Source organism: Apium graveolens, chromosome 7, assembly GCF_009905375.1.
Source record: "Apium graveolens cultivar Ventura chromosome 7, ASM990537v1, whole genome shotgun sequence".
Classification (NCBI taxonomy): Eukaryota; Viridiplantae; Streptophyta; class Magnoliopsida; order Apiales; family Apiaceae; genus Apium; species Apium graveolens.
The window spans coordinates 80091155-80163243 of NC_133653.1; the positions used below are offsets into that span (position 1 = coordinate 80091155).

The 72089-nt window shown below is 36.8% G+C and overlaps 1 non-coding gene across 1 annotated transcript; it reads left to right on the forward strand.

Moving 5' to 3' along the window:
- The first annotated feature begins 35678 nt into the window (after nucleotides 1-35678).
- Nucleotides 35679-35785, forward strand: LOC141676197 (small nucleolar RNA R71). Its single transcript, XR_012556801.1, has one exon. It is a non-coding gene; the product is annotated as a small nucleolar RNA R71 (small nucleolar RNA).
- The last annotated feature ends 36304 nt before the right edge of the window (nucleotides 35786-72089 follow it).

Consider the following 72089-nt stretch of genomic DNA (forward strand, 5'->3'; position numbering starts at 1 on the left):
ATGCCGTACTCATTTTCAATTTAATTCCCAAATGATCATGGAATTGTTGCCAAATCCTCGAGTTAAACCTTGGGTCTCTATCGGACATGATAGACACAAGAACTCCATGACGCATCACAATCTCATCCAAATATAATTTGACCAACTTTTCCAATGAAAACCTTTCATTTATCGGCAAGAAATGTGCTGACTTTGTCAACCGATCGATTACCACCCAAATCGCATCATGATTTGACTTGGTTTTAGGTAATCCTACCACGAAATCCATCGCGATATGTTCCCATTTCCATTCGAGTATGTCCAGTGGCTGAAGCAATCCGCTCAGCCTTTGATGTTCCGCTTTGACTCTTTGGCACGTATAACATTTACTTATCCATTCCGCAATTTCCTTCTTCATATTTGGCCACCAATAACTTTCTTTTAAATCCTGGTACATTTTCGTACTTCCAGGGTGAATTGAAAATCTCGAGTTATGCGTTTCTTGCAAAATTTCATACTTTAGTTCCACGATATTAGGTATCTAAATACGTGAGTTAACACGGTATATCCCTTTTCCATCCCTTTGAGCTTTAATTTCTTTTCCCGTCAACTTATCCTTTTCGTGATTCATCACTTGCTCTTGACAACATCGAATCTTTTCCAAAATTTCAGGTTGAAATGACATTGCATATATAGCTTCACCTCCAAATTCTGGAGTCTGCACCTCTATTTCCATCTTTTCAAAATCCTTGATTAATTCTTCTGATGATGTTAACAGATTCAATCTTTCCTTTCGACTTAAAGCACCTGCTACCACATTTGCCTTTCCAGGATGATAGTTTATCGCACAATCATAATCTTTGATCAATTCCAACCACCTTCTTTGTCGCATATTCAATTCTTTCTGAGTAAAGATATACTTTAAACTCTTATGATCCGTATAAATCTTGCACTTTTCCCCGTACAAATGATGCCTCCAAATCTTAAGGGCAAACATGATTGCTGCCAATTCCAAATCATGCGTTGGATACTTTTGCTCGTGCGGCTTGAGTTGCCTTGACGCATATGCTATTACCTTCCCGTGTTGCATTAACACACATCCAAGTCCTTCATATGAAGCATCACTGAATATCACAAATTCCCCTTTTTCATCTGGTAATACCAACACTGGGGCGGTTACCAACCTCCTCTTTAACTCTTGAAAACTTTCCTCACACTTTTCTGTCCAAACAAACTTCTCGTTCTTTCTTGTCAACTTTGTTAACAGAACGACAATCTTAGAGAAATCTTGCACAAATCTCCTGTAATAACCGGTTAATCCCAGAAAACTTCTGACTTCCGTAGGAGTCTTGGGTCTTTCCCAATTCATTACAGCTTCTATCTTGACTGGGTCCACTTTGATTCCTTCTTTATTAACTACATGACCAAGAAATTGCACTTCCTTTAGCCAAAATTCGCACTTTGAAAACATAGCATACAGTTTCTCTTTTCTCAGAATTTCCAAGGAAATCCTCAAATGCTCCTTATGATCTTCTTCCGTCTTGGAGTAAATTAGTATATCGTCGATAAATACAATAACGAACTTATCCAAATATTGCTTGAACACTCGGTTCATAAGATCCATAAATGCGGCTGGCGCATTCGTCAAGCCAAACGCCATTACCAAAAACTCATAGTGTCCATATCTCGTTCGGAACGTTGTCTTGGGTATATCTTCCACTTTAGTCTTTAATTGATGATACCCAGATCTTAAATCAATCTTTGAGAAACACGAAGCTCCTTTTAACTGGTCAAACAAGTCATCGATCCGCGGTAGAGGGTACTTATTCTTAATCGTCAACTTATTCAGTTTGCGGTAATCAATACACAACCTCATACTTCCATCCTTTTTCTTTACAAACAACACCGGTGCGCCCCACGGGGATACACTTGGTCGGATCACTCCTTTGTCCAACAATTCTTGCAACTGAGCTGCCAATTCCTTCATCTCGACCGGCACCATGCGATAGGGAGCTTTTGACACTGGTTCCGTTCCAGGAGCCAAATCAATCGTAAACTCGATCTCTCTGTCTGGAGGTAGTCCAGGCAATTCATCAGGAAACACATCCAGAAAATCTCTTACTACCGGAATATCCTCGATCTTCACAGATTCTTTCTCCACATCCACGACATGAGCCAAATAAATTTCGGATCCTTGACGTAATAATCTTCTTGCCTCAATAGCCGTTAGGAATTTCTTCTCTTGCCTCTTTCCTTTGAATATCACTTCTTCACCATCCTTGGTTCTTAATTTCGCCTTCTTACTTCTACAGTCTATTTGTGCTTCATGGTTTGACAACCAATCCATTCCTAGTATGACCTCAAATTCTCCTAACTTAAAGGGAATTAAGTCAGCAGAAAAGTGCCGACCTTCTATAGTCACCTCACAATCAGGACAAATCTTGCTAGCAATAACTTTCTTTTGATTTGCTACCTCTATAATTAAATTAAGTTCTAGAAGGTACGCAACACAATTTAACTTAGCAAGAATACTTTCAGAGATAAAAGATCTAGTTGCTCCAGAATCCATCAAAACTCTTACTTCTACTGAGTTAATAACAAGCATACCTGCTATCACATCCACATCTTGCACCGCATCTTTCATTGTCATGTTAAAGGTTCTAGCTCTGGGTTGAGCTGATGGTGCTGGGAGAGACGGCGGTCCAGCAATCCTGAGAACATTAGCCTTCTGAACAGGCTCTTTACAATTCCTGGCCATATGGCCCACTTTACCACACTTGAAACAAGCCAAATCAGGCTTCCTCGCTCCACTTGGGCATTCTGAAGAGTAATGTCCCTTCTGGTTGCACTTAAAACACGTTATATCCAGCTTATTACACCTTCCCGGGTGTCTCTTTCCACAATTCCTGCACTCTTGAATCTGGGGTCTGCTGTCCTTCCCCGGTTGTCCAGTTTTCTGGAAACGGTTCTTCTAAGCTCCGTTATCGGGTTTAAACTTCTGGAACTTTTGGTTCTGACCTCCACCATTCTTTCCAAACCTTCCTCTAAACTTTGAGCTCCCTTGCTCTTGCCCAGAGCTTTCAAATTTTCTTTTTCTTCCTTCATTTTCTCTTCTTGCAGCTTCTCGCTCACCTTCCACTATCATCGCTTTTTGAACCAAAGCAGCATAATTCTTAATCTCCAACATTGCTATTTGACTCCTAATCCACGGCTTAAGTCCCTGTTGGAACCTCTTGGCCTTCTTCGCTTCCGTATTCACGTACTCAGGTACGAATCTAGACAACTCCGAGAATTTCACTTCATACTCCGCTACGGACATATCCTCCTGTCTAAGGTCCAGAAATTTCATTTCCAACTGGTCTTGTATATAGCTTGGAAAATACTTCTCCAGAAACATCTCAGTGAACTTCTCCCATGTTAAGTCTTTGCCTTCCAATAACGCCTTAGAAGACTCCCACCAGAAACTTGCTTCATCTTTCAGGTAATAACTTGCATACTGAGCTTTCTTGTCGTCCTTAACTTCTGCTAACTCAAAAGCTTTTTCCATTTCTCTCAACCAAGACTGAGCTTTAATCGGGTCTGGCAAACCTAAGAATTCTGGGGGATGAACAGATTGAAAGTGTTTGAAATTTCCAACTTTAGGGGCCACAGGTTGTTGCAAAAGCTGAGCAAGTCTGCTCATCATGGTGGTTTCTGGATTTACTTCTGGGTCTTGGGTGGGAATTTCTTCTTTTTGGTGATCTGATGAGTTGGCCATTTCTTACAAACCTGATTGAGCAATTATTTAGCAATATGATAGCATGGCATAACAATAGTTTCTATAAAATCTCTTTTGTGGGTTTTAAGTTTTACCCAATTTGCACATGCAATCCTATTACTACATAATTCTCATATCAGTGTTGTTTTATCATGGCACAGAATAGGGTTTTATGATCTTTAAACATGGTTATACGAAAATATGGTTGTATAGAAACATAATATTGAGAACGGTTTATGAGATATTTAAGGTGCACAATGGAAAGCAAGACAATGGATTTATTTAAACAAGGGTACATAATGATAGTTCTGGATATCACAGGTTCTGAAATATGGTACAATAATATAACAGGGTTAAACAGAGGAAAAACTGGAAAATATCCCCCTATCTACCCCTAACTTCTAACAATTACTACTACAACACAATTCTGCAATACAACAAGATAAATGAAAAATGGGATCCCGGCATCTGACCAAGTATCCCGAAGCCTACCGGCGCTGAAAAACAACAATCTACGGGCTCAACCAACAATCCCGTCTAATCATCTGGAATCTCTCTCAACACAACCAACATCCAACGAATGATATTATGCAGCCTCCGAGCCTCAGCATCAGCATCACTAGTGGATGGTCCCTCATCCAATCTCCTCCTGGCAACCTGCTCCACCAATCGAATCCTAGCTCTCCACTCCTCCATCACTACTGAAGTCCTCTGCCTAGAATCTCGAATCAACCTATCTACCAAAGCTCCCAACTCAGGAATACGGGAGTACACAAAGTCTCGATCCTGGGCTAACTTGCCACCAACACTGACAGGTACAGTCTTAGGCATTTCGGACTCTGGCTCAGGGGCAGGGGTCTCTGAATCTGGCCTCAAGGGTGAAATCTGCATAGGGATCTCGCTACTCTCAGAAGGGTCCTCCTCTGGGTCTGAACTAACATACACAGGCTCCTCTGGAGAGGGTGGAATGGGGTCCACTGGGGTACCAGTCAAACTAATCTCTGAGTTTGAGTCACTACCACTACTAAGATCCTGAGAGAAAACACAAAACAACAACCAAGAAACAATGTTAGGGTTAAATAAAGCTTCCAGCTAACTCACACCCTAACTCTAGTTTCCACTTCACCAATAAACACTTTCCTTAGACTATACCTAATAGTCTAACTCAACTATATATGAGTCAAACTCTCTCGCGATATAGATATATACCCAAAATACCCTTTTTAATCCTAACTTGTGTCAGGGACTAGATCCTGTAGCTCTGATACCAACTTGTGACGCCCTCAATCTCGGGGTTAGGAAATGAGGACTCACACACCTCTAATCTAAAAATTAAATATGCATAAACCCCGATTAACTACTAACAGGATCAACATGATAAAGTATGAGACAAGAATACAACTACCAATCATAAAATATAACCTACAAACCCAAAATATTATTAAATAAACAATATCGATTTCGGCTGGGAATCGACAGATAACCCATTGTATCTTTAAACATTTCCTTCTAAGCGCGTGCTCACTCAAAAATACCACTACCTGCTCTGGAAACCGGAAGCCCTCAACACGGTAGGGACCACCAGGTACGCTCTTACGAGCAGTGCGCCTAAGCCTGGCCATCTTCTTGCTTAATTGCCATGGTTAGATTAAAACAAAACATATGAGTATAAAACTCAGCAAGTAACTATAAAGCAGTTTCTACGATATCATTTCACAATATACTTTACCAAACTCTGGGCATTCTACTTTATTTGTTCTAGGTGGCAGATTTCCAGCTTTTGGGTTAAGGAAAGGTTTTGAAGGAACAATATGGAGCTTTTAAGGAACAAGGCTCAATGTAGGTCGAAAGCCGACATTCATCACAAATCATCAAAGGATCAGGATAGATTTTTCAAAAAGAGGAAAGCAACAATATTTCAATATATGGAATCAATCATATGATCAACAGATTTAAGAATCAGGGTTCTCGAGCTTTAAGCTTCATATCAACTCTTTTCAAAACAATATAAACCATTCTCATTTTCAAGAATCAATTTACTGAACAAGAAGTTTCAGTTTCCTTTTAAATAATCATTTAGAACCCTTGATTGGATCACTTTATCTTTCCATTTCATTATAATACGGGTGATCAGCCCGTACCGACCTCCATTCCTGTCTTTAAGGTACCAATCGGCATAATTTCAGCCTTCAATTTGACTAGCCCCGCTAGCCTCTTACCATGACTGGACTAGTCCCACTAGCCTCTTACGTCCCAATCCAATCCACCAGGAATTCGTTTGGAAAACCTCGAGTTGGAAAAACAAATAGGTTTTCTAAAATCCATTTTATCATTACCAAGAATATGAAATCATTCAGACTCTTTCGAGTCGAAACTCATTCTTAAGTCAGATTTTAAGAAAAACAAAGTTCAGGGAATGATTCAAGGATAAACAAGGAACAATTCTTAAGGATTCTGGATCAAGGATAACAAGGCATTTAAGTTAAAAGGATCAACATTTGTTTAGGGATCAATAGGGTGATCAGGAAATAAAGTATCATTAAACATGGTTCACAAGGATAATTAGAGGGTTCAATACAATTTATGGCTTAATAAATAACTGGAACAGAAAGGACATATTATCAAAGGGTTGAATCATTATGCTTATCAATAACAGTTTATCAAGAACAAAGGCAGGGTATCTCAAATCAATATCAGGGTTTCACAATTCAACAGTTCAATACTCTACATGGCATGAACAACATTCTCTTTATAACCATTTACACAAGTAATCAGAGTTACTTGCCTGAATTTGCTTTCCTGAAGGTTGAACTACTACCACCTAGTATATCCTTTCCTTTCCTAGTCTGAATGCCCTCACACTCCGAATCTACAATAAAACCAAAACCTTAATCAGTTTCTCAACTCTCGTTACCAGAACGATCACTCAATATGATAACTCGATTATACATTTGACTCGAACTATATGAGTATAGCTTATATACACACAACACATAGCACATTCTTTACTCATAGCCTTAAATTACTTTACATATACTCGCTAAACCTTGACTATTTTCCCCAAATCAAATATTTATAACTCGCATAAACACACAATGATATGCACGACTATTACTTATAGATTTTAACCTCTATTAACTCAATTCCCTTTTCTTGTATCCATAATTCGAACCAAAACACAATCCAACAAGCAAAATTCAAAGGTTTTCACACATAAACATTCAATCATTCTATCATTTACCAAAAATCAGATTTTTGACTTTGAATTTCTTTGGCCTATTCAGCCTTAACCACAATCACAATCAAAATCAAATCAAATCATGCATTAACAAGTCCTTTTCTAAATCAACATGCAATCTTATTACTTTCTAGTTAAACCTTAATTATACCAAAAATCAAGTCACAAAAGTCAATTCTTCTTTTTTTTTACTAACACAAGGTCGAACCAAAACCTTCACCATGCATTCCCAAATTTTGCATCCAAACAAATGTACAAGTCCAATTATCATAGAATCATACTTAAATCATAAAAGAACATAGCCCTTTTTGGTACATGCAAACATTAAGAAATTTTTATCATCCAATCTTTACTAATTTCCAAGAATGAACATTAACAAGTCATGATCATTAAAATCATTTTTGATCTTTTAAAACCAAGATTCCATTCAGGTTTTTCCAAAACAACACATGCAAATGATCTTCTTAATCCGTAAATCACACATCAACCCATAATCAAACATCAAATCAACAACTCATTCATTTTAACAAAATCAACATGATTTTCTAAAAAAAAAAGCAAGGGCTATTCGGCCTTTCCTCAAGAAAACACACATGCAACTCAACTTTTAAGCTTTTACATCTTTAATCCTACTAATCTCTTAACATCAAACTAAATTAACATTACAACCAACAAGAATCAATCTATCAACTTGCAATCTACAAAACCATTCGGCCTTTATATCAAAATATCACATGCAAACACAAATATTTGATTTAAAGATTCTAGAGCTCAGTTTTTAACATCATTGCTCACCACCGGTTCACCGGAGTTCATCACCGGTGGCGGTGGTTTCTCGGTGGTGCCCCATTTCGGGGTTTCCAACCTTGAAACCTTCGATTTATGTACACACAAGGCACATGCAAGACTCACTTGGCTTTGAAAATCATTTTTCAATCATAAAATCACCTCCTTAAGCACATATTAGACCATATACACACACGTACATACGCATCAAGCATGAACACACACACACACACATCGAGCTTGCATGCACCAAGATATTCACACATGCACACTCCAATAACCATTTATGTATGTTTAACAAGAGATTTTGAGAAGGATTGGTGAGAGTTATCAAAGAAACAAGTGGTTTACCAAGAGAAAAGAATAAAAACCGAGAGAGAGAGAGAGAGTAGCCGAGAGAGAGAGAGAGTGTGAGAAAGAAAGAGAGAAGAGAGATTGATGTGCTCGGGAAAAAGAAAGAAAAGGGGGGAGAGAATGAGTTTTATACTCAATCAAAATCAAGGGCATTTTAGTACATTACTAATTCCCCTTTTTATTCTTATTTGCTCCTTCCTTTTTACTCAAATGTAACAAGAATTAAATATAAAATATATCTCTCTCGGGAAGTCAAGAATTATTGAAAATGACAATTTTAATACATAGGCCTCGAAATTAGCTTTCTAACCATTACTCATAATAAGATTTCGAGCGTACGGTTGATTTTATATGAATTTCACAATCTCGCCTTAATAATAATATTTTTCCACATAAAATCAATTTAAAAATGCAAAGACCACCAAATAAATCCACTCATCATTTTTAAAAAGTCTCTAGGACCACTATGAAGATAACAAAACAAATCCCATATTTTTATCTTACTCGGATGATTTTATAAAAATGCGCGAAGGTTATTTAAATCTTTATTTAAATCACTTAATCCCTTAAAAATTCATAAAAATGTCACAGAACACATAGTCATGTACACAAACAACAATCTCACATATATAATCACATAACGACTCAGGTCTGATCATAGAATTTATCCTTCTTTAATCTTTATCCTTTTCTACGCGTACCGGTTCACGTTCAGCCTGACGGCCCGACGCTCAGCGTTTCGATTACGCTTCTCATTATCTTTACCAATTAACACGTCACTTAGGACGAAATACTTTAATTAAACATTCATTTCATTCAATCACACATAATTCACATTTTATATTCTTCAATTCCTTATTAGGAAGGGTTCCGTTCTACCTGACGGCCCGACGACACAACTTAACTCCTAAGCTGACTCTTTAAATTGGAACGTTTTTATTTACGCTCCTATATTCTATTATACAGAAAAGACAATTAATCAGTGTTTAGTCACATAATTATAATCACATCAAATAAAGTATACTTTATTGACTTAATTATGTCACAAAATTCTCAGTCGTCACATTGGGTGCAAGCAATGCAGGAAGAGTTAAATGAATTTGAAAGAAATGAAGTCTGAACCCTAGTGCCAAGACCAAAGAACAGGTCTGTTGTTGGTACAAAGTGGGTGTTCAGAAATAAAACTGATAGTGATGGCATAATTACAAGGAATAAAGCAAGGCTGGTTGCAAAAGGATATTCTCAACAGGAGGGAATCGATTATGATGAAACATTTGCTCCAGTTGCTAGATTGGAAGCCATAAGGATATTTTTGGCTTATGCTGCTCACAAGAAGTTTAAAGCCTTTCAAATGGATGTGAAAAGTGCTTTTCTTAATGGAAAATTGGAAGAGGAAGTATATGTTGAACAACCTCTAGGCTTTGTAGATCCTAAATCTCCCAATCATGTCTACAGGCTTGATAAAGCACTTTCTGGCCTTAAGCAAGCTCCAAGAGCATGGTATGAGACATTAGCTCAGTTTCTTCTGGAAAGTGGATTTAACAGAGGGACTATTGACAAAACACTGTTCTACCTCAACCATGGAAAAGACTTACTTTTGGTGCAAATATATGTTGATGATATCATTTTTGGTTCTACAAATGACAGACTTTGTAAGAAGTTTACCAAGCTGATGCAGTCAAGATATCTAATGAGTATGATGGGAGAACTTAACTATTTTCTGGGCCTTCAAGTCAAGCAGAATGAAGAAGGAACTTTTATTTATCAATCTAAGTACACCAGAAATTTGTTGAAAAAGTTTGGAATGCAAGATTGTTCAAGTGCATCCACTCCTATGGCCACTGCAATAAAGTTGGATAAGGATACTGGTAAATCAGTAGATATTACTGATTACAGAGGTATGATTGGCTCTCTACTCTATCTAACTGCAAGTAGACCTGATATCATGTATGCTACCTGTCTCTGTGCAAGATTTCAAGCAGACCCAAAAGAACCTCACTTGACAGCTGTGAAAAGAATTTTCAAGTACCTTAATGGTACAGCTGATCTGGGATTGTGGTATCCTAGAGAATCAGACTTTAAGCTAATAGGTTACTCAGATGCAGATTTTGCAGGATTCAAAATTGACAGGAAAAGCACAAGTGGAAGCTGCCAATTTCTTGGAGGCAGATTGGTTTCTTGGTTTAGCAAGAAACAGAAGTCAATTTCCACATCAACTGCAGAAGCAGAATACATTGCTGCAGAATATTGGTTAATGTGAGATAAAACAGTCATAATCATTATGGGTTAGTGGTTAACATGTATGTCTTGAAAACCTGCATGCGCACAGTAATTGTTATTATTTCCCGTGTCCATTAACTATGGCTTTAGATCTTTTACTGACTATTATTATTACACATCAGTCTAGGGAGTCGAGGGGTCCTTATTTTTACTTGTAATTTTTAACCAGTCCTCGCGTCCCTTGGTATTCAATTGACTATTTAAACCGACTATTCATTCCATCCAAAACATCTTTCATTTTCTCACAAACTCACTCTCTTTTTATTCACATCAACAAAAATGGTCTGTTTCAACTTGTTCCTGAACTATGAAACCTTTAACATCGAGTTGAGTTGTGATGAATGGCAACAAGAGTGGCATGTCACCGCCATTACTGAAGAGCTTTGGAACTCAGTTCCACAAGAGGTTCACACATAACTCTTGTTCTTATCAATGGAGTATCACCTCCATCTTGATAGGTTGAAAGAGGAAAGGAGAGAAGCTCTCCGTCAGCAAGAATGAATCATTCGTCTTGCAGTGCTCTTCGTTAGTAGCAGAAGAAGTAGTCGTTAGGTCTTCTTAGACAAGGACTATCTTGTCATTTTTGCATGTAATTGATAAATTTCATGAAATGTACTCATCTGATATATCAATGAAATTTTCTTTAATTGCAAGATTTGTTCTTTGTTTCTCAAATTATGTGACTGTGCATGTTTAATTGCAATTTATTAATCTTTACTTCATCGATTTTTTATTTTATTTTGTGATGAATGTTTTGATTTAATTTTGATGTTTTGAGAAAACAACTGAGGAACAGGTTCCAATATCAGAACCTGTTGTTGTAGAAGCTGAGAAGGTCTCTTCTCAGAAAGATACCGTAATTGGGAGTTCTAGGCCCCTCAAAAGGCTTAGAAAGTTAAATTCTGATGATAAAGCTCCTACAGTGTCTCCACCTTTGAAGAAATTAAAGAAACAGAGAGCTCACAGGGACATAGTTGAGTCAGATTCAGGGGATGTAGTGGAAGCAGCTAAGGAAGAGGATCAGAAATCTCTGATCTCAACAGAACCAATTGTTATTGAATCACTTCCTTCTGCACAACCAGAAACTACTCAAGATAGAATACCTACACCTCCTATGTCACCTATAGTTGATCCAGTACATACTAAAGAACCAGGTACAAGTGCTGAAATTGATATTCATAACTTGATTGTGCCTGAGGTTTTGTACTTGGAAGCTCCACCAATTCAACTCACTCCACCAACAATACCAATTTTGGATGTTGATCAGAACCTGACTGTAGATCAGAATTTAGAGGATGATGTTGAAGCCTCTATAGCCTTACATACTGCTATTTTATCAGAGGATGCTGATCCTGCAGGATCTACAAGTTCTGATGCTGCCAATGAAGATATTACTGGTGAAGCTGCTGCTAATTTAGATGCTGATACAGCTGGTCCATCAGGACATGCACCTCAACAAACAGTTAATAAAACTGATCTAATCAAGAAGTTTGTTAAGGAATCACCAGTACTTGTAGTGAAACTCCTAGAGGAAAGGAGTGGACTAAGGAATGGAACACAGTTAGTTTTGTTCCTTCTGAAAAGATTCTTGCTGAGCATCTGGCAAAAGCTGATGAAATGCTGTTAAATGATGATTTCAAGGCACAACTGAGAGTTACTGCATTGAGTACTAGGCACCTTCAAGGTCAACACTCAACAACTCATGCCAAGGTGAATAAAATTCAAGAAACCTTGATCCAGCAATATATGAATACCAAACTTGAAAAGAATAGATTTTTCAAGCCTGCCTTTGACATAATTGCCAACATTGAGAAAACTCAGGAGAAGCAACAAGCTCAGATTTCTAAAATTCTAAAGAATCAAGCCTCAGCAAACTTAACTCAATGAGATCCAATCCTCAGTGGAATTGCTTGTCTCTCTTCTTTTACCTGCTGATGCCTAAAAGGGGGAGAAAGTGATTAAGTCCAAATGCAAATCTATTCAGACACTGAAGGGAAAGGATGATGGAAATAATGACCAGGGAAAATCTAATAAGGGTAGAGGTCAAGGTCAAGGCAAAGGATTTTCATCAAGTAAAGCTAGAATTACAAGTCAAGGAACAAGTTCTGATACTGGGAGAAGAATAAGTTCTGATACTGGTAAAAGGATAAGTTCTGGTGAACATCTGGAACTTGATGAAAAAATTTCAAAGGAGTTATTTCTTAAAGAAAATACAGGAATGTAATTTGAGAGTCTAAAGGAAGAAGAAGCTAGAATTAAAGCAGAAGGTGTTAAGACAAAATCTAAAGCTTCTGTTGTTTAAAAGAAATTTCCAAAGCCTAAGGGTATTGTGATAAAGGAAAGAACAAATTATGAGGCAGCCAAAGCCAAATCACAAGTGGAAATTGATCCAAGGTCCAAGGGCAAAGAAAAAGTTGATGAACCTGTAAAGGTTTATATGCCAGTCATGGATGAAGAAATAACTGATGATGAAGAAGATGCTAGTCTTACTCTGATTTCAAAGAAGATTTTTCAAACAACCTCTGACATGGCTCATGTTGTTCAGAGTCAAGATGTAGTAAGTTCTGATATGACAGTGAAGCAAGCAACCTATGACATAGCTCAAGTTGGCTTGATATCAGAAGATAAGGAAAAGGAAACCTCTGACATTGCTCATGTTAAACCTTCAAAGATACTCCTACCAGGATTCACCAAAGCTAAACAGACTCAATCTTTGAAGACTGTAACAAGTGGTTTTGAAGAAAGAGTTGTTACAGGAAAGGAAGCAACAGATAAATCTGGATTGGGCAGTTCTGATGAAAGAAGAGTACATAACACTACCAATGATCCAACTTTCTTAAGTGAACCAGGTGTTGGAGCAACTCCTGAATGATTAAATCGACTTGAATCCGTACAAATGGTTTACCATACCTTTCTGAAAGAACATATCTTGTTATATTTTATGACAGATGGAAGGGTATATCATATCAGGCAGAATGCTATACCACTGAAGTATTTTGAGGAACTGGAACATGTTCTATTCCTACTTCAAGTGAAAGACAGATTAACAGATAGTGCTGCAGGTTATTTAAAGTCACAAATTCAAAGATAGAAGAAGCTTTATTCTGTAAAGTCTGACATCACATACTGTCCAAAGTACAGAGATCACAAAGGTGATATTGTCGAAATGAAGCCTAACTCTGCTAAGATCATAACTACTTTTCTGGGTTATAAGGCTGTGGAATTTAATCTAGAGTCTGACAAGGCATATTTGATCAGACTAGATCAGGGGATAAGAAAAGCTAAGATAAATGATCTCAGAGCAGTTATTTTTCAAACTGGTGAAGATACAGCTGAATTGAAAGATGCAAAAAGGAGAATGGTTAATGAACTTGAATATGCTGAGAGAAGTCTTTTAAGGAATTATCTCAGAACAACTCCTGATATCAAAGAGATTAGAAATTGAAGCCAAGTTAAGGTTCTACAACTGCTTAAATTCTGAAGAATATACAGACTGAAGCTGAAATCAGACTTTAAGGATGGTAAAGCTAAAAGGACTGTAAGTTGTAGTTATCTAGTCAAATTCTCATGCATTTGTACTTAATATTTTAGACATCATCAAATATCTGTTGAACTTATATATTATGCTAATTTACAAGTTGGGGGAGATTGTTAGATATATTTGTGATGTCATGACTAATATGATTTGTGTTTAGTTTTCAGATCTTACTTAACATGACAAATCAGTTTTTAACTGGAAATCAACACTTATACTGAAGACAGAACTTAAGATATCAGAACTTAAGTTATCAGAAAATATTTATCAGGAGATAATATCAGGACTTAAAGTGACTTTCAGATAAGGCAGGCGGCTGATTGAAAGGAAAGAAGATCGAGACTAAGACAGTAAGAAATATGCATGGAGAAGAATTTTATGAAGAATAGAATACTTGGAAGAGAAGATATCTGATTGATATATTTTAGGAAGCAGAATTATATTCAATATCAATTAGAACTTATCTTGTAACTGTGTAGTATATAAACACAGACATAGGGTTTACACTATATGTGTTATCTTAATCGAATTTATTATTCTTTGTAACCCTAGCAGCTCTCGTGATAATTTGTTCATCACTGAGAGAGAACAATTCCATATTGTAATAGAGTTTATTGTGTTGAATAAAATCTGTGTTCTGCTACTTGTTTTCTTTAATTCGATTTGATTGTAGTAAACACTGTATTCAACTCCCTTTTACAGGGTGTGTGACCTAACATGGCAAGTTCTAAATCCTTAAATTCACTTTTGCTTCATTAAGAATTAACACACTATCTTATAAGTTCGCGACACTCATAAGATGAATACGCACAACCAATACTAGGATATCATACAATCACCACATACTAAGGCATCAAACAATTCAACTAAAGAAATCCATAAATAAATCCGCTAGAACCCCACGATAACGATTAACCCATAATCAGACTCATCATCAACGTGGGTTCCGATGAAAGCATGGTATATAAAACGTAGTCTTTATAACAAATAAATAAAACCAAGTACAAAACAAGATTAAGGTTCTCAAATAAGAAAACTAGCATCCAAATACAACTTAGAACAAAGGTTCACAAGTAAAAATAAGATCTTCTTCGTCTTCGTTGAATCGTGCTAAATCGGTCTTCTTACACTCTTCTTGATATGTCTTTGGCTTGATTACTTATTAAAAATGACCTAGAGTTGTTTATATAGAAGCCCCATGCAGCATAATAGTCTCCCAATTCGAATTAGAATAAAATCAGAATTCTGCATCCCGACACGACGCGGGCGCGCGCTTGATCAGCGCGGGCGCGCTGGAATTCTGAACTTCGGCGCGGTCGCGCACTTGATCAGCGCGGGCGTGCTGGGCTTCTGCCAAGACTAACTTCTTTATTTTTCTTGCAGCTTCGAGCCGGATTTCAACGAGCTTTTATTACAACACCACCTTGACACCAAATTAGCACCAAAATAATGCTAATGCACCTGATTACCGAGATAATTCCTAAAATGCAAAAACACTCGAAAACACGTTAAAACACTTAACAACTTGAGTACAAAGGCATCAATTCAAAGCTTATTAGAGCATTATAAAGTGTCATAAATGCCACTCAACATACCCCCAAACTTGAATCGATGCTTGTCCTCAAGTATAAACAGACTCAAAGAACAAGAAATAAAAATGCATGAATGCAACGATCCCCATAGAGTAACTAAACCAATCAACGAGCAACATCTCAGCAAATGCAATTATTCGCATAAAGATAAACCAAATCGCACAAATCAACCTACAAACTAGAGACGTGCGTGTGTGCAAATGCTTACAGATATACTATCGCAACTAGATCGACAATCATGATTCACTACTTATCAAGATAATCACAAGTTTATAAATAAAATAAAAGCTAAACTCAAAATAACTTATAACACTTCAATTCTTATATTAGATTTTTGTATGGATTTATGCTTTTATTCACAATAAAACAACACAAGTATGCTAATTCGATCGTGCAATAAGTGGGGTCCACAAAAGACTTATACAATAGTACCCATGTAGCGAGCGTTAGGTTAGCGGATCCCAGACTATAAAAGCCTTAGGTCACTGGGCACAAAGTCCCCTAAGAACTTAATAACTCGAGTACTAAAGAGCCCACTCGTGATCAATTATTCATACACTTATTCTTTTGTTTTTTTTGTTTTTTTTGTTTTTTTCCTTTTTTCAACCATTTCTGAATGAGTGTGTTTCACTCCATCTCATTCGATCCTAGACTACTCATAAAAATATGAGCCGCTACTAGCCATTTGACACCTAGCCACACAACTAGCGATGAAATCCAATTTTCTGCAGTTTTTAAATATCTATGTCGTTTATTACTAAGGGAATATCCTAAATTCCAAATATAAACAAGTGATTAAACCTTGACAAACAAACAAACCATGACTATGATCTGGCACTCTAGCAACCTATTAGACTTAGTGAAATATAAGTGTCTCTAGCATGCAAATCAATCCAATAAGACTCAACATTACTAAATACGACATCACTACACTAGCATCAATATCACAAATCAATCGGAAAATTATCTAAGGGATCATGTTATAATGTAAATGCATGAAACTATAAAAAAAACTATATGGAAAAATATGCAACTATATGAGACAAAACTATCATGAATATGCAAACTATATGAGACTCACACAAACTATATTCCTTCAACTACTACCCCCAAACTTAAAATATTCACTGTCCTCAGTGAAGGTAATAGTAAGGAATCAGGCATACCTACTGTGAATCAGAATCCTCACCCTCAACGGGTGGAATGTCAGGCATGTCCGGAGGCGGATACACGGAATCCTCACCAAATACTGGCCACTGGATGCCAACACTAGTGGCTCTGAAAGGTGTCCCAATGAGATCGTGTGTAAACAGACTATGGATGTCGTGCATCGCATCCATCCTTCTCGCGAGACACCTATTCTGTGTCGAACTCAAACCAGCTCCCATCTCTGCTCTTGCTGCTCATGTGCTGGCCAATGAACACCAACTGCCATGCACAACTTCGTCACAATGGACGTATACGGAATATCACATGTAGTACCTCCCCTCAAGAATCCCAGAATCCCATGATATATCACCATCCCCAAGTCAATGTAATCACCCTGCAGAATACCCCACAGCAGACGAGTACGCTCCACAGTAATCTCATGCACATACGAAGATGGTATGATGTTATCACAAATAAACGAGTTCCAAGCCCGTGCAAACCTGTTCATGCATGACGCAGGGAATGTGGAGTAATCAGTAGTGCCCTCTTGAACTTCCAATGAGTCTCAGGCATACAGAGAGTAGCCACGATAAGATCCAAATCAAAGTCTTCTGGAGTCTTATCGTTCTAAGTGTCCTGACCTACCTTCCTCGCGGGCTGCTCAATCACCGCCCTGATAGCATCAACACTGTACTCTACAGTCCACCCCCTCACCACCGTGAAACCATTCTTCTCCGCCTTGACGTTTTCATAGAACTCCCGCACAACACTCATAGGCACAACATCGGGTGCCTCACAAATAGAAACCCATCCCATCTCGAGAATCATTTCTAACAGTTTACCATCCTTCCCTGATGGCAGAAAACCTCGCTCCTTAGCAATAGGCTTCGAGAGAAGCCTCGTGTACTCCTCCTCAGCCTCAGGAGTAGAAAACCTGGGCCTCACACCACCTCCAGATGAAGAATCGGTGGTGCTGCTTCCAACTTGTGTTCTTTGTCTCTTGGGTGCCATCGGGATTGAAGAAGAGAGAATAAAAGTTTAAGTGCTTAGAGAGAATTTGTGTTTGAGAGTTTGTGAATTGGTGGAGAAGTTGTGTATAAGTGTATGTATTTATAGGTGGAGAGGTGTGATTTCTATAAGGAATAGAAGTAGGAATAGATTATTGGAATCATGGAAATAATGGAATTGATTAGGAGAGGGAATTATGGGATGTGGAAGAGTAAAAATTGGGTTGGAATTGATTTTTGGTTAAAAATCCCGATTTTTTCTTAAAACTGCCGTTTTTATATTTTTTTATCAGGGACCTGGCACAGCCGCGCGCTAGGACAGTGCCGGCACGCTCACTCTCTGGAAAATCGGCGCGGGCGCGCGCTAGGACAGCACGGGCGCGCTTGGTTACTGGAAAAATGGCACGGCCGTGCGCGTGGTTAGCGCGGGGGCGCGCCCAGCTTCTGTAGTTGTCCCTGAATTTTTTTTCCTGATTTTTTTGGTTTTTTCTCCTTTCTTCTTGCTTCTTTTACCTACTAATATACAACATACTTGGGTTGCCTCCCAAGAAGCATTTCTTTTACGTTTCTAGCTTGACGTAGAATCTCGAGATCAAATGGACAATAAAACGGCACTAACCACCTCGCGGTTTGCCGTGTCACCATAGTAATGCTTCAACCTCTGACCACTTGAATGCTTGGCCCGGAACATTCTCAAAAATTTCCACTGCTCCATGTGGAAACATAGTTTTAACAATAAACGACCCTGACCATCTTCACTTCAACTTTCCAGGAAAAAGACGGAGTCGAGAGTTGAACAAAAGAACTTGTGGCCCCGACAAAAATGACTTGAGCACTAAACCCCGATCGTGCCACCTCTTGACTTTCTCCTTATATATTTTATTATTCTCATAAGCTTGAAGTCGAAACTCGTCGAGTTCATTTAATTGAAGCATCCTCTTCTTTCCATCCGCCTCCAAGTCCAGATTCAACTACTTTAAAGCCCAATATGCCTTATGCTCGAGCTCCACAGGCAAATGACACCCCTTAACATAGACCAACTGATACGATGACATTCCCAATGGAGTCTTATATGCTGTTCTATATGCCCAAACAGCTTCATCAAGCTTCAAAGACCAATCTTTCCTTGATGGACACACCACTTTCTCCAAAATGCGTTTGACCTCTCTGTTAGATACCTCAGCTTGACCATTTGTCTGAGGATGATAAGCCGTGTCAATGCGATGATTCATATTATACCTTTTCATCATAGCAGTGAACTTGCGATTGCAAAAATGCGACCCCTCATCACTGATTATGACTCTTGGAGTTACAAACCTTGTGAATATCTGTTTGTGAAGAAAATTAAGCATCACTTTCGCATCGTTTGTTGGCAACGCCTTAACTTCAACCTATTTTAACACGTAATCAATCGCCAACAAGATATACTGATTGTTACAAGATAAGACAAATGGCCCCATGAAGTTAATTCCCCAAATATCGAAGACCTCAACCTCGAGAAGCACATTAAGAGGCATCTCATCCCTCTTAGACATATTACCCACATGTTGACATCGATCACATTTCAAAACGAACTGATAAGCATCTTTAAACATGGTTGGCCAAAAGAAACCTGCTTGAAGAACACTAGCTGTTGTCTTTTCTCCACCATAATGTCCTCCATAAGATGTCAAGTGACAATCTCGCAAGATCTCCCCCGTTACACTGTAAGGAATACATCTCCTGATAATTTGGTCAGCTCCTTGGTGAAAAAGAAATGGCTCATCCCACATATACCACTTCACGTCATGTAGAAACTTCTTCCTTTGAGCATAGGATAAGTCAGGAGGCATGCTATTACTCAAAAGGTAGTTCACAATGTCTACAAACCACGATTCTTCTTCTTGCACTCCAAATAGCTGCTCGTCGGGAAAAGACTCGTTTATCAATATCTTATCCAATAAAGTAGCATAAGGATTTTCTAAACGCGAGAGATGATCAGCGACTTGATTCTCAGTTTCTTTTCTGTCCTTGATCTCTAGTTCAAATTCTTGGAGTAAAAGAACCAATCTAATTAATCTAGGCTTCGAGTCCTTCTTTGAGACGAGATATCGAATTGCAGCGTGATCAGTGAAAACTGTCACCTTAGTCCCAAGTAAATAAGATCGAAATTTCTCAAAACCATAGACAATAGCTAAAAGCTCTTTCTCCGTAGTAGTATAATTCAGTTGAGCACCATTTATTGTCTTAATAGCATAGTAGACTACATAAAATATGTTGTTCTTCCTCTGCCCAAGAACTGCTCCAACTGCATAGTCACTTGCATCGCACATCATCTCAAAAGGCTTATTCCAATCAGGTACATTTATGACCGGTGCCATGATTAAACTCTTCTTCAATGTCTCAAAAGCTGCAAGACACTCGTCATCAAACTTGAAAGGAACATCTTTCTCTAACAGACTACACAAAGGCTTTGAATTTTCGAGAAATCTTTGATGAAACGCCTGTAGAAACCTGCATGACGAAGAAAACTGCGAATTCCCTTAACAGAAATAGGTGCTGGAAGATTCTCAATGACCCCCACCTTGGCCTTGTCCACCTCTAGACCTTTACTAGAAACCTTGTGCCCGAGAATAATGCCCTGACGCACCATAAAGTGACATTTCTCCCAATTGAGAACCAGATTGGTCTCAACGCACCTTTTGAGAACATGTCGAAGATTTTGCAAGCATTCATCAAAATAATCGCCAAAGAATGAGAAGTAGTCCATGAACACCTCCACATTTTGGCCAATCATGTCAGAAAAGATGGTCATCATACATCTCTGAAATGTAGCTAGTGCACCACACAGACCAAAAGAAACTCATCTGAAGGTGAAAGTACCAAATGGACAAGTGTAGGTCATTTTCACCTGATCTTATGGAGCGATACAAATCTGATTATAACCCGAATAGCCATCCAGAAGACAATAGTACTCATGACCAGCCAACCTGTCGAGCATTTGATCAATTAAGGGCAAAAGGAAGTAGTCCTTCCTAGTGGCTTTGTTCAGCTTCCTGTAGTCCATGCAAACTCTCCACCGCATGACTGTCCTTGTAGGAATAAGCTCATTCTTCTCATTTGCTACCATAGTAATTCCACCTTTCTTTGGCACACATTGAACCGGGCTTACCTATGAACTATCAGATATATGGTAGATGATCCCTACGTGTAATATCCAGGATATATCGTGTAATTATTTTTGATATTAAATAATTATTATGTGTGCTCAGTATCTATTCTCTGAGTTAATTGTTAAGTGTTATCTGTACTTGAATATTCAGAAATAATATTAATTGAGTATTTTAATTTTTATATGTCCAAAATAAAATATAGATAATTGTCATATCTTCCTAATTATTTTTATGTTGATTTATGGATTTATAAGAATCATATGAAATTTCTAAAATCTTTTTCCGGGTAATTAAAATCTATTTTATAAAAACGGGAACCAACCGACGTCAACCGTTGTTACGTTTTTGGAACCTGAAACTCTTCCGAGAACTCCTTCCTAACCTAATTGTAATATTCTGAGCATTTTTCATGTTTCGACTTTTTCGATCCGGCGTACGGTTTGTCCTGCGCGGGTCCCAGCGCAACATTTTCGATACAATATTCATTTCGGTAAATTAATAAAACCCGTATTTTCGATAAACGGGAGCTTTTTATTAAACTATCACAATTATCACTTCATAATACGTGTAACCAGGCGCTGAGACCAAGACCGCAGTACAAATTGTACTGATCTGGATAATTATCCCGAAAACCGATACCGTTTGGATCAGTTTTTATAAATAAACGTACCATTTTATATCCGGAATGATCCAACGGGATACTAATTTTCCGTAATTATTAATAGCCTTTTATCGTATTTTATTTCGTATCAAAATCATTTGCAGATAGTTAATTATATAATTTTCAGAGAAAAGCCCTAATTTCTTAAAACTGTTCTAAGAATCAAACAGCAAAACGAAGGCGTTACCGATCTCTGTTTTCAAAGCTTGAGTAACCAAAACGAAGGATTTGAGGTGTTCTATCAGATCCTGAGCTTTGTTTCACTGCAGAAATCAAGGTTATTTTTCTAAAAATTTATTTATTTTCGAATTTATTTTATTAAAAATATGAATTTTTGTTCGGATGATTGTTTGTATGATTTGATGATTGCATGTTGTAGAGCTTGTTTTCCTGATGATTTTCATATGTCATACGTCTGATTTGGAGTTCAATAACATGTTCAAATTTGAGTTTAATTTTCGAATTTCAAAATTAGGGTTTATAACCCGTATGAATGTTCTTAATTGAAATTTGGGGGTTTCTTATTCTGTGATAGATTGATTTTGTGTTATAGTGGGTTGTGTTCTCTGTGAAATTTGCAATCTAGTCGTATAAGTTTCATGAACCAACGAGGTCTGTAGAGAAGGGAGTTGTGTTTTGAAGTTTTCCGATGTTCGCCGGAAACTGGAAAATTTCACGGCCAAATTCCGGCCAACTCAGGGATTGTTAGGTTGTTTTGATTGCATGGTTATGTTCCTGGTAACCTGTAGATGTGATCTGGAGCTTGTGGCAAGGTGAGGAGGCCGGAATCGTGTTCTCCGGCCACCCCTGTGTTTTCCGGCGACGGGATGTAAAATTTACAGTTTGGTCCCTGGACTTTTGGGGACGATACAGTTAGGTCCCTGAAGTTTCCAGACTTTGCAAAAATTGGATTCCTGTTTTAAAAACGTTTAAAAATCATATTTCCTAATTATTTTTATTATAAAAATTCGTTTTTAATTTCTGAAAATTCTAAAAATTATTATTTTAATTCCGAAAATTATTTTTAATTCACAAATAAATCTGAATTAATTAGTTAATTAATTTTAATTAATTTTTAATTGATTAATTAGTCAATTAATTTGAAAATTAATTGATTAATTGATTTTTAATTAATTATTTAATTAGATTTAATTATTTAAAAATGATTTAAAAATTTCGAAAAATAGTCTCGAGCTTTAAAATATTATTCTAAATTATTTTCAAGGCTCGATAATTATTCTAAAATTGTTTCGGAGCCAGAATTGGCCAACCGAACCCTGTTTATTATTCTGAAATTGATCCAACGACCTGTTTTAATTCCGAAAAATGTTTTAAAAATTATTTTAAATACTCGAAAGCACATTTATGACCCGAGACTTCTTTATAAATGATATGTCATTGATTACGTGATGTATTATGTGTTATACGTGACCTGTTATTTGACTATCGGTCTATATATTCGGTGTTTACTTCGTTATTGCATAGATTTCAATCCGTTAATCGGATTTGGGTAAAACGAAGGGTAGATAGAAGTATGTGTTGAATAGAATCTTGTGAGTTGATGATTGATAGATGCTTATGATATGTGAGCAGAAGAGGCAAGACGTAGGAAAGGAAAACAGATAGTTGAAGAGTAAGACGGTTGTGATTGGAAGCGAGTGCAGAGTAGTAAGCTAATACCAGGCAAGTGTTCTGAACTTTCTCGAGATATTGTAATTCTTGATAGTCTTGTTGACATTGCAAGTGCTTTGAAGCACGGAAACCTAAATCCTGATTTCAGTTATTGTTCTTGAGCCATGAACCATATTTTTTCTAAGCCATTGATTATTGTATACCCAAACACGAACCACAAATCTACGATACTACTCCACAAATACATACAAACTAAATACCAGACACTGAACTGGATTACTATATACTCAATCCATGATATCTTATGCTTTGAAAGACCAAACCCTTGAAACCCTGAAACGTTATTTCCTTTGTTATCCAATTCTTTCATTACCCAGCATTCAAGCTTTGAAAGTACCTTGTTGATCCTTACAAGGATTGAAACCCTTTCATTGTTAAACATTTATTGTTGTTAATGATTTCAGTTATTGTTTATTATTGCATATTCTGTTATTATGTTAGAATTAGATTATTTTTATAAAATTATGGACCAGATTCGTGGTCAGACCATATAATGGTCAAGTTAGGCCAATGTGTGCCTTGGATCCAGTAGTTATAGCAATGCTGTGTGCCTTGCTCGGGTTTAGTGCGTGACTGATCAGCAGTCTAACCTTGGTTTTTAAATTAAAAGTATAATATCCAATTCTAAATCATAATCCATTGTTCACTTGATATCATAAACATATTCACCTGATGATCATTATTCTCAGTTTTTTCATTGTGACTTGCTGAGCTAGTTAGCTCATTCGTGTGATGTTGTTTATATTCTTTCCAGTTAAAAAGGAACCAGTTGGTAAAGAGGATCCCCAGTCCAGCGCGAGAGCTTGGGGTTCAGGTTGAGAAAGCTGAGCTAGTAGGCTTCTTTTGGAATAATTTAAGTTTGTAAAAGTTTGTAATAATGTTTAATACTCAGTTTGAGTTTGAAATAGTTGGGATTTGAACGGTTTGTAATATATTAGTGTGTTTGGCTTGTGTGCATACTTTAACCTGTTGCGGTCCGTGGTGGTTGGTAAGTAGGGTCACTGCATATATTTTTATTATCTTTATTATTGTTATAAGCAGGTTATAAATAAGGTGTATGTGTGGACCCCAAACTTCTGACCCGGGTTTGGAGGGCGCTACAGGTTTGGTATCAGAGCTACAGGTTATAAGTCACTGACACAAGCCTAGGTTAACGGGAATGGGTAGAGGGTTAGGATTAGAAGTAAGGCATAGGATGATAGAACGTTGAGAGGTTGAGTGTTTCAGTATATCAGATATTAATATAGTTCGTGTTATGGTACGAGATTCTTATATTGCGATATGATTTCAGATAACAGTGATGGCCGATTCTTTTATTCCCGTATCAGCTGATCACTCAGAGCCTTCAGTTGGAGTGCCGTTTTCACATCCATGTCCTGTTGTTCCACCAGCATTGGCTATTCTACCTCCACCTGTGTTGCAGCCCGTACCACTGCAGGCGATTCCACCTCCAGGCATGAGGCCACCTGTCAGAGGACCCCCACCAGCTGATTCAGATTCCACTGGGCATTCAGTAGCGAGTGCCCCATTCCAGTCTACATTGCCCCCAGTTCTTTATTACCGGTTTGAGGCTCTTCTATTGGAGCGTGATTCCTTGTTGGCTCAGATTAGAGAGTTACAGCATATCATCAGGACTACAGATGTTGATCGTGGTGTGAGGGAGCTTCGAGAGGAGATTCATGTGACACGGAGGGTTCTTGAGGCTAGGTTACATGGAGCTACACTACCTGGCAGAGGCCCTGATGCACTGCTGGGCTGGGCTACTGAGGTGATGGAGGACTTTGAGAGGCTGGCAGGACCAGAATTTCCTTAGAGCTGAGTTAGAGATTTTGAGATGAAGATGCTGAGTAGTGTTGTTATGATTATGTAGTATGGACAGTAGTGTGTAGTGTGTATCAGTAGACTCTTGAGTTATATTTATAGACTAGCGATGCTGACTAGTGAGTAGGTTATTGTACCCTTTTTGCTTTTACTTTCGAAGCGTCTTTACTCTTGTACTACCCTAAAACTTTTGATCTATATATATCAGTACCTTTTTCCTTTCCAGCACTGTCATTTATTTTATTGCACCTGTTTTACCTTACCTTATTTATTGCATCAGTTATACCCTGTGATACCATGTACCCTGTTTTCCATAACTGTTTATATTCTGTAAAGAAGCATGCAATTTACTTAGTTACAACTGTTTTCAAAAAGAGATATTCCTGTTTTACAAAACTTTTCTTTTATGCAAATATTTGATTCAAAAGCTAAATAAATTGATTGATTCTTTACAGAAAATGCCTCCCAAAAGAAATACCCGTACCAACACCCAGAATGAAGAAACCAACAACAACAACAATCAAGATGATACAAACCCGAATGTGAACCCAGGACCTATGGACCCAGCAATAGCCCAGATTCTTCAAATTTTGGCCCAACAAACAGTTCACCTGGCACAACAACAACAAAGACAGACCAATCCCCAGGTAACCTTCAAAACTTTTCAGGCAATAAACCCACCAGAATTCAAAGGTTCCTTAGAGCCAATTGAAGCAAATGTTTGGTTAAAGGAAATAGAGAAGGCATTTGCCTTAGTGAAAGTAAAGGAAGAACAGAAGGTTGAGTTTGCAAGTTACTATTTGAAGAATGAGGCCACCTATTGGTGGAAAATGGTGAAGACATTGGAAGGCACATATGTTATTAGTTGGGAAAGGTTCAAGGAATTGTTTTTAGAAAAGTATTTTCCTCAGTTTGTTCAGGATCAAATGGAGCTGAAGTTTTTAGAGTTAAAGCAAGGGAATATGTCGGTAACAGATTATGAGGGGAAGTTTGAGGAATTGTCAAGGTATGTGCCGTCGTATGTTGATACTGATAGAAAAAAAGCTAAGAGATTTCAGCAGGGTTTGAAACCATGGATCAGGGGGAAAGTAGCTATTTTTGAATTGGAGACTTATGCAGGAGTAGTACAGAAGGCTATGATCGCAGAGACGGAGAGTGAGATGTTCCAGAAGGAAAAGGAAAGCAAGAAAAGGAAAATTGAAGGAAGTGAGGGTCAGTCACAAACAAGGAAGTTTCCAAATTTTAAGAAGGGCAAGTTTCAGCCAGGGAGAAATTTTAATTTCAGGAAACAAAATGCAGGAGACGGAGGCTAGGGCAACCGTCCAGCTAATGTGAATCAGCCGAATCAGTTGAGATTAACTTTTCCAGATTGTCAAGTTTGTGGAAAGAAGCATGAAGGAGTTTGTAACAAGTTGAATGTGGTATGTTTTAAATGCAACCAGAAAGGACACTATTCAAGGGAGTGCCGAAATCAGCCAGCAAATAAGGATCAGCCTATCCGGAATCCAGCAGTGAAGGTTCCAGCCATTGGATTTACATGCTTTAAATGTGGGAAGCCAGGACATATGGCCAGAGATTGCAAGACACCAGCCCCAGTTAGTAATGCATTGAGAATTATGGGATCTACCCCAACAGTGAATGAGACTCCAAGGGCTAGAGTTTTTGACATGTCGGTGAAGGATGCGATCCAGGATACGGATGTCGTGGGAGGTACGCTTAAGGTGAATTCTTTATGTGCCAAAGTGTTAATAGACTCGGTAACAACTCGATCGTTTGTTTCATAAGATTTTGTTAGTAAATTAAACTGTCCAGTTGAGTGCTTAAATGAAATAATGACTGTGGAATTAGCAAATCAAGAACGTGTAACTGTGAACCGAGTTTGTGGAAATTGTGAGATTGAGATTTCTGGTAGTAAGTTTTGTGTAGATTTGATACCATTTAAGTTAGGAGAATTTGATGTGATATTAGGGATGGATTGGTTATCTAAGCATGATGCTCAGATAGATTGTCGAAATAAGAAAGTAATGGTGAAAATGCCAGATGAAAGAATAGTAACGTTCAAAGGTCAGAAATAAGTAAAGAAGTTCTTAACGATGATTCAAGCCAAGAAGTTACTACGATAAGGATGTGAGCATTTCGTAGCATATGTGATCGACAGAAGTCAGGAGCCAGCAAAACTTGAAGATATTCCAGTAGTGAATGAATTTCCAGACGTATTTCCCGACGAGTTACCAGGACTTCCTCCAGATAGAGAAATTGAATTTGCGATCGACTTAGCACCTGGAACAGAACCAGTGTCCAAGTCCCCGTACAGAATGACGCCTGTTGAGATGAAAGAGCTAGCAAAGCAATTGCAGGAATTGTTAGAGAAAGGAGTAATTAGACCCAGCGTATCCCCGTGGGGAGCCCCGGTATTATTTGTCAAGAAGAAAGATGGAAGCATGAGACTGTGCATCGACTATAGGGAGCTCAACAAGCTGACAATCAAGAACAAGTATCCGTTACCCAGAATCGATGATCTGTTTGACCAAATGAAGGGAGCCAAGTACTTCTCCAAAATTGATTTAAGATCGGGATATCATCAACTAAAGATCAAGCCAGAAGATATACCAAAGATAGCTTTCAGAACAAGGTATGGGCATTATGAATTTCTAGTGATGTCTTTTGGATTGACCAACGCCCCAGCAGCGTTTATGGACCTGATGAACAGAATTTTCAAAGAGTATTTGGATAAGTTTGTTATTGTGTTTATAGACGATATTTTAATCTATTCCAAGACGGAAGAGGATCATGCGAAACATGTGAGAACGACTTTGGAGATTTTAAGGAAAAAGAAGTTATATGCTAAATTCTCAAAGTGTGAGTTTTGGCTACAAGAAGTTCAGTTCTTAGGACACATAGTCAGTAATGAAGGGATCAAAGTGGACCCGAGAAAGATCGAGGTAATTACGAATTGGGAGAGACCGAGAACACCCACTGAGGTAAGAAGTTTCTTGGGATTGACAGGATATTATCGACGATTCGTTTAGAATTTCTCAAGGATTGCCACACCCTTAACAAAGCTTACACGAAAGAATGAAAAGTTTATATGGAACGACAAGTGCGAAGAAAGTTTTCAGGAGTTGAAGCGAAGATTAATTACGACACCTGTTTTGTCACTTCCAGACGATCAAGGGAATTTCGTAATTTATAGCGATGCTTCTCATAAAGGATTAGGATGTGTTCTTATGCAGCACGACAAGGTGATTGCTTATGCGTCAAGGCAATTGAAACCACACGAACAAAAGTATCCTACTCATGACTTGGAGCTAGCAGCTATAGTTTTTGCTTTGAAGATTTGGAGACATTATTTGTATGGAGAAAAGTGCGAGATTTTCACGGATCACAAAAGCTTAAAGTACATATTCACACAAAAGGAACTTAATATGAGGCAAAGGAGATGGTTAGAGTTGATCAAAGACTATGATTGCTCGATTAATTATCATCCCGGTAAGGCGAACGTTGTAGCAGACGCGTTAAGTCGGAAAGAAAAGTTAAATGAGTTATCAGTACCTGCAGATATATATAAGGAATTTCAGAAATTGGAATTGGAAATTAAAGTTTGCAAACCTGAGGAAGCGAAATTGTACAGTATTACTTTCCAGCCGGAGTTGTTGGAGAAAATAAAGAAATGTCAGGAAAATGTAATGAATCAAGATATAAATCATTTGGTAGTTGAAGAATTATGCACGCAGAAGGATGATCAAGGCATTTTGTGATTTTCATCTAGAATTTGGATTCCACCGGTGACGGAGTTAAAGAATGAAATTTTACAAGAAGCACATAGTTCAAGATATTCCATCCATCCAGGGAGTACCAAAATGTACAGAGATTTAAAGAAGAATTATTGGTGGCCAGATATGAAGAGGGAAATTGTGAAATGGGTTAGCAAATGCTATACTTGTCAGAAAGTTAAAGCAGAACATCAGAGATCAAGCGGATTGCTACAGCCATTGGAAATTCCAGAGTGGAAATGGGAACATATTACCATGGATTTCATAGTCGGATTACCAAGGACAAGGGCTAATCATGATGCCATTTGGGTTATAGTGGATAGACTTACCAAGTCAGCTCATTTTATGCCTATAAATGAAAGATTTTCGCTCAACAAGTTAGTCCATATGTACTTGAAAAAAATTGTAGTTCGTCATGGAGTTCCAGTGTCTATCGTATCTGATCGAGATCCAAGGTTTAATTCAAGATTCTGGAAGAGTTTTCAAGAATGTTTGGGAACAAGACTGAATATGGGTACAATTTATCACCCCCAAACGGATGGCCAAAGTGAAAGAACGATCCAGACAATCGAGAATATGTTACGTGTTTGTGCGATTGATTTCAAAGGAAGTTGGGACGAATATTTACCTCTGGTAGAGTTTGCTTACAACAACAATTATCATGCCAACATTGGAATGCCACCCTATGAAGCCCTTTATGGATGCAAATGTAGATCTCCAATATATTGGGACGAAGTAGGAGAACGCAAGATACTTGTACCTGAACTGGTACAGCAGACAAAGGAAGTTGTTGAACTTATCCAGAAAAGATTAACAGCCGCTCAAGATCATCAGAGGAAATATGCAGACCAGTCAAGGAAAGACATGGAATTTGAAGAAGGAAGCTTGGTATTACTGAAAGTATCACCATGGAAAGGACTAACGAGGTTTGGAAAGAAAGGGAAGCTAAGCCCAAGATATGTCGGACCTTTTGAGATCCTAAAACGCGTTGGCAAAATAGCTTACGATTGGCGTTACCTCCGCACATGGAGCACATTCACAATGTTTTTCATGTATCGATGCTCAAGAAATATAATCCAGACTCCAGGCATGTAATAGAATATGAGCCAATAGAGCTTCAGGCAGATTTATCATATGTAGAGAGTCCGAAAGAGATTCTAGAGGCAAGAGAGAAAGTATTGAGAAATAAAGTGGTAAAGTTAGTAAGAGTATTGTGGAGAAACCCAAAGGTTGAAGAGTCAACCTGGGAGTTAGAAAGTGATATGAGAGAAAAGTACCCTCATTTGTTTTCTTAGGAGATTCTGAGGACAGAATCCTTTTAAGGGGGGAAGGATGTAATATCCGGGATATATCGTGTAATTATTTTTGATATTAAATAATTATTATGTGTGCTCAGTATCTATTCTGTGAGTTAACTGTTAAGTGTTATCTGTACTTGAATATTCAGAAATAATATTAATTGAGTATTTTAATTTTTATATGTCCAAAATAAAATATAGATAATTGTCATATCTTCCTAATTATTTTTATGTTGATTTATGGATTTATAAGAATCATATGAAATTTCTAAAATCTTTTTCCGGGTAATTAAAATCTATTTTATAAAAACGGGAACCAACCGACGTCAACCGTTGTTACGTTTTTGGAACCTGAAACTCTTCCGAGAACTCCTTCCTAACCTAATTGTAATATTCCGAGCATTTTCCATGTTTCGACTTTTTCGATCCGGCGTACGGTTTATCCTGCGCGGGTCCCGGCGCAACATTTTCGATACAATATTCATTTCGGTAAATTAATAAAACCCGTATTTTCGATAAACGGGAGCTTTTTATTAAACTATCACAATTATCACTTCGTAATATGTGTAACCAGGCGCTGAGACCAAGACCGCAATACAAATTGTACTGATCTGGATAATTATCCCGAAAACCGATACCGTTTGGATCAGTTTTTATAAATAAACGTACCATTTTATATCCGGAATGATCCAACGGGATACTAATTTTCCGTAATTATAAATAGCCTTTTACCGTATTTTATTTCGTATCAAAATCATTTGCAGATAGTTAATTATATAATTTTCAGAGAAAAGCCCTAATTTCTTAAAACTGTTCTAAGAATCAAACAACAAAACGAAGGCGTTACCGATCTCTGTTTTCAAAGCTTGAGTAACCAAAACGAAGAATTTGAGGTGTTCTATCAGATTCTGAGCTTTGTTTCACTGCAGAAATCAAGGTTATTTTTCTAAAAATTTATTTATTTTCAAATTTATTTTATTAAAATATGAATTTTTGTTCGGATGATTGTTTGTATGATTTGATGATTGCATGTTGTAGAGCTTGTTTTCCTGATGATTTTCATATGTCATACGTCTGATTTGGAGTTCAATAACATGTTCAAATTTGAGTTTAATTTTCGAATTTCAAAATTAGGGTTTATAACCCGTATGAATGTTCTTAATTGAAATTTGGGGGTTTCTTATTCTGTGATAGATTGATGTTGTGTTATAGTGGGTTGTGTTCTCTGTGAAATTTGCAATCTAGTCGTATAAGTTTCATGAACCAACGAGGTCTGTAGAGAAGGGAGTTGTGTTTTGAAGTTTTCCGATGTTCGCCGGAAACTGGAAAATTTCACGGCCAAATTCCGGCCAACTCAGGGATTGTTAGGTTGTTTTGATTGCATGGTTGTGTTCCTGGTAACCTGTAGATGTGATATGGAGCTTGTGGCAAGGTGAGGAGGCCAGAATCGTGTTCTCCGGCCACCCCTGTGTTTTCCGGCGACGGGATGTAAAATTTACAGTTTGGTCCCTGGACTTTTGGGGACGATACAGTTAGGTCCCTGAAGTTTCCAGACTTTGCAAAAATTGGATTCCTGTTTTAAAAATGTTTAAAAATCATATTTCCTTATTATTTTTATTATAAAAATTCGTTTTTAATTTCTGAAAATTCTAAAAATTATTATTTTAATTCCGAAAATTATTTTTAATTCACAAATAAATCTGAATTAATTAGTTAATTAATTTCAGTTAATTTTTAATTGATTAATTAGTCAATTAATTCGAAAATTAATTGATAAATTGATTTAATTAATTATTAATTGATTTTTAATTAATTATTTAATTAGATTTAATTATTTAAAAATGATTTAAAAATTTCAAAAAATAGTCTCGAGCTTTAAAATATTATTCTAAATTATTTTCAAGGCTCGATAATTATTCTAAAATTGTTTCGGAGCCAGAATTGGCCAACCGAACCCTGTTTATTATTCCGAAATTGATCCAACGACCCGTTTTAATTCCGAAAAATGTTTTAAAAATTATTTTAAATACCCGAAAGCACATTTATGACCCGAGACTTGTTTATAAATGATATGTCATTGATTACGTGATGTATTATGTGTTATACATGACCTGTTGTTTGACTATCGGTCTATATATTCGGTGTTTACTTCGTTATTGCATAGATTTCAATCCGTTAATCGGATTTGGGTAAAACGAAGGGTAGATAGAAGTATGTGTTGAATAGAATCTTGTGAGTTGATGATTGATAGATGCTTATGATATGTGAGCAGAATAGGCAAAACGTAGGAAAGGAAAACAGATAGTTGAAGAGTAAGACGGTTGTGATTGGAAGCGAGTGCAGAGTAGTAAGCTAATACCAGGCAAGTGTTCTGAACTTTCTCGAGATATTGTCATTCTTGATAGTCTTGTTGACATTGCAAGTGCTTTGAAGCACGGAAACCTAAATCCTGATTTCAGTTATTGTTCTTGAGCCATGAACCATATTCTTTCTAAGCCATTGATTATTGTATACCCAAACACGAACCACAAATCTACGATACTACTCCACAAATAGATATAAACTAAATACCAGACACTAAACTGGATTACTATATACTCAATCTATGATATCTTATGCTTTGAAAGACCAAATCCTTGAAACCCTGAAATGTTGTTTCCTTTGTTATCCAATTCTTTCATTACCCAGCATTCAAGCTTTGAAAGTACCTTGTTGATCCTTACAAGGATTGAAACCCTTTCATTGTTAAATTTATTGTTGTTAATGATTTCGGTTATTGTTTATTATTGCATATTCTGTTATTATGTTAGAATTGGATTGTTTTTATAAAATTGTGGACCAGATTCGTGGTCAGACCATATAATGGTCAAGTTAGGCCAATATGTGCCTTGGATCCAGTAGTTAGAGCAATGCTGTGTGCCTTGCTCGGGGTTAGTGCGTGACTGATCAGCAGCCTAACCTTGGTTTTTAAATTAAAAGTATAATATCCAATTCTAAATCATAATCCATTGTTCACTTGATATCATAAACATATTCACCTGATGATCATTATTCTCAGTTTTATCATTGTGACTTGCTGAGCTAGTTAGCTCATTCGTGCGATGTTGTTTATATTCTTTCCAGTTAAAAAGGAACCAGTTGGTAAAGAGGATCCCCAGTCCAGCGCGAGAGCTAGGGGTTCAGGTTGAGAAAGCTGAGCTAGTAGGCTTCTTTTGGAATAATTTAAGTTTGTAAAAGTTTGTAATAATGTTTAATACTCAGTTTGAGTTTGAAATAGTTGGGATTTGAACGGTTTGTAATATATTAGTGTGTTTGGCTTGTGTGCATACTTTAACCTGTTGCGGTCCGTGATGGTTGGTAAGTAGGGTCACTGCATATATTATTATTATCTTTATTATTGTTATAAGCAGGTTATAAATAAGGTGTATGTGTGGACCCCAAACTTCTGACCCGGGTTTGGAGGGCGCCACACTGCGTCTACCACTTAAGAATTTCCTTCTTTACTACTTCCTTCATGATAGGATTAAGTCTTCTTTGCTGCTCGACCATAGGCTTGCTACCTTCCTCTAGCAGAATTTTATGCATGCAATAAGAAGGGCTGATTCCCTTGATATCTTCTATAGTCCTTCCAATTGCCGATTTGAACTCTCTCAGAATCCTCAAAAGTTTTTCCTCATCACTACCTGAAAGGTCAGATGCAATAATAACATGCATAGTAGATGCATCACCCAAAAATGCATACCTCAAATGCTCAGGTAAAGGCTTAAGCTCAAGAGTGGGAGCTTCCTCAATAGATGGCTTGAGACGTTTAGGAGCTTTGTTCAATTCCTCCATTCTAAGAGATTCAAAAGGCATATCTATCTTCCTTTTCCAGGGAGAAACATTCAAATATTGCAATTTTTCTTCACCTTCATCATCTTCACTATCTGAATTCCCCAACAAGGCTTTCTCTAAGGCATCAGACCTGAGCAATTGATCAAGTTCCGATTTAACCACCGAATCGACCAACTCCACCTTTAAGCACTCCTCATTATCAGTAGGAAATTTCATAGCATTGAACACATTAAAAGTAACATCATGATCCAGAACTCGTATTGTGAGCTCACCCTTCTGTACATCTATCAAGGTTCGGCCAGTCACCAAAAAAAGGTCTCCCCAAGATTATGGGAATCTTCTTGTCCTCCTCGAAATCAAGAATGATGAAATCGGAAGGGAAGATGAGTTTATCAACCTTGACCAAGACATCCTCCACAATACCTCGTGGATATGTAATAGAACGGTCGGCCAACTGTAAGGTCATAAAAGTATGTTTGGGATCAGGTAAGTCCAACTGCTTGAAGATTGACAAGGGCATCAGATTGATGCTAGCTCCCAAGTCACATAAACATCTGTCAAAAGACACTTTTCCAATAGTACATGGAATAGTGAAGCTTCCTGGATCTTTAAGCTTCGGAGGCAACTTCTGTTGCAGCACAGAACTGCATTCCTCCGTGAGAGCGACTGTCTCTAAATCATCTAGCTTCACCTTCCAGGAGAGAATACCTTTCATAAACTTTGAATAACTAGGCATCTGCTCAAGAGCCTCGACGAAAGGTATATTGATATGAAGTTTCTTGAACACCTCCAGAAACTTCTTAAATTGCTTGTCCAGCTTTTTCTTCTGTAGCCGCTTTGGAAAAGGTGATGGAGGATAAATATGTTTCTCCCCTGTATTACCCTCAGGTATAGTGTGCTCAACAATAGTCTTCCTTGGTTCCACTTCTTTATCCTGTTGCTCTACTTCTTTCTCAGCCTCAGCTTCTTCAGTCAACTCATGAGTTTGTTCGGGATTTACAACCTTTCCAGACCTTAAAGTGATTTCCTTTACCTGTTTTTTAGTTTCCCTCTTTCCTGGCACTTCAGTGTCACTAGATAGTGTACCAGGCTGACGATTTATCAAGGCATAGGAAATTATCCCAATTTGATTTTCCAAGGTCACTAGGTAGTGTACCAGGCTTGACTCTTGCACATAAGCTTCAACTCCTCTAATTTAGATTTTTCATTGGCTTGTTGCAACTGGAGTTGCTGTCTAGGTGCATACTGTGGTCCTGAAAACCAGGGGGGTTGTACTGCTTAGGTGGGTACTACTGATAAGGTTGTTGAACCGCATTCTGAGCATTGCTTCAACTAAAATTAGAATGATTGCGGTTATTAGGATGATAGGTGGCTGGCACTGGTTGCTGCGATCGCTGGAAGTTGCTCACGAACTGAGCTGATTCACTAGAAATTGTGCACTGATCAGTCTCATGGGCACCAACACAAAGTTCACAGACACTGGAGATTTGATTAACTCCATATTTAGCCAAAGTGTCCACCTTCATCGTCAAAGCCTTAAGTTGGGCAGCGATAGCAGTTGCTGCATCCAACTCCAGAATTCCTGCGACTTTCCCTTGAGTCAGTCTCTGGGAAGGATTATGGTACTCATTAGCAGCCATCAGTTCAATAAGTTCATAAGCTTCATCGTAGCTCTTAGCCCACAAGGCTCCTTCTGATGCTGCATCGAGCATAGGTCTAGAAGTAGCACCCAATCCATTATAGAAACAGTTAATAATCATCCAATCAGGCATGCCATGGTGTGGGCACATCCTTAGTATCTCCTTATATCGATCCCAAGCCTCACACAGAGATTCCCCAGTTTGTTGAGCAAACTGGGTAAGAGCATTCCTGATTGCAGCAGTCGTCTCCATGGGAAAGAATTTAGTGAGAAACTTTTGTGCGAGATCCTCCCAAGTGGTGATAGATCCTGCTGGTATAGAGTGTAACCAGCACTTAGCCTTATCCCTCAGAGAGAATGGGAAAAGGCATAGATTGATAGCGTCTTCAGTCACATCATTGAATTTGAAAGTGTCACAAATCTCGATGAAATCCCTGATGTGCATGTTGGGGTCTTCAGTAGGAGAACCCCCAAACTGAACTGGGTTATGTATTATCTGAATCATGCTTGACTTGATCTCAAAAGTGTTAGCCCTGATGGCTGGTCTGATGATGCTTGACTGAATATCATTAATCTTAGGCTGAGAATAGTCTATCAAAGCCTTCGTATTTTCTGTTTGATCTCCCATCGCTACTACAACTGGTTCTTCGACTTTCTCTTCTCCCTCTACTTTTTTTTTCTTCCTCAAAAACTTCCTTACGAACTACCACAACTTCTTCCTCGGCTTTATCCAGTGTTCTCTTATGAGTACGCGAACGCGTATGCATACACCCTCGCTAGAGTACCTGAAATAAGACAAGGAAATAGAAAAGTAATAATGTCCGAGTCAATGAACTTTAACGACCTGTAATAACCCCAATTTTTGGGAATTTTTAAAACCCTTATGAATAGTGTTTTTGCTGAATGAGAAAACTTTTCATGCCACGCTATGTAGGGGTTCTGTTATTGATCTTATGGGATATTATTAGTACTCTATGTGGTATATAAGTGTATGTAAAGATCGTCAGAATCCAATTCCGAACACTTTGGTTTTTCCCGGAAATCCATAAGATACGGAGAGAATTGAGTATAAGGTAACAGAATAAAAAGGATTTAAATTAAAGGATTATAATAGAGGATCATAAAAAGGAATATAATGTATTGAGAAAGGTTAAGGGAACCTAAGTAATAAGATCCCGGGTATGATCCTTCAAACGATAGACGAGAACGAAAGTTAAGCGAACCGTACAACAAATCAGCGGTCATTAGGCAAACGATTAGGAAGTTAATCAAAGGGATTAATGGGAGTGATGTCATCCAACCAATAGAAAGGAGACAAGGAAGGGAGGATGACATCATAAGGGTGACATAAGCATGACATGGAAGGAAGGAGGTGTGGTTGATTTAGGACCACACAAATTCAAGGGCAAGGTGGTAATTTGCTAAATCAAAAACAAAACCAAGCCAACCAACTAGCAAATCATTTCATCAAAAATCAAAAAAAAATCAGCCAAGGCATTGTTCTTCATATTAGCTCTCGGCTTTTTGCCTTTTTCAAAGAAAAAAAATTTCCAAAATCAAGATCCAAGCATCCTTAATTGGTAAGAAAATTCCCTAACCATCTTTATGCTTAGTTATGGCTATATCATGAGTTTAAGCCATTAATTCTTTCTCTAGCTTCTTCATTTAATCAATGAAGAAGACAATGAATAGTGTTTTCAAGTTTTTAACTTGAACTTTTCTTGTTTTTCTTGAAGATCCAAGCTTCCCTAAGGCTTCTCCAAGCTTATTAAGGCTTCCTAGCTCAACCCACCACTCCAAGGAAGGTATACCATTTTCAAACCCTAGGTTCACATATATTATAAGTGATTTTGATGAGTAGGATGTTATGGTATCTTATTGTTATGATTAGAGTTTGAGGTTTGGTATGGTAGTGAAATGAGATGGTAATTTTGTGGTTTTGATTTAAAGAAACTTAAGTATGATTAAAGTTAGGTTTAAGCATATGTATGAATGATTAAAATTGAATTGGTTGGGATTGTTATGATGTGATAAGGATGGGTGTTTGTTGTGTGTTGGATTTGAGGATGGTTTGTGTTGATTGTGGATAGTTTAAAAAATGGGAAATCGCGTAAACATAGCCGTCGTAACGTCCGATTTTCTTTGGACTGTTTTTGTGCATAGCATTAGGACCCGAGAACCCCCTGCTAAATTGTGACCACTGCCATGTTTAGATAGCTCATGTTACGAGCTTCGTTTTGATATGTAGTTCGTTCGATTCCGATTTACGGTTTAGGAGAAACGACCGTTTCAAGTAACGGCGTTTCACGAACGAAACTTTTTCCCTCGCCTTACTTTGAAATGTAGGTTAAAGACCAAAAAGGGTTAATTAATGCATGAAACATTTATGGTAAGTGTTTTAGGCAGTTGGTAAGTCACTCGCGAAGGAATCGCTTTAAAACTCGTAAAGGTTAAATTATTAAAAATGGTGGAGCCGAGGGTACCCGAGTGACTTAAGCGAATCAGTGAGCGCAAAACAAGCGTTAGAGTCTAAGTTAGTTAAAGTATAGAATTACAAGTGATTTTGGTTTAATTCCAACTTACTTGTTGTTTATAGGTTACCAGACTCGTCCCGAGCCATTCGTAACCCCCAGTCGCTCAGGCAAGTATTCTATCCGTTATACTGTTGTTGTGATGTATATATGTATATGCATTATCTTGCGATAGATGCATGATGTTTATATTAGCAAATGTTGCGATATATTGTAGCATGTGATATGGTATATATGTATGCCTGTTTCATATTCTTGAAATATATATCTGTTGGTTCAAATGCTTATTCGTTGCATAATACCTATGCTAGAGATAAGCGGTATTTGCGTATACCCTTAGTATAGGGACCCAAAGGTGAAAATATTTTCTAAAACCGGGAGTCGAGGATCCCGAGTAGATTTTGTATATATATGGATATGGATATATATATATATATTTATTTATATATGGTTATAGTTTTCCAAACTATTAATCGAATAAGGTTTATTCGATAACTTTAAACTTTATTATTTATTGAATATTATTTGAATATTCATTCGAGGACTTATGACTCCTTTTATTTATTTATTGAATATTATTTGAATATTCATTTGAGGATGTATGACTCCTTTATTTTATTTAATGAATATTATTTATAATATTCATTCGAGGTATTATGACTCAGCGTATTTTATTTATTGAATATTATTTGAATATTCATTTGAGGATGTATGACTCCTTTATTTTATTTAATGAATATTATTTATAATATTCATTCGAGGTATTATGACTCAGCGTATTTTATTTATTGAATATTATTTGAATATTCATTTGAGGATCTATGACTCCGATTATTTGCTGAGATATATTCTTTATTTTATTAAAGAATAAGATGTCAATAATCAAACTTATTTTCGATTATTCAAATAAAGATAATACTTTCATATAAGTATATCTTTGGTTATTTAATGTTTATTTCAAGTATAAGTTTTAATACTTCTACTTCAATTATTTTTATAAAGATTATTCTTTATGGGAATATTATTTAAATAATAATATTCAGTCATTTTCTAAATATTCTGGGGACTGATTTACTTCATTAAATCAGCCTTACTCCAAACACTCTTTAAAGTGTTTTCGAGTCTTCAAAATGATTTTTAAAAGTCAGAGCGGATCCCAAAACTCATTTTATATTTAAGATCTTCCTTTTTAAAGGGGATTTAAATACTCGCTCAAAACCTGGGGAATCCGGCTCTGTGGTGTATTTTATATTCGCAACAAGGTTGCAGATTTGGTAAATGAATTGATTACTTGCCCAACGTTCGGGAAGTAAGCCCCTCTCATTGAGTCGGCATAAGCGACAGGCCGGGGTACGGTCTATTATTGTGTAAGTGGCTCAGTGGGAGTCCATCAAATGCATAAGTGGCTGAGTGGCAGTCCAGCATAGGTCTTAATTATGACCAGGGTGATGACCAGTGGGGAATTCGTCCATCTACTAGTAGAAAAGGTTACTTATTGGTATCTTTGCCTGATCAGCGAGATATCGGGTTTATGCCAAAATTCTTTTCCTTTCCAAAATTCATTGGATGTTTCAAACTCTGTTCATACTTTACATAACAGAGGTTCCAGGAAATGTTTTAGAGATATATATATGTGGATATATATATATCGGAACTAAATAAAGTATCTCGTAACTTTATTTCATTCAATAATATTTCAAAGATTGAATCTATTCAAATCTTGTCTTGTAGTCTCATCTATGTGATGAACTTTTGAAACTGATTATAACTTGAACGGTGGTAGTTCAAGTAGTATTGGGAAAGATATAAGTATATTGGGGTATTTGGTAACCTCATCTTTTAAACTTATATCTAATTAATAATTGTCTTATGAATGACAAAGATTTTCAGAAAAACGTTGAGACAAGGTTAGATATATGAGATCACCTTGCAACGATATTTTTTTTATATACAGTTATACACTGGGACTTTGTGTATATTATGCATGGAAGAGGATTTCCAATATTTTGAAAAGTATATATGTATATATACTGAATATTTTGCGACTTCATCGCATTAAGATATCGAACTTGGTTCATTTCTTTTGACCAAGACTTTCATGAGTATTATGAGTAGGCTCATATATTGTAAATCATTATACATATTATTTTGGTGGGCTTGCTGCTCACCCTTGCTTTATTTCTTCATCACACAACAACAGTTAGGAAAGATGGCCAGACCCCAGCAGACCCAGCGCAAGCGCGTGGGAAGCGTCCCGCGTCTTCCCGTTGATGTTGTAGCTGCTATAGCTGCAGAGGTAGATCTATTGTAGATCAGACCATCTACTTTTGAGAATCAATTATGTATAATTATAACTTGTGGCAGATAATGGCAATTAACTGTAAATTTATCAAGTAATCATTTTGGGTTGTAATAACTTTTAAATTGTGGATTCAAAGACTTGTACTTATTTAAATTTCATCTCTGAGACTATAACGGGTTGTGGTGTGTGTTAGTGTGGGGTCACAGCATAAGGTTATTTATTATTAATTAAGTGAAGTGATATTGTGGAAAGAAAGACCGTGACGACCCGGATCCCCGACCCCGGATCTGGGGGTGTTACAGAAATGGTATCAGAGCTAAGCGTTATAAACCTCAGAGATGATGGGACGTAAAGATAATAAGTTCACTAAGATAATAAGAACTCTTGCCAAGTTCATAGTCGGACTACCTAACGTAGTACTGACAGTTAAAACCCTTATGGGAACCCTTATAAATGTAGCGATAGAAGCGTAGTTCGTTATCGTATAGAGTAGCGGGACTCCGAACCCTGAGGTTGAGGAGCAACAGCGCGATGATATTTTATTACTAATTGGAGATCGGATTGTGGATCCGATAGAGTGTCCTAATGCAGGACCGGATGATGTTGATATTAAGGATGTTGTCCTAGAAGGGATAGTTGCTGAGGAGGATCCCATGGAGGATCCTAACAAGAATGGATAAAGGGCCACTGATGAATTGATGACCATGGTTAGGTCAACTACCAGAGGTAGGATTGGTCGATCACTACCGGAGGTTCGTTCAAATTTGTAAAGATAGTAGCCCCCTTTAACGCGGCTTACTCATAAGACTGAGAAGTTCGAATAGACAGAGAAATGCGAGAACAGCTTTTAAGAACTGAAGCAAAGGTTGGTGACGGCCCCTATGTTGGCGTTGCCGGATGGAAAAAGGAGATTTTGTGATTTGTAAGTGACGCTTCGCATAAGGAATTAGGGTGCTTCTTAGCGTAGCAAGATAATCGCGTCTGCGTCAAGACAATTAAGGTAATATGAAATTCGATATCCCCGCCCATGAGCTTAGGCTCGTTGCAATAGCTTTACCCTAAAGATTGGAGGCACTAATTGTATGGAGAGAAGTGCGAGAATTACCTAAGCCATAAGTGCTCTAGTACATTTTCACGTCACAAAGAGCTCAACATATGCCAGAAGAGGCAGTTAGAGCTAACCAAGAATAATGATTGGGAGATTCTGTATCATTCGGGGAAAGCCAATATGGTGGCTGATGCCCTTAGTAAAAAGGAGAGACTCAAGATGATAATGCCTTTTGGAGAGTTTATAAGAGATTTTGAGAAAATGGAAATAGAAGTGAAGGTAACCGGAGCCGGTACCGAAAAGCTGTTTGAGATTGCAATACAGCCCGAATTATTGGAAAAGATCATATTGTGCCAGAAAAAGTTATGAATGAAGGTAGAGAGCCAACAATTAGATAAAAGATTAATATCGAGAAAGATGATAAGGGAATAATGAGGTATTCCTATAGAATTTGGGTTCCGAAAGTTCAAGAGTGTAAGGATGAGAACTTAGATGAGAGCCATAGTTGAGGAATAAGATTTAGAGCAAACCCTGAACGCGATAGTCAGGGAGGTCGCCATCAAGATAGAAGGAACCCATGACATAATGGAGTGGAAAATGAGGATTTTAAATTAAAAGATGACCCCGATTATGGGGAGTAGGATGAAACATTTCATAATAAGGAAACAGAAAGTCGAGTAAGGAAAGGAGACCCGAGACGGTACTCCTATACGGCAATTCATAGACCTGTCTAGACAGAACTTAGACTATTATCCCCAACCACCACTCTGAGGAGACAGTGCGGTGGGAAATTCTTTCATGACCTTTAAGTCGCTAAGCTCTCAGAGTTCCAAGGAACAAGCTGACCCAGTCGAGGCAAGAGCCTGGCTAAAGGAAATAGATGAATCATTTGAGATTCTAAATGATTGACGAACCACAAAAGACTGTTTTGTCACTTACCCTCCCAAGAGAGAGACCACCCGCTGGTGAAAGGCCAAGGAAGGCACGGAGCAAGAGATTATAATAAACTGATTAAAGTTCAGCCAATTGTTTTCGGGATCGTAATTCCCAAGGTTATGGAATAGTGTAAGAGCTTTAGAGCTAGAACAAAGGCAGACGAGTATGATGAATTATGAATCTAAGCTGTAAAAGTTGTTAAGATTCGTTCTGAAGACGCGAATCCAGAATGACGGGATATTTGAAATCAATGCTTATGTTGTGTTGGTTCATGAAATAATGATAAGAGAAAGGAAAATAAAAAGGAATTGAAGTGGAAAGGAATAAAAAGGCAACAGAGTTTGAGGAATGATAAGGGAGTTGGGTATGAGGAAACCCTAAAGACTCCTATTAATAGAAATAGAAAAGTATATGATCGTCAGGATGAGGGTGATTCACCATGAGTTAAAGTTGACGGTTGAAGGCATAAGAGATGCATATAGTTTATCCCCTGTAAGTTGGGAGGATTCGAGGAAACCTTGAGATAATTCGAAGGATAAATAATGAGACGCGGATAGACTAAGGGGATAAGAAAGTAAGAAATTAAGAAAATTGGATGAAGGAAGTGACCTTCAAGAAGGTGAAGTGTAAGACCGGTGGCATGATACCCAGAAAGGGAGACGCCAGATATGAAAGATATCCCAACATTGAGGTGACTGTTGAGATAAACAACAAAAGTAAATAAGGAATTATTAAGAAGAAGTTCACGTTGAACACGACCAATATCTTCCAGAACATCCATGTTATCGTTACCAGATTAGGCAAGAAAAGCGGATAACCGTTGTTATCTTTTGGAGGCCATTTTGATTAACCTCATTTTGTATACAGATGTTATTGTGAAATTAGGCATTTACTATTGAGGTGGGAATGATTGAATAAGATACCCATATCAGGGATATATGACTTTATTTATCCATGGAAGGATGCTTGTACCTTTTTAAAGGTGGAATTAAGGATAGAACATCGGTAACTTAAAACGAATCCTAGGGGAATGCATAAAGGTTGGCATTTCACCCTTAATAGGGATAGTATGAGTTTTGACAGTATGAATTGGAAAGGATTAAGGTAATAATAACCTTTAAGGATCAGTGGAGAAATTCTTCAGAAGTATATAAACAATGGTTCTACTATTAGTAAATGGTATTGTGATATGCCCTGTATCTAGGGAATACAGGAGGAACGATTGAAGGATAACCTTAGAGGTTTTATAAGGAAAAAGGTAATATTCAAAATTCTCAAGAATGGAAATGGGGATAAAGGAAATATGACGTAATTATAATGATGCCAAGTGGGGCACGTGTTAAACCACGAGAAAGTATGGATCAAACCAGTAAAGGTTGAAATTGTTCTAGGCAATTAGGACTTAAGATAAAAGATGTTCTAAGTATAGTTGAAAGTCAGTCGTGACAGTGATTAACCTCTAAAGACTGAGGCAATAACTTATGGAAAAATGGTGATTTTTTTTTTTACTCATCAGATTTTAAGGAATACATCTTCACATAAGCTGTGATTGAAATGAGGTAGAAAATTATTTGGAGGTGGTTAAAATGACATTGACTGTAAGGAAATTGTACTATCAGGAAAGGCCAAAGAGGTGGCCGACACTTTAAAGGTAAGAGGATAATTATAGGCACTTGTGCCAAAGGAATACAGTGATGATGGTTAAAACTGTGAAGGTTGTATTATGGTTTGGAAGATTGACATTCCTTCTGATGACTGTGCAATACCCAACCGTAATAGTAGTAGGTAAACGTTTCATTCGTGTAATCGCCATGAACGGGCTATCTATCTTAGGAGGTCCTATCTGGGGATAAGCCAGGACCATGTTTCCAAAAGGACTAAACGAACCTTTGAGTTAAGTCTTCTATCGAAGGCATATGATTAAAAATGGTATTAGCCTGCTATCGTTGCTTTGAGCGAAACTCTTCTGCAATTTTATCTGCTTCATGTCATGTATGTATGTCAGAATCAGGAGTGTTCTTCATGAATCGTGAATGGTGATTATGTTACCTCCTTAGAAGGATTTGATACGACATGTATGGACTCCGTATGGTTAGCTATTAAGATTTCATGGAATGTGAATGACGACAGTAGGTCAGTGGTGGACCATAGTAAGGCAGCAATGATTCTGCGAGTATCGAGCTGATTACAACCGTGAGAGTTGTATTGGAATGGGTGTTGAGATTGAGTACCACTAATCGGGTCGTGGTAGTGTATAAGTTATCATTGATAGACTAATTAAGTAGAGTATCTACCTAGTGAATTATTATTCTTTCTTATCAATAGAGAGTCGTATTAATATACGAGGAAGGTTGCGGTGCAAGCATAGAATTCTAGTAACGATGATGTATAGAATGAGATCCCAGATTCGATTTTCGATGTCGAGGGAGTTTCAAAGGTGATTGTGTATAAGCTCGAGGAAGAGCATGGGTCCATAGAATGATGGACGGGATAGCGAAAATATTTAGGCACGTGAAATGCGATGCTATAATACTTGATGTTGATATAAATACATATATGTTTTGTTCTTCCATGACAAACCTCTATAGTTCAGAGGTAGATTCCAAGCCAGATATTTTATGGAAATAAAATTTTTTTTTTTATGAATATACAATTCTCTTCAATTCGTTCTTTTCTCTTCTTTTCATTTCATGTAAGCTGAGAAGAACAACCCTTCCAGAAGGGGAGGTATTGCCGAATGACTATCTATCTGTGTGATAGAAGCCGAGTAGGATATCAGCTATTGTTTAATTGCTTGTCAAGTACTAAAGGCTGGCCACCTTCTGTACTAACTATGCGATATAACAAGTGTTCATGATCATAGTGATCTCTCAACAAATTCCTTTACTTCTATTTGATTGATCAAATTTTGGAAAATAGAAACAGCTGAAAAAAAAAGAGGAGTAATAAAGTGGTGGTAGTATGCGGAATGGGAATACATTCGTGATACTAAGGTTGACGTGGTTATTAAAGGGTTATAGAACGCTAGCGAGCAAAAGTATGACCAGTATAATATTAGGAACGGAAGGTGATAGCGATTACGAACTGGAAAAGAATGGGTATTGAGGAGCAAGAGCTCTAATGATTGGAAGCTATGATGAGAGTCTGTGCAATAGACTTGAAAGAAATTGGAATGATCACTTAATTCGGATTGAGTTATCTTACGACAATAGATCATATGTCATTATCGAGATGTCGCCTTATGAGATCCTTGAGGGAAGACAATTTCGATCTCCCTTATGTTAGGATGAAGTTGTAGAGCGCAAGATGCTCGGACCCGCAGTAGTCCAAAGGACCAAGGATATGATAGATCTAATCAGAGGACGGCTGGTAGTAGCCCAAGATGGACATGATAAGTATGTTGATTTGACACGAAAGGATAAAGAGTATGAAATAGGGGACCTAGTAATGTTATAGGTATCCCTTGGAAAGGATTGATGAGGTTCGGAAAGAAAGGAAAGCTAAGTCTACAATTTGTTGGACCCTTGGATATATTAAGACGTTTGGGAAGTTAGCATATAAGCTAGCCCTAACCCCGAATATGTAGCAAGTTCATAACGTGTTCCACGTATCAATGTTAAGGAAGTGTAATTCGGATGCCAGTCAAATAGGGGCATATGAGCGCATAGATATGCAACCCGACGTAACCTATATGGAGCAACCAGGAAGGGTTATAGAGTGAAAAGGAACAAGTGCTTAGGAGAAGGATTATCAAACTAGGCAGAGTTTGGTGGTAGAACCACAATGTGGAAAATTGACTCGAGAGTTAGAAAGTGTAATGCTAAGAAAGTATCCCCATTTGTTTTCTATCTGATTCCGGGACGGAATCCTTTTAAGGAGGGGAGACTGTAATAACCCCAATTTTTGGGAATTTTTAAAACCCTTATGAATAGTGTTTTTGCTGAATGAGAAAACTTTTCATGCCACGCTATGTAGGGGTTCTGTTATTGATCTTATGGGATATTATTAGTACTCTATGTGGTATATAAGTGTATGTAAAGATCGTCAGAATCCAATTCCGAACACTTTGGTTTTTCCCGGAAATCAATAAGATACGGAGAGAATTGAGTATAAGGTAACAGAATAAAAAGGATTTAAATTAAAGGATTATAATAGAGGATCATAAAAAGGAATATAATGTATTGAGAAAGGTTAAGGGAACCTAAGTAATAAGATCCCGGGTATGATCCTTCAAACGATAGACGAGAACGAAAGTTAAGCGAACCGTACAACAGATCAGCGGTCATTAGGCAAACGATTTGGAAGTTAATCAAAGGGATTAATGGGAGTGATGTCATCCAACCAATAGAAAGGAGACAAGGAAGGGAGGATGACATCATAAGGGTGACATAAGCATGACATGGAAGGAAGGAGGTGTGGTTGATTTAGGACCACACAAATTCAAGGGCAAGGTGGTAATTTGCTAAATCAAAAACAAAACCAAGCCAACCAACTAGCAAATCATTTCATCAAAAATCAAAAAAAAATCAGCCAAGGCATTGTTCTTCATATTAGCTCTCGGCTTTTTGCCTTTTTCAAAGAAAAAAAATTTCCAAAATCAAGATCCAAGCATCCTTAATTGGTAAGAAAATTCCCTAACCATCTTTATGCTTAGTTATGGCTATATCATGAGTTTAAGCCATTAATTCTTTCTCTAGCTTCTTCATTTAATCAATGAAGAAGACAATGAATAGTGTTTTCAAGTTTTTAACTTGAACTTTTCTTGTTTTTCTTGAAGATCCAAGCTTCCCTAAGGCTTCTCCAAGCTTATTAAGGCTTCCTAGCTCAACCCACCACTCCAAGGAAGGTATACCATTTTCAAACCCTAGGTTCACATATATTATAAGTGATTTTGATGAGTAGGATGTTATGGTATCTTATTGTTATGATTAGAGTTTGAGGTTTGGTATGGTAGTGAAATGAGATGGTAATTTTGTGGTTTTGATTTAAAGAAACTTAAGTATGATTAAAGTTAGGTTTAAGCATATGTATGAATGATTAAAATTGAATTGGTTGGGATTGTTATGATGTGATAAGGATGGGTGTTTGTTGTGTGTTGGATTTGAGGATGGTTTGTGTTGATTGTGGATAGTTTAAAAAATGGGAAATCGCGTAAACATAGCCGTCGTAACGTCCGATTTTCTTTGGACTGTTTTTGTGCATAGCATTAGGACCCGAGAACCCCCTGCTAAATTGTGACCACTGCCATGTTTAGATAGCTCATGTTACGAGCTTCGTTTTGATATGTAGTTCGTTCGATTCCGATTTACGGTTTAGGAGAAACGACCGTTTCAAGTAACGGCGTTTCACGAACGAAACTTTTTCCCTCGCCTTACTTTGAAATGTAGGTTAAAGACCAAAAAGGGTTAATTAATGCATGAAACATTTATGGTAAGTGTTTTAGGCAGTTGGTAAGTCACTCGCGAAGGAATCGCTTTAAAACTCGTAAAGGTTAAATTATTAAAAATGGTGGAGCCGAGGGTACCCGAGTGACTTAAGCGAATCAGTGAGCGCAAAACAAGCGTTAGAGTCTAAGTTAGTTAAAGTATAGAATTACAAGTGATTTTGGTTTAATTCCAACTTACTTGTTGTTTATAGGTTACCAGACTCGTCCCGAGCCATTCGTAACCCCCAGTCGCTCAGGCAAGTATTCTATCCGTTATACTGTTGTTGTGATGTATATATGTATATGCATTATCTTGCGATAGATGCATGATGTTTATATTAGCAAATGTTGCGATATATTGTAGCATGTGATATGGTATATATGTATGCATGTTTCATATTCTTAAAATATATATCTGTTGGTTCAAATGCTTATTCGTTGCATAATACCTATGCTAGAGATAAGCGGTATTTGCGTATACCCTTAGTATAGGGACCCAAAGGTGAAAATATTTTCTAAAACCGGGAGTCGAGGATCCCGAGTAGATTTTGTATATATATGGATATGGATATATATATATATATATTTATTTATATATGGTTATAGTTTTCCAAACTATTAATCGAATAAGGTTTATTCGATAACTTTAAACTTTATTATTTATTGAATATTATTTGAATATTCATTCGAGAACTTATGACTCCTTTTATTTATTTATTGAATATTATTTGAATATTCATTTGAGGATGTATGACTCCTTTATTTTATTTAATGAATATTATTTATAATATTCATTCGAGGTATTATGACTCAGCGTATTTTATTTATTGAATATTATTTGAATATTCATTTGAGGATGTATGACTCCTTTATTTTATTTAATGAATATTATTTATAATATTCATTCGAGGTATTATGACTCAGCGTATTTTATTTATTGAATATTATTTGAATATTCATTTGAGGATCTATGACTCCGATTATTTGCTGAGATATATTCTTTATTTTATTAAAGAATAAGATGTCAATAATCAAACTTATTTTCGATTATTCAAATAAAGATAATACTTTCATATAAGTATATCTTTCGTTATTTAATGTTTATTTCAAGTATAAGTTTTAATACTTCTACTTCAATTATTTTTATTAAGATTATTCTTTATGGGAATATTATTTAAATAATAATATTCAGTCATTTTCTAAATATTCTGGGGACTGATTTACTTCATTAAATCAGCCTTACTCCAAACACTCTTTAAAGTGTTTTCGAGTCTTCAAAATGATTTTTAAAAGTCAGAGCGGATCCCAAAACTCATTTTATATTTAAGATCTTCCTTTTTAAAGGGGATTTAAATACTCGCTCAAAACCTGGGGAATCCGGCTCTGTGGTGTATTTTATATTCGCAACAAGGTTGCAGATTTGGTAAATGAATTGATTACTTGCCCAACGTTCGGGAAGTAAGCCCCTCTCATTGAGTCGGCATAAGCGACAGGCCGGGGTACGGTCTATTATTGTGTAAGTGGCTCAGTGGGAGTCCATCAAATGCATAAGTGGCTGAGTGGCAGTCCAGCATAGGTCTTAATTATGACCAGGGTGATGACCAGTGGGGAATTCGTCCATCTACTAGTAGAAAAGGTTACTTATTGGTATCTTTGCCTGATCAGCGAGATATCGGGTTTATGCCAAAATTCTTTTCCTTTCCAAAATTCATTGGATGTTTCAAACTCTGTTCATACTTTACATAACAGAGGTTCCAGGAAATGTTTTAGAGATATATATATGTGGATATATATATATCGGAACTAAATAAAGTATCTCGTAACTTTATTTCATTCAATAATATTTCAAAGATTGAATCTATTCAAATCTTGTCTTGTAGTCTCATCTATGTGATGAACTTTTGAAACTGATTATAACTTGAACGGTGGTAGTTCAAGTAGTATTGGGAAAGATATAAGTATATTGGGGTATTTGGTAACCTCATCTTTTAAACTTATATCTAATTAATAATTGTCTTATGAATGACAAAGATTTTCAGAAAAACGTTGAGACAAGGTTAGATATATGAGATCACCTTGCAACGATATTTTTTTTATATACAGTTATACACTGGGACTTTGTGTATATTATGCATGGAAGAGGATTTCCAATATTTTGAAAAGTATATATGTATATATACTGAATATTTTGCGACTTCATCGCATTAAGATATCGAACTTGGTTCATTTCTTTTGACCAAGACTTTCATGAGTATTATGAGTAGGCTCATATATTGTAAATCATTATACATATTATTTTGGTGGGCTTGCTGCTCACCCTTGCTTTATTTCTTCATCACACAACAACAGTTAGGAAAGATGGCCAGACCCCAGCAGACCCAGCGCAAGCGCGTGGGAAGCGTCCCACGTCTTCCCGTTGATGTTGTAGCTGCTATAGCTGCAGAGGTAGATCTATTGTAGATCAGACCATCTACTTTTGAGAATCAATTATGTATAATTATAACTTGTGGCAGATAATGGCAATTAACTGTAAATTTATCAAGTAATCATTTTGGGTTGTAATAACTTTTAAATTGTGGATTCAAAGACTTGTACTTATTTAAATTTCATCTCTGAGACTATAACGGGTTGTGGTGTGTGTTAGTGTGGGGTCACAACATAAGGTTATTTATTATTAATTAAGTGAAGTGATATTGTGGAAAGAAAGACCGTGACGACCCGGATCCCCCCACCCCGGATCTGGGGGTGTTACACGACCACTGATGGAAAACACATAAACTATTAATTAACACTACAGTCCCCGGCAGCGGTGCCAAAAACTTGTTAGTCGCTAAACACGCGCTAATAATACACGCAAGTATACGAGTTCACAAGTAGTATAGAATCTTTTCTAGTTCGTTCCCATAGAGACTATATTGGTTACCTAATTAATTCACGCACTTAAGCAACAATGTATGGTTATTATCCAATGCTAAATGATGAAAATTTGAGGTTGTTTATAAGTAAGAATTAACTAATGATTATAACTACGAGAATAAGATTGATTTAATTAATATATATGACAAACATGGGATTCTAACTTCATTAAATACTTCATTCAATAGCCTTATTGTTCTTAATCTTAGCATGCAATGGTGGTGACACTAATCAGACAACACGAAACTGATAAAAGCCAACTTTCATTGCATGAGTACCATACTACCAGACATCCACAAAGGAGATAGAAGCTGAACATACACCAACTATATTGAGACCCTATATGTCTATAGAATTTGACAACATAACTGTTTAAGCACAAGTTATCTATCTTGATTACACAGGGCAAGTAAGATGGTTAAAATTACCTACGAATCATGCATATCGAAACATGAACCTATGCTAGCATGGCAAGTTCTAAATCCTTAAATTCACTTTCGCTTCATTAAGAATTAACACACTATCTTTTAAGTTCACGACGCTCATAAGACGAATACGCACAACCAATACTAGGATATCATACTATCACCACATAGTAAGACATCAAACAATTCAACTAAAGAAATTCATAAATAAATCCGCTAGAACCCCACAATAACGATTAGCCGATAATCGGACTCATCATCAACATGGGTTCCGATGAAAGCATGGTATATAAAACATAATCTTTATAACGAATAAATAAAACCAAGTACAAAACAAGATTAAGGTTCACAAATAAGAAAACTAGCATCCAAATACAACTTAAAACAAAGGTTCACAAGTAAAAACAAGATCTTCTTCGTCTTCGTTGAATTGTGCTAAATCGCTCTTCTTACGGTCTCCTTGATATGTCTCTGGCTTGATTACTTATTAAAAACGACCTAGAGTTGTTTATATAGGAGCCCCATGCATCATACAACTCTCCCAATTCGAATTAGATTAAAATCAGAATTTTGTATCCCGACACGGCGCAGCCGCGCGCTTGATCAGCCCGGGCGCGCTGGCATTCTGAACTTCGGCGCGGCCGTGCGCTTGATCAGTGCGGGCGCGCTGGGCTTCTGCCAAGACTTACTTCTTTATTTTTCTTGCAGCTTCGAGCCAGATTTCAACGAGCTTTTATTCCAACACCACCTTGACACCAAAATTGTACCAAAATAATGCTAATGCACCTGATTACCGAGATAATGCCTGAAATGCAAAAACACTCGAAAACACGTTAAAACACTTAACAACTTGAGTATAAAGGCATCAATTCAAAGCTTATTAGAGCATTATTTGATCCGTAAATCGGAATCAAGCGATTCAAGCGCCTAAATGACCCTTATAACATTGTCTATTATAATCAAGTGTCATTTTTCAAGAAAATACAGTTTACATCTTCGGGACTTTCTGCAAAAACTTAATGTTACATTTTGTTCATTTTAGCGAGATTACGGTTATGATCGGAGTTCCGTTTACGCCTTAAATCTTTATACTACCACCAAAAATATCATATCATCATCACCACACTAACTCCTCTCAAGAACATCATGTTCTTGAGGCAAAAATCATCAACCTTAAATCTACTTAACTAAACATTAAGATTAGAATAATACATTCACCAAAACTAGGTTTACAACTATGTTCCAAAAGATTCTTGAACTTAAATCTTAAGTAAGGATTGGTCAAAGATTTATACCTTTCTTGAAATCTTGAGATGTATTCATGATGATGGTGAAGTCTTGGGAGTGCTTGGTAGGTTTTTGGAACCTAAAACAACCATTAAAATCAAGAAACCAAAGAAGAGTTACTATTCACACTATTCACTATCATCTTTCTTGAATTTATTTCACCCATCAAACCTTGATAAAATGAGCTTAAAAATTTATCTTACCTTAGTTTAGGATGTATGAAGCTTGAGAATTAATGGGGGAATTTTTCCATGGCTAGAGCTTGATGTTTTGAAAATGATTTCTTCTTGTTTCTTGCTATAGCCGAATGGAAGATGTTGTGGGGGGGAGAGAAAGAGTTTTTGTGTTGCTTCTTGGGTACTTCTTTGAATAATTCTTGTGATATGCTTGTATATTCTCTAGTATATAACCTATAATAGATTTATGTTGGCAAATCTTTGGAAAAATCTTGCTAGCCTTTCTAGATTACAAGCTAAGCTAGTAGTTTAGTCTTTAGCTTACTATTCTCTAGCCTTAGATGATCATTCCTACAAACTTAGCTTACTATTTGATAAGGTAACCATGGTTACTTTTCTACCTTGGTTAGTTAGTGCGATACGTTTATTTAATCGTTACGCGCATGTTCGGTCGCTTAAACATTTTGGTAATAATTTCTCGTAAACGGTTCACGGCGTAAATCCTTTCGTATTTATTCTTTATGTTTGGAAGTATCGTCCTTGGATATAAATCCGTAGGGTTTTAAATTCGTAATTATATTGTGATCCCCGAAATCCTCGATGATTCGTAAATATGGTAATTTTTCAAAGTTCATTTTCTTCGAAAACTAATAGCGTTTACATATACTCATTTGGTACGTATAATCATATTATCAACTTCGAAACTCATTTTCTCATGCACAACATAGTGTGGGCTAAAAATTTTTCCCCGTCTGTTAGAGTTACTATTCATTAAACGTTTTTACAAAGTCTAAAAAATTTGAGTTATTACAGTCTTCCCCTCTAACAAGGATTCCGTCTCGGAATCAATTAGAAATAGGTGGGGATATCTATTACTCATTGCGTCTTTTAGTTCCCAAGTTGACTCTTCAACATTTTAATTTCTCTACAAGATTCTAACCAGCTTCATAGTCTTGTTCCTCAGCACTTGTTTTTTTTGGTCCATTACCCTTACTGACTGCTCAACGCAGGTCAGGTCTGGTTATAAATCTACCTGCTCATATTCTATCTATCACATGTCGTGCATCTGCATGGTACTTTCTTAACATTGACACGTGGAACACATTGTGCACCTATTGCAGAGTAGAAGGTAAGGCGAGCTCGTAAGCTAGAGGTCCTATTCTCCTCAAAATTTCAAAGGGTCCTATGAATCTGGGACTCAGCTTCCCTTTCTTTCCAAACCTCATTGTTAGATATATTTGATAATATCATGTCTAATATGATTTGTGTTTTCAGATCGTACTTAAACAGGACAAATCAGTACTTAACTGAAATCAACACTTATACTGAAGTCGGAACTTAAGTTATCAGTACTTAAGGTTCAGGAGATATTTATCAAGAGATAATATCGGGACTTAAAGGAAACTTTCAGATAAGGAAGGCGGCTGATTGAAAGGAAAGAAGATCAAGACAAACGTAAGAAGAGATATGCATGAAGAAGGAATTCTGTGAAGAATGGAATACTTGGAAGAAAAGATAACCGATTGATATATTTTAGGAAGCAGAATTATAGTTTATATCAATTAGTGATTATCTTGTAACTGTGTAGTATATAAACACATACATAGGGTTTATACTAAATGTGTTATCATTATCGAGAATATTATTCATTGTAACCCTAGCAGCTCTCGTGATATTTGTTCATCACTGAGAGAGGACAGTTCTATACTGTAACAGAGTTTAATAAAGTTTGTTTTCTGTTACTTGTGTTCTTTGAATTCGATTTGATTGTGCTATACACTGTATTCAACCCCCTTCTACAGTGTGTGTGACCTAACAAGTGGTATCAGAGCCTATCTGTTAACACACAAACAGTTTAAGATCCAAAAACAATCATGTCTTGAAGAACCCCCAAAGATTCAAATCCATAGTCGATATGAGGCTATTAGAGTTCCCATACTGAAACCATCTGAATATCCCATATGGAAGGTGAGGATGACTATGTTTCTGGAAGCTACAGATCCAGAATAACTTGAAAAAATCAATGAAGGACCTCACAAGCCAATAAAACTCACTGTTGTAGTTGCAAGTGAAGCAACAAAGTCTGTACCAAAAGAGAAGAGTGATTACACTGCTGAAGATATCACATCAATTGCTAAGGATGCTAAGGTACGACACTTGCTGCATAGTGCCATTGATAATGTAATGTCAAACAGGGTAATTAATTGCAAGACTGCAAAGGAGATATGGGATGCCTAGGAGACAAGGTGCCAGGGAACTGATTCGATTAAGAAGAACAGGAAGACAATACTCACTCAAGAGTATGAATACTTTGACTTAAATCCTAATGAGTCATTGACTGATTTATATGATAGATTTGTCAAACTCTTGAATGATTTGTCACTAGTTGATAAGGAGTATGATCTTGAAGATTCAAACCTTAAATTCCTGTTAGCTCTTCCTGAAAGTGGGGATTTGAAGGCAACAATTATAAGAGACAACTATAATCTTGAAGAAACAACTCTTGATGAAATTTATGGGATGCTCAAGACTCATGAACTTGAGATGGAACAAAGAAGCAAGAGGAAAGAAGGAAAATCAAGGACAGTTGCTCTTAAGGCTGAAGAAGAATCCCCCAAGGCAGCTACCTCAAGGAAAGGCAAGGGAAAAGCGCTCATCACAAAGTTTGATACTGAGTCATCAAGTTCTGATAGTGATGATGACTCAGGAACTGAAAGCTTTCCTGAGATGGATGCTGATGAAGAGATGATGAAGCTGTGTGCTCTTATGGTGAAAGGAATCACAAGGATTGCATACAGAAAGTTCAGGAAGGGAAAGAAGTTTTCCAGGAAAGGTACAAGTTCTGATAAGAAGAGTTTCAGAAAATCTGAAGGCAAAGGAGGGAAGTCTGATAGAGGAGATTACACAAATGTCAAATGCTACAACTGTGGTGAGAAAGGCCACATATCTCCTGATTGCAAGAAAGTGAAGAATGACAAAAGCAATGCTCTTGTCACAAAGAAGAAAAGCTGGACAGACTCTTTAGATTCTAAAAGTGAGGAGAACTATGCCTTGATGGCAAATGCTGATATGGCAAATGCTGATAGCAGTTCTGAAGCTGCTGAGTTAAAGGTACCTCAAACTACTTATGCCTTTCATACTGATGATATTAATAAGTTGAGAAGATATCTTAAAACCATGTTTATTAGTTATAGAGATCAAAATTTAACATGTGAAAGATTAACTTCTGAAAATCTTGCTTGTAAAAAGAGGAATGATTATTTAGAAAAAGTGTTAGTCATGTTCCATCAAACTCAGAAAGATAGAGATGATGCTTTCTATGTTAGGGATGAAGTACTTAAAATGAATGAATCTCTAAAAACTGAGTTAGAAAAGGAAAGAGAAATTATCAGGACTTGGACTAACTCTGGCAGAACAACTCAGAATTTGTTAAGTAGTGGAAACTGGAAAGAGGGCTTAGGTTATGGAGATGATAAGAATGATAAAGGAACTGTAGAAATTAAGCCTATAGTTGTTAAACAAAAGCCAAAGTTAAAACCTGTTAAGTTTGTAGCTGAAAAGTCTGATACTGAGAAATCAGAAGTTAAAGAGGAATTAATTTCTGACAAACTAAAACAGGAAAAGACAACTGAAGTTAATGTAAGCTTAATGACAAAGAAATAGCTTAAGCATAAGCTGAAAGATGTTAAGAATGTAAACAAGGTAAAGTCACCTAGGAAAAATAGGAATGGAAAGGAAGGTGTGAATAAAAGCAATGATTATAAGCCTGTTCCTAATGCTCCTAGAAAAAACATGTCAAAACTGTGGAAGTTCTAACCATCTGGCTTCTTTTTACAGGAAGAATAATAACATAAACTCCTTACCTTCAAAGTCAGGAGTTAAGAGTCATTATGTTAGATATAGGCCATAAAATCCTTGTTTTCATTGTGGTAGCTTATGGCATTCCATTTATACTTGTAAGGAATATCATAGTTTGTACTATGATTATTATCAAATAAAACCTTCTTTAAAAAAGTTAGCATTGTTCCTTCTAGTGTAAGTTCTGATACAAAGTCTGATAGTGTAAATATTCATAAGAAAAATGTTAACATAAACTCTGATGCTAAATCCGCTGTAAATGTTAACAAACTTAATAAGGCCAAAGGATCCAAGCAAGTCTGGGTCCTTAAAACTAATCATTAGTGGTCTTTGTGATTGCAGGGCAACAGGAAAAACATCCTAGTTCTGGACAGTGGATGCTCAGGACATATGACTGGAAATAAAGCCCTGCTATCAGACTTTGTGGAGAAAGCTGGCCCAAGTGTTTCTTATGGAGATGGCAATATTGGAAAAACATTGGGATATGGCAATATCAATCTTGGGAATGTCATCATTAAAGAAGTAGCTCTGGTCTCAGGACTTAAACACAATCTGCTGAGTGTTCGTCAAATCTGTGACAGAGGTTATCATGTGGATTTCTTTGAAGAACACTGTGAAGTTGTAAGCAAATCTACAGGCAAAGTTGTTCTGAAATGATACATGCATGGTAACATTTATGAAGACAAGCTTTCAACAAGTACTGATGGTTCTGCAATCTACCTATTGAACATTACATGGCGTTTTGTGCCACAGCCGGGGTTGTGTAATGGAATGTAGGATCCCTATTCCCACTAGCATTATGAATGCTTAATTTTTCATGTAGGGGGTTGAATAAATTAGGAAAACTAGTGGGAGCCACTTATGAATAAAGACCCGATTCATATAGTGTTTTGAAATGAAATCGAATATTTGCTAAGTGTTGTTATGTGTTTATCATTTACAGATTTACTTTGTACGTTATATCTTCTGCACTATCACTCAGGAGCGTACTAGATGCTCACAAATTGACTGGTCCTAATTATGCTGACTGGCTTCGAAACTTGAGAATTGTTCTTAGGATTGAGAAGCTGGAATACGTGATTGACTCACCTAAGCCTACTGAACCTGCTAGTGATGCACATAATGATGAACATGTTGTGTATCGTAAGTGGATAGATGATGCAAATGTTGCTCAATGCATCATGCTAGCTTCCATGAACATTGAGCTATAGAAGCAACATGAGCATATGGATGCTCACACTATCCTCATGCATCTACAAGAGTTGTATGATGTGGCGGGGAGGACAGCTCGATATGAGATATCGAAGGAGCTGTTCGGGTGTAGGATGTCTGAGGGATCATCTGTGAATGACCATGTACTTAAGATGATCAATTTGATTGAACGTCTTGGACAACTTGGTTTTGCCATGGATGGGGAGCTGAGCCAAGACTTGGTCTTGCAATCACTTCCGAGTTCGTTCTCGCAGTTTGTTGTGAACTTTCACATGAATAAGTTGGATGTCAGCCTGCCTGAACTCCACAACATGTTGAAGACTGCGGAATCGAATTTTTCCCCTAAGAAGAGTTCTGTTCTTCTAATTGGTGAAGGTTCCAATCCTAAAAAAAGGAAGAGGAACTCTTCCAAGAAGAAGAAAGTAGGTGAGAAAACGCCGGTTCCACCAAAAGCTGAAGACCCCAAGAGCAAAGTTGTTTGCTTTCACTGTAACAAGGTGGGGCACTGGAAGAGGAACTGCAAGGTTTACCTTGCAGAATTGAAGAAGAAGAAGGGTAGTGAGACTACCGCTTCTGATTCAGGTATGTTCATGATAGAAGTGAATATGTCATTTCTACTTGGGTATTAGATACCGCCTGTGGTTCTCATATCTGCAATTTGTTACAGGGACCAAGGAGAAGTAGGACTCTTGAGGAAGAGGAGGTGATTCTACTGATGGAAATGGAGCAAGAGTTGCTGCTGTAGATGTAGAATTGTTTCATTTACATAGGCCTACGGGCAAGACTATTGTTTGAAATAATTGTTATTTTGTTCCCTCGATTGTGAGGAATATTATTCCCATGTTAGACTTGGGTGGATTTTTCATTTATTATTGAGAATAATGAATGTTCTATTCTTAGAGATAATATTTTTTATGGACGTGGTACTTTAAATAATGGTCTGTATATATGTGACATAATTTACTTCAGATTGAACAAACTAATAAAAGAAAAGGGATGATGAAAATCTCACTTCATAGAGGCACTGCAGTCTCCATTTAGTGGACATGGAGAGAGGGCTGCAGATTTGCTAGGAATGGTACACACAGTTATATATGGACCAATGTCTACGCAAGCCATGGGTGGATTTTCATACTTCATTACTTTCATAGATGATAGATCTGGATTCGGATATGTGTTTAATGAAACACAAGTCTGAGGCCTTTGAAAAGTTCAAAGAATATAAGTATGAAGTGGAGAAACAAACTAAACATAGTATTATAATTCTTCGATTAGATCGAGGTGGTGAATACTTTAATGGAGTGTTTCTAGATTATCTCTAAGTAAATGGTATAGTCTCCCACTGGACTCCTCCAGATTGGTATCTGAAAGTAGAAATCGAACTTTGTTAGACATAGTTCGGTCCATGATGAGCTATGCAAATCTTCCAGTATTCCAATGGGGTTATGCATTGGAAACCTCAACATATTTACTGAATATGGTGCCTTCCAAAATCTGTTCCTCAAACTTCGTATGAGATATGGAAAGTAAGGAAACCGAGTCTTAAACACGTTAAGATTTGGGGATGTCCAGCTTATGTCAAGTAAGTTGACCCAAATAAGCTGGAATATCGATCCGTAAAATGTGGTTTTGTGGGATATCCTAAAGAGACTTTAGGGTATTACTTTTACACCGATCATCGGGTGTTTGTCTCCAGACAAGCTACCTTCTTGGAAAAGGAGTTTATCCTTGAAGGAAACAGTGGGAGCAAAATTGAACTTGATGAAGTTCAAGAAGTACAAACTACTTCAGATCAAGTGGAAACACCTGTTCTGACTGAACAACCTTTTGTGGAACAGCCCATTCGTAGGTCAGGGAGAGTGTCTCGCCAACCTGAGAGGTAATATGGCCTTGTCATTGAGAATGACAATGAGTTGTCGATCATTAATGATGACGACCCTGTGACCTATAATGAGGCTATGAGTAGTGTTGACTCAGAGAAATGGCATAGTGCCATGAAATCCAGAATGGAATCTATGTATATGATATACAAAAGATAGATTATAGCAGATGGCCAGGTGGAGACCTATAAGGCCAGGCTTGTGGCAAAAGGATTCAAACAAAGGCTATGGATTGACTTTGATGAAACTTTTTACCTGTAGCCCTGTTAAAATCAGTTCGAATTTTGCTTGCGAATGCTGCTTACTACGACTATGAAATCTGGCAGATGGCCAGATGGTTTTCTTTCCAAGGGAAATGAAAACCTAGTGTGTAAGCTGCTGCGAACCATATGTGGTTTAAAGCAGGCTTCTCAAAAGATGGAACATTCGTTTTGATGAGACAATCAAAGAGTTTGATTTTATCAAAAACGAAGATGAACCATGCGTCTACAAAAGGGTTAGCGCGGTAACATTTCTTGTATTGTATTGAATTAGAGTTGACACACATAACAACATAGCAGACCCACTCACAAAGCTACTTTATGAAAGTCACTTTGATCGTCATAATGACATGATGGGTATTAGATACCAGAGTGATTGGCTTTAGTACAAGTGGGAGATTGAAAGGAATATGTCCTAAGTCCAATCATGTATGAGGATTTAGGAATAACTTTTATGTAATCTGTTTTGATTTCATTGATATTAATAAAAGACTTGTTTTGTTTTTATTACGAGCTTTATCTATTTAAGTGTTTAAATAAGATATACCATAGTTTAGAGTAAAGTTTTTTATGGATTATGATGAGATCATAATAGTGAGACCTAAAAAGATGATAACTCTAAACTTAAATAGTTCCTGGTCATAGGATTACTAACTGGTAATTAATAATCCGCAAAGATCGGTACATACTATGCTTGCTTCTTTATGAAGGATGTCTGTTCTCATAGACATTTGTGTGGTGACACTATAGCTAGTATGTAGGTGCTTATTATAGAATAAGTTCACTGAACATAACTCGCACAGCTGAACAACTGATGGAGTTCACTCACGTGTCAGCAGTTGTTCACCTAGTGATAGTTGTACAAGTATCCTTAGACTTGAGGTCATCATAGTCATCTCGTGTACACTGAACTATGCTTTGGTTTAGTTCTTAGTCTCCAGGGACAATTATTAGGGCTCTTCTGGGTATAGGAATTTGTACACGAAGATAGTGTATGATCAATAAAGGATCTACCCCTTCCAGTGAAGGAAGCGAATGTTCAAGGCTGATCCACTTATGCTAGTTCAGGAATCTCTGGCCAGAGTGAATGAAATTAGAAAGGAGTTTCTAATTTGCATAGAACTACGCATAGTAAATGGTAAGCAAGTGATTAAATTAGATAGGCTTGACACGAGATCCATGCCTTGTATTTAATCGGGATATTGTAGGGTAGAAGGAGTTTATTGTACGGTAACTATTCACTGACAGGTTCTTGGTATTCTAAGCAGTGAATTCGTATTATCCGGATAGTCCCGATATGCTGAGAAGTATCCCTCACGATGTAGAATAAATATGATTAATTAATTAATCATATTTAATGAATTAGAGAATTTATATAAATAATGATAAAATAGTTTTATTATTATTTATTTTTACTACCGGCTTAATATTGAACCTACAGGGTCACACCATAAAAAGAGAATGATTTAATGGTGGAGGAATTAATTAATAATGGCTAATAATTATTTATTTGTGAAATAAATAATTAATTGGCAAATTTAATAATTGATTAAATGAGATTTAATTGATTATAAAATAATTAAGAAAAGTTTTTAATATTATTAATTAAAGGATTTAATTTTTGGAAATTAAATCAAGAGAGAAAATTATTTCTAAAGTGTTTAGAAAAAGGATTAATGATTAAAAGGTGTTTTAATTATTAATGAGAATAATAAATGGGATAATAATAATAATATATATGGGAAAATTTCAGCTAAAAATTTTGCCTATAAATACACTATTATAGACCCTATTTTATTTGAACCACATCAAACCCGAAAACCCAAAAAGTTTGGAAAACCCAATTCTCTCCACCTCCTTCCTCCTCCTTAACATCGTTTTCTTGGTGGATACCGGTGGAGTGCTTCACACTTCAGGAGCAACTGCTAAGGATCTCTGATCGTTGTCTCCGAATTATTTTTAAAGGTTAGATTCGATCCCTCGAATTTTTATTCACGATTTATATGCTTTTATTTGGATTTTGTATGTGTAAAAGTGTTTTGCCATGCCCCCGCTGCGTTTAAAATCCAACAATACACATGGGTGTATTTCTTGCACACAAAAAGTGGAACTGCATCTATCTTGATTGATCATGTCAAGCAACTGGATAAATTGGTCAAAGATTCTGTGAAGATCATAAGAAATGATAATGGCACTGAGTTCAAGAATTTGATCATGGAAGAGTTCTGCAAAGACCATGGAATCAAGAAGGAATTTTCTGCTCCTGGAACTCCACAGTAAAATGGAGTTGTTGAAAGAAAGAATAGAACTCTTATTGAAGCTGCACGAACTATGCTTGATGAAGCAAAGCTACCAACCTATCTTTGGGCTGAAGCTGTGCAGACTGCTTATTTTACTCAGAATGCAACACTCATTAATAAGCATGGAAAGACACCATATGAGATGGTGAAGAAGAAGAAGCCAAATCTGAAGTATTTTCATGTATTTGGATGCAAGTGTTTTGTTCTTAAGACTCACCCTGAACAGCTATCCAAATTTGATTTAAAAGCTGATTAAGGAATTTTTGTTGGATATCCACTTTCCACAAAAGCCTTCAGAGTCTACAATCTAAGAACAAAGGTTGTCATGGAATCTATCAATGTCTCCTTTGATGATAAGAAGATTACTGGACTTGAAGATTTCAATGATCATGATCAGCTGAGATTCGAAAATGAAGACTTAAATATTGATACTGAAAATCCTGACAGTCTAAATCCTGATACTACAAACTCTGATGGATTAAACTCTGATGTTATTGAAACTGTGGTGACTACGCCAAAGGAAGATGCACCTGTGCAGGGGGAGCATACTGAAGAAACAACCACATCTCCAGAAGTATCAGAACATACAACTGGCTCTTCAAGTTCTGATTCATCAAGTTCTGATAAGCCAAGTTCTGATAGTTCAGATAACTTAAATTCAGAAGGATCCAACTCAGAGAGCATAGTTTCAGGGGGAGCATCAGAAAGTGTTGATGAAGATAGCATGGATCATGGGGGAGCATCCAGTTCTAGAGAAAACCTTCCGTCTGCAAGGAAGTGGACTAAATTACATACACCTGACTTAATTATTGGAAATCCTGATGCAGGTGTAAGAACTAGAACAGCTACTTCAAGTGAATGTCTCTATAATTCTTTTCTTTCTCAGACTGAACTAAAGAAAGTGGAAGAAGCTCTTCAAGATGCTGATTGGGTGCAAGCAATGCAGGAAGAGTTAAATGAATTTGAAAGAAACAAAGTCTGGACCCTAGTGCCAATACCTAACAGATCTGTTGTTGGTACAAAGTGGGTGTTCAGAAACAAAATTGATAGTGATGGCATAATTACAAGGAATAAAGCAAGGCTGGTTGCAAAACGATATTCTCAACAGGAGGGAATTGATTATGATGAAACATTTGCTCCAGTTGCTAGATTGGAAGCCATAAGGATATTTTTGGCTTATGCTTCTCACAAAAAGTTTACTGTCTTTCAAATGGATGTAAAAAGTGCTTTTCTTAATGGAGAATTGGAAGATGAAGTATATGTTGAACAACCTCCAGGCTTTGTAGATTCCAAATTTCCAAATCATGTCTACAGGCTTGATAAAGCACTTTATGGCCTTAAGCAAGCTCCAAGAGCATGGTATGAGATATTAGCTCAGTTTCTTCTGGAAAATGGATTTAACAGAGGGACTATTGACAAAACACTGTTCTACCTCAACCATGGAAAGGACTTACTTTTGGTGCAAATATATGTTGATGATATCGTTTTTGGTTCTACAAATGACAGACTTTGTAAGAAGTTTACCAAGCTGATGCAGTCAAGATATCAAATGAGTATGATATAGTGGATGAGTTCACAAGGTACACTTGGGTGTATTTCTTGCAGAAGAAGAATGAAACTGCATTTACTCTAACTGATCATGTCAAACAGCTGGATAAATTGATCAAAGATTCTGTTAAAATAATGAGTGATAATGGCACTGAGTTCAAGAATTCAATCATGAAAGAGTTCTGCAAAAATCATGGAATCAAACAGGAATTTTCTACACCTGGAACTCGACATCAAAATGGAGTTGTAGAAAGAAAGAACAGGACTCTGATTGAAGCTGCACGAACAATGCTTGATGAAGCAAAGCTACCAACCTATTTTTGGGCTGAAGCTGTGCAGACTGCTTATTTTACACAAAATGCTACACTCATAAACAAGCATGGAAAAACACCATATGAGATGGTGAAGAAAAAGAAGCCAAATATGAAATACTTTCATGTATTTGGTTGCAAGTGTTTTGTTCTTAAGACTCATCCTGAACAACTGTCAAAATTTGATCTAAAAGCTGATGAAGGAATCTTTGTTGGATACCCACTTTCCACAAAAGCCTTCAATGTCTACAATTTAAGAACAAGAGTTGTCATGGAATCTATCAATGTCTCTTTTGATGATAAGAAGATTACTGGACTTGAAGATTTCGATGATCATGATCAGCTGAGATTTGAGAATGAAGATTTAAATTCTAATTCTGGAAATTCTGATGACTTAAATCCTGATCCTGTAAGTTCTGATGGATTAAGTTCTGATGTCGTTGAAACTGTGGTAATAACTCCAAAGGAAAATGCACCTGTCCAGGGGGAGTAAGCTGAAGAACCTACCACATCTCAAGACTCTCGAAAAGCATCAGAACCTGTCACTGGCTCTTCAAGTTCAGATTCATCTAGTTCTGATGAGCCAAATTCTAATAATTTTGGAAGCTCCGATTCTTCAACTCCTGAAAAATCAAATTCAAATTCTGAAGTCTCAGAGAGCATAACTACAGGGGGAGCATCAGAAAATGCTGATGGAAACAACATGGATCATGGGGGAGGATCCAGTTCTAGAGATCAACTTTCATCTGCAAGGAAGTGGACTAAAGCACATACACCTAATTTAATTATTGGAGATCCTGAAGCAGATGTTAGAACTAGAACTGCAACTTCAAATGAATGTCTCTATCATTCTTTTCTATCTCAGACTAAACCAAAGAAAGTGGAAGAAGCTCTTCAAGATGCTGATTGGGTGCAAGCAATGCATGAAGAGTTAAATGAATTTGAAAGAAATAAAGTCTAGACCCTAGTGCCAAGACCAAAGAACATATCAGTTGTTGGTACAAAATGGGTGTTCAGAAATAAAACTGACAATGATGGCATAATTACAAGAAATAAAGCAAGACTGGTTGCTAAAGGCTACTCTCAACAGGAGGGTATTGATTATGATGCAACATTTGCACCAGTTGCTAGATTAGAAGCCATAAGGATCTTTTTAGCTTATGCTGCTCACAAGAAGTTTAAAGTCTTTCAAATGGATGTAAAAAGTGCGTTTCTCAATGGAGAATTGGAAGTCAAGGTATATGTTGAACAACCTCCAGGCTTTGTAGATCCTAAATTTCCCAATCATGTCTACAGGCTTGACAAAGCACTTTATGGCCTTAAGCAAGCTCCAAGAGCATGGTATGAGACTTTAGCTCAGTTTCTTCTGGAAAGTGAATTTAACAGAGGAACTATTGACAAAAATCTGTTCTACCTCAACCATGGAAAGGACTTACTTTTGGTTCAGATATATGTTGATGATATCATCTTTGGTTCTACAAATGACAGACTTTGCAAGAAGTTTGCCAAACTGATGCAGTCAAGTTATCAAATGAGTATGATAGGAGAACTTAGCTATTTTCTGGGCCTTCAAGTCAAGCAGAATGAAGAAGGCACTTTTATTTGTCAAACCAAGTACACCAGAAATTTGCTGAAGAAATTTAGAATGCAAGATTGTTCAAGTGCATCCACTCACATGGCCACTGCAACAAAATTGGATAAGGATACTGGTACATCAGTAGATATTACTGATTACAGAGGTATGATTGGATCTCTACTCTATCTAACTGCTAGTAGACCAGATATCATGTATGCCACCTGTCTTTGTGCAAGATTTCAAGCAGATCCAGGAGAACCTCACTTAACAGTTGTGAAAAGAATTTTCAAGTATCTTAAGGTAACAGCTGATCTGGGATTGTGGTATCCTAGAGAATCAGACTTTAAGCTAATACGTTACTCAGATGCAGATTTTGCAGGTTGCAAAATTGACAGGAAAAGCACAAGTGGAAGCTGCCAATTTCTTGGAGGCAGATTGGTTTCTTGGTTTAGCAAGAAACAAAAGTAAATTTCCACATCAACTGCCGAAGCAGAGTACATTGATGCAGGAAGCTGTTGTGCACATATTCTTTGGATGAAGAATCAGTTACTGGATTATGGGTTAACATATTTTAAAATCCCTATTTACTGTGATAATCAAAGTGCTATTGCTATGACAGGTAATCCAGTTCAACACTCAATGACAAATGGCTGTGACTCCACATTTATTGGAGCCACATCAAGCTGACTTTGAGAAGGTGCATATACTGAGTCTTTGACTGCAGTGGGCACAGTGTGTGCACCCTGTGTATCCCTAATGGTTTTGAATTTCTTCTTTCTAGCATAAGTTTGGGGTGATCTTGTGTCACTTACCCTTTTGGCCTGTGCACTTGGCTGAGAGCTTTGTTCAATAGTTACATCCTTTTGGGAGGATGCAACTAGCAATGAGCTAATATCCTTATTAAGCACTGCAGTTTGTTAGGAAAATGCAGTGTGGCTAGGTGGGATTCACTCACCTCTCCAACCTTATTCTTAGGGCTTCTTTGATGTTCACCCTGTCCCTCACCAGCCTCACTTCCCTTCACACTCCCCTCTTGGCTTTGTGTGGATTTTACAACTAGCTTTTGTTGAGAGAAATTAGAAGGGGCTTTTTTTGATTTGGGTTTGGAAACCTTTGGTCTTGTGGCTTGGGTAGGCATCTGTTTGGTCACATTTACAGACGTCATTACCACAGTTGATGGCAAAGAAGCAGGTGGTTGAGAAGTAGTAGAAACAGAAACATTTACCTCACTTACCTGAGATAATTCTATGATTGGCATGTAAATCAGGGGAACCTCACTGTAATGGTTTGCCCTGTTCAAATCAGCAATAACCCTTCTTTCTTGAACATAACAATCAAGCTTGTTGGTTGGGTTCTCAATAATGAGATCTTCAGAAACAAAGTTAGCCAGTAACATAAAGAATCTAGCATAATACATGTTTTTAGATCTTTTCTTAATGCCTCCAGCTTAAAATCTAATTCAAACGAAACATACTCACTAAAGTTATGATACTTATCACTAAGCAACATATATAACATGTTTACAAGTGATAGTTACTACATCAAAATTACTAATTTTCCCATAAAATACTTTAATAAAAGAGTCACAGAGAAAGTTCCACTCCTTTCTGAGGCCTTTTCTCCTGACATCACCTAGCTTGGTGGGGTCAAGAGCATAGCCCATAGAACTGAGCATGGAACTCACATCTATGTTTGTGTGTGGGCTTAGTGTATTATTCTCAGGTAATTGAAAACATGCACGAATTATATCACTGTTTATGTAATAGTTTGTACCTTTGAGAGAAAAGGTAATGGTTTTGTCACTTGAGTTGTAAACAGCAGTGGTCCATATCTCTTCAACCACTTCACAGTAGATAACAGGAGACTCGAGCATATCATACTTCAGTTTGCAACTTCGAATGAAATCCGTCACTTTGTTGTAATCATCAGAAGCAACAATCTCCTTGTTTACTAATGCAACAAATTTGTTCTTCTCATACACAAACCCAGATTGGGACATGATCTTGACTACTGGTGCCATTGATGAGAATGAGAATAGTTTGCAGAGAGAAAATGATTTTTCTTTGAAGAAGAAATAGTTAGGGAAATTGCTTGAGAAAGATAAAGGTAAAGAATAGAAATGAAATAAGCTTATATACTTTCTCAGAAGTAAACTGTCAAAAATTAAAAGTGAAATAAAGAAACCAATCAAATTAACCCAAAATAGCCATTTTAAAATAAAGAAATCCATCAAAATTCTAAGATTATCCATTGAAATATACATACAGGCTATAAGTAAATTCGACGGATGATGCTCAAAGTTAACGGCTAAGATTGAGTACAATTCGACGGATGATGATAAAATTACCCAGAGTAATAATTGATACTTCTACGGATAATAAAATTCAACAGATCTTCATTTTCAACGGATAATGAACATCCGTCGAGATATAAATTCTGACTTAGCCAAAATTTACATTACTGACAAGAAATATCAAATATTATTCTGGCTGCAATTCAATTTGCTTAGACATCAAAATAGATTATGAGTAATTAAGCATACCTAACTTACTTACCATCCTAGTGAAGGTGGATTCATCAAGTGGTTTGGTAAAGATGTCTGCAAGTTGTTTCTCACTTGGAACAAAATGAAGTTTCACAGTACCATTTATAGCATGCTCTCTAATGAAGTGGTACTTGATGTCAATGTGCTTGGTTCTTGAATGTTGTACTGGATTTTCAGTGATGGAAATAGTACTTGTGTTATCACAGAAAATAGGAATCTTATTCACCTGAAGACCATAGTCTAACAGTTGATTTTTCATCCATAAAATATGTGCACAACAACTACCAGCAGCAATATATTCAGCTTCAATTGTAGAAGTAGAAACTAAATTTTGCTTTTTACTGAACCAGGATACTAGTTTGTTTCCTAGAAATTGACAGGTTCCTGTTGTACTTTTTCTATCAGTTTTACAACCTATGTAATATCCAGGATATACCGAGTGATTCTTTTTGTTATTAAATAATTATTATGTGTATTCAGTATCTATTCTATGAGTTAATTGTTAAGTGTTATCTGTACTTGGATATTCAAAAATAATATTAATTGAGTATTTTAATTGTTATATGTCCAAAATAAAACATAGATAATTGTCATATCTTCCTAATTATTTTTATGTTGATTTATGGATTTAAAAGAATCATATGAAATTTCTAAAATCTTTTTCCGAGTATTTAAAACCTATTTTATAAAAACGGGAACCAACCGACGTCACCCGTTGTTACGTTTTTGGAACCCGAAACTCTTCCGAGAACTCCTTCCTAACCTAATTGTAATATTCCGAGCATATTCCATGTTTCGACTTTTTCAATCCGGTGTACGGTTTATTCTGCGCGGGTCCCGGCGCAACATTTTCGATACAATATTCGTTTCGATAAATCAATAAAACCCGTATTTTCGATAAACGGGAGCTTTTTATTAAACTATCCCAATTATCACTTCGTAGTACGTGTAACCAGGTGCTGAGACCAAGACCGCAGTACAAATTGTACTGGTTTGGATAATTATCCCGAAAACCGATACCGTTTGGATCGGTTTTTATAAATAAACATACCGTTTTATATCCGGAATGATCCAACGGGATACTAATTTTCCGTAATTATAAATAGCCTTTTACCGTATTTTATTTCGTATCAAAATCATTTGCAGATAGTTAATTTTATAATTTTCAGAGAAAAACCCTAATTACATAAACTGTTCTAAGAATCAAACAGCAAAACGAAGGCGTTACCGATCTCTATTTTCAAAGCTTGAGTAACCAAAACGAAGGATTTGAAGTGTTCTACCAGATTTTGAGCTTCGTTTTACAGCAGAAATCAAGGTTTATTTTCTATAATTTTATTTATTTTCGAATTAAATTTATTAAAAATATGAATTTTTGTTCGGATGATTGTTTGTATGATTTGATGATTGCATGTGGTAAAGCTTGTTTTCCTGATGATTTTGATTTATTATACGTCTGATTTGGAGTTCAATAACATGCTCAAAAGTGGGTTTAATTTTCGAATTTCAAAATTAGGGTTTATAACCCGTATGAATGTTCTTAATTGAAATTTGGGGGTTTCTTATTCTGGAATAGATTGATGTTGTGATATAGTGGATTATATTCTCTGTGAAATTTGCAATCTAGTCGTATAAGTTTCATGAATCACCGAGGTCTGTAGAGAAGGGAGTTGTCTTTTGAAATTTTCCGAAGTTCGCCGGAAACTGGCAAACTTCACGGCCAAATTCCGGCCAACTCAGGGATGATTAGAATGATTTGTTGGTATGGTTGAGTTCCTGGTGAAATATAGATGTGATCTGGAGGTGTTGGTGGGGTGAGGACACCGAGAACGTGTTCTCCGGCCACCCCTGTATTTTCCGGCGACGGGGCTGGAAAATTACAGTTTAGTACCTATCGTTTTGAAAACGATGCAGTGTGGTCCCTGAAGTTTCCAAAGTTTCCAAATTTAGGATTCCTATTTTAAAAATGTTTAAAAATCATATTTCCTATTTATTTTTATTATAAAAATTTGTTTTTAATTTCTGAAAATTCTAAAAATTATTATTTTAATTCTGAAAATTATTTTTAATTCAAAAATAAATCTGAATTAATCAATTAATTAATTTCAGTTATTTTTAATTGATTAATTGGTCAATTAATTCGAAAATTAATTGATTAATTGATTTAATTAATTATTAATTGATTTTAATTAATTATTTAATTAGATTTAATTATTTAAAAATGATTTAAAAATTCTGAAAAATAGTTTCGAGCTTTAAAATATTATTCTAAATTATTTTTAAGGCTCGATATTTATTCTAACATTGTTTCGGAGCCAGAATTGGCCAACCGAACCCTGTTTATTAACCCGAAATTGATCTAACGACCCGTTTTAATTCCGAAAAATATTATAAAAATCATTTTAAATACCAGAAAGCCTATTTATGACCTGAGACTTCTTTATAAATAATATATCATTGATTACGTGATGTATTATGTGCTATATGTGACATGTTGATTGACTATCAGTCTATATATTCGGTGTTTACTTGATTTTTGCATAACTTTCAATCCGTTAATCGGATTTGGGTAAAACAAAGGGTAGATAGAAGTATGTGTTGAATAGAACTCTATGAGTCGATTTTTGATAGATGCTTATGATATGTGAGCAGAAGAGGCAAGGCGTAGGAAAGGGAAACAGGTAGTTGAGGAGTAAAACGGTTGTGATTGGAAGCGAGTGCAGTGTAGTAAGCTAATACCAGGCAAGTGTTCTGAACTTTCTCGAGATATTGTAGTACTTGATAGTCTTGTTGATATTGCAAGTGCTTTGAAGCACTGAAACCCAAACCCTGATTCCAGTTATTGTTCTTGAGCGATGAACCTTATTCTTTCTATACCCTTGATTGTTGTATACCCAAACACGAACCTCAAGTATACGATATTTCTCCACAAATACATACAAACTAAATATTAAACACTGAACCAGATTGCTTACACATTCAAATCTTTGTATTTTATGCTGTGGAAGACCAAATCCTTGAAACCCTGAAACATTGATTCATTTTATCCAATTCTTTCATTACCTAGCATCCAAACTTTAAAAATACTCTGTTGATCCTTATGCAGATTAAAACCATTTCATTATGGAACATCAAATGTTGTTAATAATTCTGGTTATTGCTTATTATTGTTTATTCTGTTATTATGTTAGAATTGGATTGTTTTTATAAAATTGTGGACCAGATTCGTGGTCAGACCATATAATGGTCAAGTTAGGCCAATGTGTGCCTTGGATCCAGCAGTTAGAGCAATGTTGTATGCCTTGCTCGGGGTTAGTGCGTGACTGATCAGTAGCCTAACCTTGATTTTTTTAAATTAAAAGTATAGTATCCAATTCTAAATCATAATCCATTGTTCACTTGATATCATAATCATGTTCACCTGATGATCATTATTCTCAGTTTTGTCATTGTGACTTGCTGAGCTAGTTAGCTCATTTGTGTGATATTGTTTCTGTTCTTTTCCAGTTAAGAAGGAACCAGTTGGTACCGCGGATCCCCAGTCCAGCGCGAGAGCTAGGGGTTCAGGTTGTTTGAGCTAAGCTAGTAGGCTTCTTTTGGGATAATTTAAGTTTGTAAAAGTTGTAATAAAGTTTAATACTCAGTTTGAGTTTGAATGATTGGGATTTGAATGGTTTGTAATATATTAGTGTGTTTGGATTGTGTGCATACTTTAACCTGTTGCGGTCCATGGTAGTTGGTAAGTAGGGTCACTGCAGATATTATTATTATCTTTATTATTGTTATAAGCAGGTTATAAATAAGGTGTGTGTGTGGACCCCAAACTTCTGACCCGGGTTTGGAGGGCGCCACAGGTTTGGTATCAGAGCTACAGGTTATAAGTCACTGACACAAGCCTAGGTTAACAGGAATGGGTAGAGGGTTAGGATTAGAAGTAAGGAATAGAAAAAAAATAGAACGTCGAGAGGTTGAGTGCTTCGGTATATCAGGTATTAGTATAATTCGC